General features: G+C 38.9%; 1 protein-coding gene across 1 annotated transcript; it reads left to right on the top strand.

The window, feature by feature from the left end:
• The first annotated feature begins 39,260 nt into the window (after nucleotides 1-39,260).
• Fam241a (family with sequence similarity 241 member A) lies at nucleotides 39,261-68,487 on the top strand. The gene is made up of 2 exons (XM_042701842.1): nucleotides 39,261-39,562; nucleotides 66,520-68,487. The coding sequence occupies exons 1-2, from the start codon at nucleotides 39,389-39,391 to the stop codon at nucleotides 66,763-66,765; spliced, it is 420 nt and encodes a 139-aa protein (XP_042557776.1). The 5' UTR covers nucleotides 39,261-39,388; the 3' UTR covers nucleotides 66,766-68,487.
• Nucleotides 68,488-72,089: the final 3,602 nt, after the last annotated feature.

The raw sequence follows: 72,089 nt of genomic DNA, 5'->3' as shown, positions 1-72,089 counted from the left end.
AAATGCTCAGAAACAGTGCCCAGGCCCTGAGTTCAAGCCCCAGGACCAACACAGAGGAAGGAAGGAAGGAAGGAAGGAAGGAAGGAAGGAAGGAAGGAAGGAAGGAAGGAAGGAAGGAAGGAAGGAAGGAAGGAAGGAAGGAAGGAAGGAAGGAAGGAAGGGAAAGAGAGAGAGAAAAAGAAAGAAAGAAGAAGAAAAGGAATTGGAGGTGTCACTACCATTAACTGCAACCCAGACACCTGCAGCCAACCCCTGGCCTGCTTCCCATAATGCTTTGAGGGCACAGCCTTCAGCTTGTCCTGTGTATGAATGCAGTTCATGGAGAACCCTCCCTTCAGCTAGGGCCTTGAGCTTCTACAGTGGATACAACAATGGTTCTGAAATGAATTGAAGATTCACTGCAGAATTTGATGCCAGCCACACCACCAGAGATTCTTAAGCAGTAGATGTGGGCTAGGATTCTGACTGATTAAACATGCCACCTGACTCTAAAGCTGAAGGCCCATGGACCATGTCTGGAAAATCACTTGCTCCTTCAGTTTCCAAGAACACAAATACCTAGATTTAGAGTATGAGTTCAAGGTTGTGGTATGTACTCTAGTTGAGGTGTAATGCCACAGATGAGAGAGAAAGGTTAAGTTTGCTCAATGGAAAGGAAAACCAAGAAGAAGGCAAAAGAGGTCCCCCAAGAGAAGGTGATATTTGTCTGAGATCAAAAGATGAGAGGATTTTTTCAGTCAGGAAGTAGAATGAAGAAAAAGAACAAGGAAAATAAAGACACCTAGGGAGAATAGTGGAAGAGGTGATGTGGATCAAGATGCGATATACTCATTAGTGTACTCATAAAATGCCATGTTGAATCAAAAACTCTGCAAACAACTACTTGGAGATAATAAGAAAATTACATAAATAATTAAAACGTGTTATAATCATAAACTGACATGTTGAAATCTTTTTGGCAACTATTTAAAAGATAATAAAATAGCGTGGTGCTGGTAGCTCATGCCTGTAATCCTAGCTACTCAGGAGATTGCAAGCTAAGGATCTAAGTTTGAAGCCAGCCTAGGCAGGAAAGTCAATGGGACTAATCTCTAAGTAACCAGCAAAATGCCAGAAATGGACATGTGGTTCAAGTGGTAGCATGCCAGCCTTGAGGGGAAAAAAAAAAAAGAGTAAGCTACGGAACAGTGCCCAGGCTAAGTTCAAGCCACACACGCATGCACGCACGCGCGATAAAATTAAAAAAAAAAAACCACTAGTGCATGCAGAAGAATTACTGATAGAGATAGCAAGATACAAAACTACAAGAATAGACATGAGTTTTATTAGAAATTGCTTGAGGTGTTGGGGTGTCCGGTAAGAATAAAAACAACAAACCAAAAGGAACTTGACAAGGCAAAGTTTACTTCTGCAGAAGGATGCACCATCAGCCAACAACCTCCAGCAAACTGGCACACAAGCCCAACGTGCCTGCATGCTGCTCCCTTTTTAATCTCTCCCCCCAGCAGGCTCCACCCCTCTGCTCCCACTGGCTGAGCTCAGGTTCACACTCTACAAAAAGGTGTGGTTTAGTTACCAGGATGTAGTTGCAATTGAAGGAACTTCTAAAAGGACATATTAATTAAAATATTCAGAGAAAGGATATGTGTAACTAAACTGTAATTAGCAAACACCAAGCCACCTGGCCAAAGCAGGAACCCTTCAGAAAAACAACTCTCTCAAGATTAACAGAAAGGAAATAAACCACTTTGATAGAAATGATGCCTTTCTCACAGTTGGCTAAGGCAGAAGTTTATGTCCTGTGCTCAGAGAGCAGTGTATCTTGCAGATGAAAGCAACAATCGCACCAGCAATCTCCCAAGGTTTGTAAGAAAGTGAAAACCCGTGGATGGACCCACTGAATCCACTCCAGTGAGGAGAAACCTGAGTGTGTGGACTTTTAAGGCAGGGCCTGAGGAGCTCTGGAAGGCAGCCACTGGAGAGCCCACGGATGGACAGGTGGACCCTGTAGAGTATGCCACATCTGAACGGATGTCGAGAAAGATCCAACCAGAGAAGGAAAACATGGTCAAGAAGTGACCCCGAAGATTTCCACAAACAAAGAGGCAGATGACAGATGAGAATTAAGTTATTTAAGCTGGACTCTAAAAGGAGCATGGAAGGTAGTTTCTAAAAATGAAGAGAAAGTACACGGACAGCTGTTGATGTGATGTGGACTCTAGGACTCTACCCAGCACTGTCAGGGCAGGTGGCTTCATCGTTGAAAAGACCAATGGAGAGATAAATTGGGGGGGGGGGGGGGGGGATTAAGGCTGAGGTTGGGATACCACAAGAGAAACTTCAAGACTCTCTGACATTGTGTGGGAAGAACTGACTTTTAAGGCACAAAGAAAAGAGGAACAAGGTAGAGTGAGTAATCTTTCTCCACTTTATAAATACCCAAGATGTAGAATTCGGTTTCCTTTTCGGTAAGCATGTAGGACTGTTCTTTAAACTGCCAGTAGATGGCAGAAGAGTTTTGGGAAGTAAATAGATTTAAATCCGTGTTCTGAAAACAAAACAAAAACCTTACCATTAAAAAAAAAAAAAAAAAGACCTAGAAATCAAAGATACAAAATTTAAAAAAAAAAACTTACTTATGGTAAAAGATTCATATTACCTACAATTTTACAGTTCTCTAGTTTAATTTGTGACGGATATATTGCACAAGCTAGCCAGAAATGTAACAAGGGATGGGTCACATGATCATCAAAGCCACAGTTAAAAAAACTATGAAGGAAACTGGGCTCAGGTGTTTCACATTGTAATCCTAACAACAAAGGAGGCTGAGATCTGAGGATTGAAATTCAAAGCCAGCCTTGGTAGGAAGACCGTGACACTCTTACCTCCAATTAACTAAAAAAGTCCATAAGACTCTTATCTCCAATTAACCAAAAAAGCCAGAAGTGGAGCTGTAACTCAAGTGGTAGAGCACCAGCCTTGAGGGAAAATGCTAAAGGACAATGCCCAGGCCTTAAGTTCAAGACCCAGTACTAGCACAAAAACAAACAAACAAAAAAACACAAAAACCCATGAACAAAAACTGAACAAAATTAAATTTATTAGAGGTTAAACATGTTCATTTTCTGTAAAGCTGCCAGTCATAAAAATACATAATAAATATGATATGCATATATGATATAATTATATGTATTTACAAAACATTTTCATGAATACACATGTAGTTGGAGTTGATTTTATGACTGTCTTGCAATATACTTCAAGCTGGAGTAATTATTAAATATAATTCTTTATCCTTTTGAATTTAAAACAAAGTTCAAATATATTTAGGACCTATTCCCTACATCCTATGTACTGCATCTAATGGATAAGTCTATGACATTGATGTTTGGCTGATTTAAGATGCATAAAAAAATGAATAATACTAGAGGGAGAGGAGTTTGAAGGAGAAGGCTGCCCATGGACTGCAATTCTTTTGAAGTTCCATGTTTTATCTTAAAACTATAATCAAATATTGTAAGTATATACATATTTCAAATCTCTTGCCATCCAAATAAACCGAAAAGATATTTTTCAAAAGAAATACAAATAACCAATAAATATGTTGAAAAATAATCAACATTGTTAGCCATCAAGGAAATGCAAACGAAAGCTGTATTAAAGATTAAATGCATGGACAAGTGGCAACATGTCCCTGAGTACCATTAAAAAAAAAATGTAAAGGAAGAAAGAAAGCCCAAAAAAATAAAAAATAAAAAAAACCACTGACATTCTGTCTGCACCCAGTCAGAAGGACAATCATTAAAAAAAAATTAAAAGAAAGAAAGAATGAATGAATGAATGAAAAGAAACACCCACAAATGGTGATGAGAATGCAGGAGGGGGGAAAGAATTCTTAAATTCTTATCCATTTGTTGGTGGAAATATAAATTAATCCAATCACTAAAAATAACTACATGATTCTTCTATACCCTTCCTGGGTATGCCCCTAGAAATCAGAGTCAACCTACAATAGCAATATCTGCATTCCTGTGTTTATAGTAGACCTACTCACAAGAGACAAGTCGTTGAATCTGCCTAGATGCCATGCAACAGATGGATAAAGAAAATGTGGAATATATATATATATATATATATATATATATATATATATGCTGGTATCTATATAATATATTATGTATACACACACACACACACAGTATTCGGAAGAACAAAATTACCAGGTGCTAGTGGGTCACACCTGTAATCCTAGCTACTCAGGAGATGGAGATCAAGAGGATCTAGAGGTCAGGTAGGCAAGAAATTCACAAAATCACATCTCGACCTATAACTTGATATGGTGTCCCATGCCAATTACAGCAGCCAGCACAGGTGGGACAATACAAATCTAGGTAGGCCTGCACCATCCAAAAAAAAAAAAAAAAAAGGAGACCTTGTCTCAGCAGTAATCAGAGCAAAAAGGCTTGGAGGTGTGGCTCAAGTAGTATAGTACCTACCTAACACTCTGGCCTCCAGACATAGACTTAGAAACTTAACAGGGAAGCAAGGTGAAGTGTGCATTCATAGAGTAGCTATCAAAAGGAAGTAGAACAAATGTATGGAAAAGAATATTTTCATTTTGAGAGTTGTAGATTTCAATGGGTGAGGATGGGAACAGAAGAGAGCTACTATAATTCTGAAAGGTTGAAGTTTTAGGAGTATAAAAATAGCAGGTGAAATACAACCCCAAATGCAAGAGTTAGAAAGCTCAAGCCACAGGATTTGTTGGGGAGCAAAAAAGCAGCATTCTAGTGCATTCTGAGAGCCATAAAGCAGAGTGAAGCAACTTAGGATATCTGGGATCCAGGGATCAAAGGTGAAGAGAGGAATCCTTTCTCTTAGTGGATTATGCCTTTGAATACTAATTTGTGCTACAGAAGCTGTAGCCTGAGCACTGACCCTGAACTTTTCTGCTCAATATTGATAGTTTACCACTTGAGCCACAGCTCCATTTCCGGCTTTTGGGGTTTTTTTTGGGGGGGGGGGTACTTAATTGGAGATGAGAGTCTCACGGACTTTCCTGACCAGGTTGGCTTCAAAATATGATCTTCAGGTATAAGCCTCTTGAGTAGCTAGGATTACACCATGATCCACCAGTACTTCTTTTAGGATTTTGAACTAATTAGAATACCCATTTGTTTATACATAGATCTTGAATCATAAGCAAAATTGAACCTATTTCCCATGATTTTTCCTAGGTTTCCTACATTGATAAAGATGTTTTAGATTTAATTTACTCTTAATGTTTTACATATTAAAATAGCAATTCAACAACTTCCTATGTTATCAAACAAAACTACATTCTTTCATTTCAAATTTGTATTATCTTTACTTTCCATTTTAACTCTAATTTTCTTTAATAAAGATTGGTGTGGTCTAGTGCTTACTTACATAGCTGATTCTCACCATAACCTTTTTTACATACTGAAAGCTACAAAAAAAAAAAACCTGAAGAGTAAACATACCAGCTACCTGAATTTCCTGCTGTAATAATAATGACCTACAGTCAAGGTGGGATTTATACACATTCCAAAACAATTATTTCTATGCAAAGAACTGGGGGTGAAGACTTGGCAGAGACTCGTGTGTTAATAATTCAGAACAGAAACAAAACATAAAATACCAAAGAAAAACACGTGAAAAGTTGCTTTTGTTTATTTACTGGTAATTCCAAGGGGAGTCAGTTGAGTCTAGCTTAAGATCTCAGGAAAATGATGGGAGGGGGGCACAGCAGAGAATCTGCTGGCTTCCAGATGCCAGAGGAACAATGCTACAAATTGCTTTAGCATTTGCATCTAGCATTTGTCTTTCATTCTATCTATGAAGCTTGCCCTACATCCAGCATTACAATTCCCAGGGAGTGGAGCTGAGCATCATGAGAAGAAGCAGTATAAAGTTTAAAACCAAATTACTTGAATTCAGATCTGTCCACCAATACTTATTCGTTGTATAACCAGAAGCAATGCCTTCTCAAATCCCCTGTTTTATAACCATAAAATGGAAATCGTGATAATAATAATATCTACCTCATACATATGTGATGACAATGAAATGAGCTATTTCATACATAAGCCTTTAGCTCCTAGCACCTGCCGTAGAGTAGGAGTTCAAAGTTTGGTATTCGTTACATTATTTCTTATTCCAGGAAATGCCGTTTAGCATATGTCTGTTCAGGATGATGGGAGCCCTGGGTGTTAGGAGCAGAGAGGCTTCCTCCAGTACTTCTGCCAAAAGCAACTTGAAAGTTAAACATTTGTTTGGGAATTGTACAAGTTCAATGGCAATGAGCAAGAACTAAAGGTCAACAGTTGTTTCCTGCGGAAACTCACTTGTGCTTTGGCTCTGGGGATCAGCTCAGCTAGTGCAGAGGAATAAGCAAATCATCCTCTCTACACCCTTACCACATACCGACTTTTATTCTAGCCTGTCTTCATAGCCAACCTCTTCCTCTCATAAACATTTACACTAATAGTCTTGTGTAAGGTGAATTTTTGTTTATTTTTCAGGTACTTGGGTTTAAACTCAAGGTCTTGCATCTGCTCAGTTTGCTTGATCAACTGGTGCTCTACCACTCGAGCCATACCTCCATTCCAGCTTTTCAGAGACAAAGTCTTAAAGATGTCATCTACTCCACCATTGTGTCAATGAGGAAGACATGCTATCTACTAAAACATTTCCCTTGATTTATACTCTTTCCCATTCAAAAATCATTTCTTGTTCCACGGTACATTACTATATGGTTATGTACCATGTATTCCCAGTCAACATTTATTTGATTCAAAATCCTTCTGAAGAGATTTATGTCCCTCATGATTTTAGTGCTACCTGTATCCTACCTTGTATCATTTGCCTTGAGCCTTAATGGGAAGATACTCATCACACAGTCTTTGCTCTTTCTGCAAAGGGAGAATGGCTCAATTCACAGATGTCCTTTAAATATGCTTGGGATGCAGAATCCAGGAGCAAAAGGATACAATTAGTATCCAGCTTGTGTTCCTCAGGTCTACTTGGAGATTTTTCTTTAATCCCTTACCTCAAATCTCTGCTTTTATCCCTTCATTTATGTTGCATACCATCTAAATTGCTTACATCTCTGTTCCCTAAATTATTCATTCTGTCTTAGGTATCAGTAGTCTAAAGATGCCAGCTATACACAAAGCACACTAAATAAGAATTTTCAGAAATACTGCAAATGCTTTAGTGTCATCAACAACAAATATTTTGAATGCTTTTACTAAGTCAAAAGATACCCATTGGAAAAAAAAAAATACCCATTGGGGCCTGGCACTGGTGGCTCACGCCTGGAATCCTAGCTACTCAGGAGGCTGAGATCTGAGGATCACAGTTCAAGCCAGCCCAGGCAGGAAAAGTCCAAGACTCTTATCTCCAATAAACCACTCAGAAAACCAGAAGTGGCACTGTGGTTCAAGTGGTAAGTACTAGCCTTGAGCTGAAGAGCTCAGGGACAGTGCCCAGGCCCAGAGTTCAAGCTCCATGACTGACAAAAAAAAAAATACCATTGGGGTTCAGTGTAGTGGTACAGGCCTATAAGAAGTTGAGGCAGGAGGATTAAGAGTTTTGAGCCATCCTAGGTCACACAGCATAACCCAGTCACCAAAAAATAAATAAATAAATTCCTACTAAGTGTTGCTCTCATAATGACAAGTAAAAGTAATGACTTACCTTTGTAAGGCTTCCTACTTAGTGAAGGAATCCAACATGGAGCAAGTAGATCCAATTAATTTATAATTATATTTAAAATTATAATTTAAATTACTATAATTTATAATTATAATAAACAAGAAAAGGAAAACAAAAGGGAACATGGGATTGTGAGGGGGAGGGGCCCAATGTATGTTGAGAAATCAATGAAGACATAAAATAAGATATGTAATTTGAGAATCAGGGATTGTTAGAGGTTGGCCAAGTAAACATTTGGGAAAAAGTCCTTAGGACAACAAAGAGTTTAGGAGGTAGCACTGTGGCTTAAGGGTAGAGTGTTAGCCTTGAGCACAGCTCAAGTTCAGAGACAGCTCCCAGGACCTCAGTTCAAGCCTCATGACCAAGAAAGAAAGAAGGAAAGACAGAAAAATAGGCAGGAAGGGAGAGAGGGAGGGATGGAAGAAGGGAAGGAGAGGAAAGAAGGAAGGAAGGAAGGAAGGAAGAGCCCAATATGGTAGCACTTGGGGAAGAATGGAGAGAATTTTGTAAGTTCAGAAGATTCCATAGATTGGTGATTCCTTCCAGTTATTAGTTAGTATTTCTAAATAATGAACAATGTGGATTTAAATATCAAGTTCCTAGCAAAATTATGCAAATAAGCAGACTCCTGGCATTTCCTCCAGTCTCCCCACACAGCTCCCCTCAGAAATGCCCCTGAGAAACAGTGGCTACATCGTTTAACCAAACATATCAAGCCACTCTATATTCAGTATAATGCAAACATAAGCATAAAACTGATCTTTTTTCTCCTTTAACAGTGCTACATATATCATTTTCCTATATTTTCATATCTAGAGCAAATTACATAATCATAGTTACTTCAGTTATTAATGTACAGCCTAGTCTAATGTAGTTTTTACAACTTAAGTCTCCATCTGATTTTACGTTGGCATTTTCTCTGGCCTGGGCAGAGGTCCATTTGATATGCATGGCAGGAAGAAGATGGACTCCTTTTGTTCATTTGACCCTTCCTCCTCATATATGTAAAGAGGAGACCTAGATACTGAAGAGCATTCTATGCCAAATTACAGTGTGTGTGTGTGTGTGTGTGTGTGTGTGTGTGTGTGTGCGCGTGTGCATGTGTGCGTGTGCAATGTGTGTGTGTGTGTGTGTGTGTGTGTGTGTAGTTATGTCTGTGTGTCTGTGTGTTGGCATTGGAGCTTGCGTTCAATGCCTGGACGCTGTCCCATAGCTTTTTCGCTCAAGGCTGGTGCTCTAACCACTTCAGCCAAAACTCCGCTGCCAGCTCTTTGGTGGTTTATTGGAAATAAGAGTCTCATGAACTTTTCTGTCTGAGCTGGCTTCAAATCATAATCCTCAGATCTCAGTCTCAGTGTGAGCCATAGGTGCCTGGCAGGAATAAAAGGCTTTCTTTACTAGGAATTGGGTTTTATCTTGTAAAGGGACAAAGTAAAAATTACAAGGGAATTACACACATAAGCGCTCATTTCAGAATGACCCTTTGGACTCGCCATGAAGAATGGATTAGAGAAGGGCGGGGCAAGGATTTGGATTGCAAGAACACTGGCCCCTGTTTTGCTCTCTGTACACTGCCCTCCTTACAGACTTCTCATAAATGCCTTGCAGCCTTGATTGCTTTTGAAGTGCTCTTCCAAGTCCCCCTTCTAACTTGGGACAAGTGAGCCCAACTATTTTTTAGGATTTAATAATACACCACTGTGGAGAAAGAAGCACTTTTGTTTGATTCACCATGACTTGAGGGTTAGCAAGATGTTAAAACAGGACTGCTTGGTTTGGAGCATAAGGAGGAAAAAAAAGAGCAAAAAGGGCAAATTCAACAATCCAACTGATTTTATTTAAGAGGAAGGCCTAGGAAGGGCAAGCAAGTCGCCTGGCTGAAGGGAAAATGGCACACTCCCTTACAACCAGGGTCTCTTTAAATAGTAGCAGAATAAGTGAAGTGAGGGGTCAAATGGAAGTGGGGTGAAGCCGGGCAGGGTGGGAGAGCAATCTTAAATGTTGAACAGAAGGTTTCAAGGTTTCAACAGCATCTCTGTCCACTGGAGCATCTGCATAGCCTGGGTCTCGGGCTCTCTTCAAAGACTACAGGGTGCATCTGTTAGGGAGGAAGGGCAGGGGAGATGACTCAGGGGTGGTGGGCAGCAGGCACAGTTCTAGGATATGACTGTCAGGGGAAAAGATGAGTGCTTTCAGCCATTTTCCATCATGGAGTTTCAGCTGGGCCTTCAAAATCTGAAGCAACATAAATTGAGGCACTAGACTCTCAAACAACATATCTTAAGGACCATCTTACTGGCCCAAGCTCCTATCTCTGGCTCAGTAAATGTTGAGCGGAGGAAACCTACAATAAGAAGGGCTTAGAAAGGACATTTGGGTACCATGGATGGGATGACTTTGTAGGTACAGGAGCTTCTATGCCCTCACAAAACAGTCTACAGTCTGGAGAGATGGGACTACCCAGATAGACATCTTTGCCCACCTTTGCTGTGAGAAGATACAAAAGAGCCATAAGATTGACCTATTACAACGAAAAGAGGGCTATGTCGACAAGATTTTCAGTTCAGTGAAAATGAGAAAGTGATGTTTGCCTATCAGGACCCAGATATGCACACAGGAGCAAAGAGGCAAGCTGGGATCTGAGCGGTCAAGGACCCACACAGAGCACCAGAATTGCCTTGTGCTACTGGAAGCCTGAGGCGATGGAGTGGAATGTCAGTGGCTCACACCTGTCATCCTAGCTACTCAGGAGGCTGAAATCTGAGGATCAAAGGCAGCCCAGGCAGGAAAGTCTGTGCGGTGCAACAATGCCACAAAGCTAGAAATGACGCTGTGGCTCAAAGTTGTAGCATACTAGCCTTGAGCACAAAAGCTCAGGGACAGTGCCCAGGCCCTGAGTTCAAGCCCCAGGACCCTCACAAAGAAAATTGTCAAAAGACTAAAGGTATGACAGCATGACTCACTTAGAGGGAGCTGCAGTGCCATTCCTCTCGTAGGAGGATCTTTCAGAAGGGAGCTTTAAGAGAAAAAAAGCTCAGAGTTGCTTCTCTGATCTTCTCTGATCTCTCATCTATGCTTCCTACCTTTCAGTCTGAGTTTGAGTGTGATTCACTGTTTTGTTTTGTTTTTTTTCTGAGTATACAGATTGAACAGAGCCTAACATGCATGTTGGGCAAGCTATCTACCCGTGAGCTACATACTAAGCCCTTTTTATTTGTACTTTTGTTTAGGTACAGGGTTTCTGTGTTCCCCAAAGTGGCCTCAACACTTGCAACCTTCCCTGTATTACCTGGTTGGATGTAAAGGTGTGTACCGCCCTGCCTAGCTGTGATTGACACTTTGTATGCCAGTACTGGGGCTTGAACTCAGGGCTTTGGACTCTCACTTGAATTCCTTGTTCCTGGCTGGCATTCTACCAATTGAATCACCCCTCTAGGTCAGATTTCTTTTCTGGTTAATTGAAGATGTAGTCTTGCAGTCTTTTTTTACTTGGGAGAGTTTTGAATAATAATCCTCCAGATCTCAGCCTCCTGAGAAGCTTGGATTATAGGCATGAGCTACCTGTTCCTGGCTTGTGACTCACTTTTAACCATTAAAATGTAGCAAAAGTAACACTGCATACATTCTGAGGTTAGGTAAGAAAGGCTGATATTTCTTTCACGTTTTTTGCTGAGAAACTAACTTTTGGAGCTCTGGCTACCCTGAATTTACCATACTTTAAGGAAGCCCAGATAACAATGAAAAGGCAAATAAAGGTATTTCCATTTGACAATGTTGCTGACATCCCATCAGACAAACAAGAGAAGACACTTCTAGATGATTCCAGCTCTAGCTCTTGACTTGCCCCTAGCCATCCACGCTTCTCAACTGAACACCAGAGAATAAGCTGGGACGGGCCATGGGAAAGATACTTTGGCCACAAGTCCTGACCAACAAAATATGTGAGCATAATAAAATGCTTATGTTAAGCTTGTAACTTTGGTGTAATTAGTTACACAGCATGAATAAGTACAGTAATAGAAACTGCACAGATTATTGATGGCCCAGTAATTTTAAGAATTTACCCCACATTAGTCTCTTTAACTTGCAGGTTCAATTCTGCCTTATATATCTACTGAGATTTGAATTATGTCTCCAACCCAACTCAGATACAGTCATAACCTCAAGGGCCTCCAACTGTGACCTGCTGTGGAAATAAATTCTTTGCGGAGGTAATACAGATAACGTGTGACCATTAGAGTATGTCTCCAAAAGGAGAAATCTAGAGACAGATATACATTCTGAAAAATTGGAAATATAAAGTCTTTGAATATAAAAACAGACATCTGTGGGACTCATCTCTAATTAACCAGCAAAAATGCCAGAAGTGGAGCTGTGACTCAAGTGGTAGAATGCCAGTCTTGAATGAGAAAGTTCAGACCTAACACACCACACACAGACACATAGACACATAGACACACACACATACACACACACACACACACACACACACATACACACACACACCTGTATATTGATACTACCTAACATCCTACAAGGAAGTGAGTTTACTGCCACACAATGAAGAGCTTTGAAGACTCATTCAAGGATGTTGTAGAGAGATTAGTCAAACAGATAAAGTATTAAATTGCTTCTCCTCAAGTAAATCTTTTTTTATTATTTTATAACACTGGAGACTTTATATTCTCTCATGAACTGTCTAATGAAAAAGGCACAGAGGGATACCTAGTAAAACTTTGATAGTAACATTTTATTAAGACCCCAGAGAAAAAGAAAACTGGGGGGGGGGGGGGGGAGAAGACTGAGAACATTCTGGAATGTAAACAAGAAGCAGAGCGTCTATCTTCTTAAATCAACTAATTTTACTCAGTCATATCATCACAGATGCTGGTGGTAGCATTTTCTCTAATGCAATCTATATAGAATTAGATATAATCGGCTCTGTCAATATTGAAATGTGAGGGCTTAGAGAAAGATTGTTTTTACATGGGTTGTCTCCGTGACATTTCCAAACTAACATGTCTACAGGTCAATCTCTGAAGCACAGTTTCTTTTTAGGACAGTGTGCTTGAAGAAAGCTCTTATTCTAAAATAAATAATGAAAAGGTTAAAAGGAAGAAAATTCTCCGTGCCTGTCCCAATATACAAGATTGTTAGTATTTCAAAGCTGTCCACCTTCTTGCTAGTTTCCTTTAAAAAAAAATTCTTAAAAGCACCAGGGAGGCAGAGACAGGAGATTGTGAGTTTGAAAGCCAAGCTGGGTAACTTAACAAGAGTGTCTCAAAAATAAAAAAAAAAAGAATTCTGCTTATGGAGTTCACAAATAAGGTTCACCTATGACCTTTGCTATCAAAACAGGAAATACAGAGTTAGACCAGCTGTACAGTAATTGCTCAGTGTGTACAAAGCTCTGAGTCTCATCCCCAGAAAATACAGAATTGTATAAACACAGGGTACCAACATTGCAATCACAATCCTATTTTTACCTTGGAATTATGAGCTCTTTCCAATCTACAGTCTTTTTAAAAAAATTAAATTTGGAGAAAGAGGCAGGCTGGGGTTAAAGGAAAGAGTTGCCAAAGGTCAATGAAAGGATTTTCCCAGCTTTAGAAGATTCCTCCAAAAAAATGTGGCTTTATTCCTATCTCAAAATAAACTTAGATTTAAGAAAAAAAAGTTTAAACCAAACCAAACAAAAAAGGAACCCAAAACATCTCCCCAAAATTAGAAATTCTTTTTAATCTTCAGAATAGAAGATCTTAAAACACAAAAGCCAGTACATTAGTAAGTTTAACTTTATAAATTTTAAATATCTCATATGAGGATATACAAATAGAAATAAAACCATGGGCAACAGGACACGAATGGCCATTCACACACAAAAATTCTACTTGATTTCATTTTTAATTTAAAAAATTGAAATCAAACTGGTTACTAGTGACTCACACTTGTAATCTCAGCTACTTGGGAAGATCATGGTTTGAAGCCAGGCTGGGCAGAAAAGTTCATGAGACTCCATCTCAAGGGAAAGAAGCTCATCCTAGCTACACTGGGCAGGAAGGGAGACCCTATCCAAGCAATAACCCACACAGAACAGAGCTGGCACATCTCTGGCCCTGTTCTGTGCCAGCCTAGCATGTACAAGGCCCTGAGTTCTAACCCCATTGTGAAGAAGAAGAAGAAGAAGAAGAAGGAGAAGGAGAAGGAGAAGAAGAAGAGGAGGAAGAGGAGTAGGAGGAGGAGGAGGAGAAGGAGGAGGAGGAAGAGGAGGAGGAGGAGGAGGAGGAGGAGGAGGAGGAGGAGGAGGAGGAAGAAAAGAAGACACAATCACATAATCTATATTAGAATTAATAAAATATATTGTCATGAGCGGAGGAATATTGTCATGAGCATTTAATATACTGTCTATGAAGCACTGAATTGTTGCAATTTTTAAAATATTATATATTGCTATTGTAAAGGTGATATACAGAGGAGTTACAGTTACGTAAGTCAGGTAATGAGTACATTTCTTTCTTTCTGTCTTTCTTTCTTTCTTTCTTTGTTTTTGCCAGTCCTAGGGCCTGAACTCTGGGTCCCTCAGCTCTTCAGCTCAAGGCTAGCACTCTACCACTTGAGCCACAGCACCACTTCCAGCTTTTCTTCCTGCTTATGTGGTGCTGAGGAATTGAACCCAGGGCAAGGCAAACACTCTACCACTGAGCCACCTTCCCAGCATGAGTACATTTCTTTTTTTTTATTATTGTGAAAATACCATACAGAGGGGTTACAATTACATGAGCAAGGTAATGAGTACATTTCTTATCAAGCATTGTAGCCTCCTTTGTTTCCCCTCCCCCCCACACACCAAAGTTGTAAAGTTCGTTTTTTGACCTAATGACTTGTACATCTCATTGTTGCAATGGGTCCACCTGTATCCCTATTTAAATACATTTCTTTTTTAACAGTGTCACTCCTTTCTTTGCTTTCTCCCAAGTAGCAAAATTATCACTTTAATGTTCCCTTTTACTTTTACAGTCTTCCAACACCTACTCAACCGATTTTCCATAGTAAATCTCTTTTAAAATAACTGATCTGTTCATAGTCTATCAACAATGCAATGAATAGAGTATAATGTATTTTTAACATTTTTATTAGCCTACATTAGTTATACAGAAGGAAACTTCCACATATTTACAAGCTATTCCAATCAATCTTATCTCCTCTAACACTCGCCCTGAGTAAAGTGTAATGTATTCTTAATGTGAAGTAGAAAAAGGAATGAATAATCCCCTCCTATACCTAATGATATGGATGTATCTTATGAATAATTATGAGTGAAAGAAACAAAATACAAAATAATGTCTGAGTCTATTAATACAAAATATAAAGCTAAGTAAATTTAATGCATAATATCTAGAAATCAAGAAGATAGTTGCTTTTGATGGAGGTAGTGGGAGAATGGCTATAAACCTATAAAATAATAATAGCTATCACTATCAAGCAATTATTTGTAATTCAAATGAACATTAGCAGTATTTTTATGTCATAAAACATATATACTTTAAAAAGTAGAGGAATCATGAGTAATTCATATTTTACAAATGGTTTAGTCTACAAAAATAGACAATGTACAACAGTTGTGTTAATCATTTCATTTCTTTCATTTTATAAATTCAGAGTACTGACTACAATATCAGTTATTCTCTTTAACCCAAAGTGCTATTATCACTGTGGATTGTCTTAGGGTATGAGAATCGTGGTGATGATTTAAGACATGGGTCTTAAACCAGTCCTTGACAAATTGTCAATGCTGCAGCTCTTGATTGCTACTGGCCGTTTCACAGTGCAACCCTACTATGCACTAACAATCTACCATATGCTTTTTATGTGCTTTCGTTGCAGCCTATTGTGTCCTTTTCCCACACTCCATTTGCCTAACTGTACTAGTTCCACCATCTTCCAGCTGTAATTCATCCTCCTGGGCAGGCCCTCATTCTCTTTGGCAATGACTTCTAGATCCAATGATCTGATTGCATTTCCTAAAGAGTTACCTATGACATATCTTTCACATTCCCAAGTCCCAGCCCTTGCTGATCTTCCCAGTCCTGCATTCTCTTTAGACCAGAGTCCAAAACCACAATTTTTCACAAACCCACACACCTGAGCATTGATAGCCCAAATCATCAAGCACAGAACATCAAGCACATCGTACGGGCAGTTTGTGTGATGTCTGGGTGAGACTGCTAAAATGATTTACTCATCCTTAGGTCTTGTCAGCATTTCCCCAGTGCCATAACACCAGTTACGCTTCCTGGATCTGGTGCAGCAGTAGAAATGCAGAAGGTCCAAGCTTTTTAATCCTGACTCTGTCACATTTTTATTATTTGATTCTTGTTTGTTTGGAGGGAGGAAGGGAGGGTTCAGTAAGGAAGTTTGAACTCAAGGCCTTTATCACTCAGCCATGCTTTGATTGTTTTATATGTAAAAAAAAAAAATTAAAACATGTCTGGTGCTGGAGGCATAGCTCTAGAAAAAAAGCCCTTACCTGATAACGGTAAGGCTTTGGGTTCAAATTATACACATGTAAAGAAAATTCTAAGACTTAACAATTACCTTTCAAAATAAAATTTCAAGAATAACATAGTGGTTCACCCCTGTAATTCTAGCTATTTGGGAGGGGAAGAAAGGTGAAGAGAGAATTAAGTTAGTAATGTAACTACAGTGTCCACCCACAGATATTACTAAAGTAAGCCAATGACTTCTCTAATGATTTGGGACAACAGCTATTCAAGTTACCAAAGGAAGTAGGGGTGAGGCTCAAGTGGAAATAGAGACCAATGTGTGAAGCAGCGGGAAGCCAAGGTCCACTCCCCTCCACCCACTTACCCCCTCAAGGACTAGAAATTTAACTAAAGCAAAAGAAAAAACACTGAATTCCACTATAGAGACTGGAAGGCTGCAACTCAAAGAGGGAATTAATTGAAAATCTGGGTGCACTGAAACCCAAGACTTGGTGGTGGATTTTATTTTATTCTTTTTCTTACTCTACGTTCAGAGCAACAGACAGCATCCTCCCCACTGGACCCCCTCGCATTTTCCCTTCTTCCCCAACTCAGGCCGCACTTCTATCCAAAATACTGCTCATGACTATGTGACAGAAATCCTTGTCACATTGGAAAAATCCACAGTCTCAGGCAAACCTGGCCAAATGGAAGGTGATGGAACTATTCACTGAAGGGAAAGCATTGTACCATAAGAGCTGTGGTACAATGCACAACATGGTTCCACAGAGGCTAACATTTGCACAGCCACGGTAATGTAAACACTGCGTATTGATTCAGCAATAATCAATGCTCCCCACCCCCAACATGAAACTATGTCCCCTCCTTGAGGGAAGGCTCTAGGTACAGTCATCTGACCTTTAGTTCATGTCATCCTTACACTTGAATGTACCCCTGTTGCGCCTTCCCCCTCCCCCGTCCCGCTCTGGCAACTTAATCCTGGAAACTGGGAAGTTGATGACCACATATCCTCAAAGCTCTTGCTGCTACAGAGCTGGAAGCAATCCAAGTTCTGTCATAACACGCATGAGAGTGCTTTTCCTTGTGGCTGCTAGTAAACAAAGTAGTCAGATTACTAAGAACCTTTGCAGCCGGTGAGCCTCACCCCCGCTTCTATTCAGAACCTCCTTGAAACATGGCACAACATAGAGGTGAAGGCAGCATCTTCCACCCTGTGCCGCTGAACCCAGTAGTCCTGTCATGACCCTGACCCTATTCAGTGGTTGCCTGCTCCAATTTGGTAAGTGCCTAATTCCTTGCATTTAATTCACAGATTAAATACCAACCAAGACGGAGAGCAAACTTAGGCCCAAATGGCATATTGAGAAATAGAAGTATAATGCTTTATTTAGAGATCTAGAATTACCAGGGAAACGAACTAGAAGAGTGGAGAATTAACAGGCTAGAATAGATAGATGTGAATGGAATGTCTATGTGATACTTATAGTTCCCCCAAAGCATAAGTTGGGGCTTACTTTATTCATCTCATTGTTAAGATTAAAGATAGTAAGTAAGCATAGACAAGTTTTTCACATGCACACTATGTCAGTTCTCTTCTCTGAAAGTTTTCTTGTGTCCATTTAACATTGCCAGAGAAAGATGTATTTCGAAGCCTTTCACAGTATCACTGACCTCTAAAAACAAAATAAATATCATTATGTGTGACTACAAACAGAATATTGCGATGCATTCATTTGAACCCATATTCTCTTCTGCAAATCTCAAACCACTTTCAGCCTGCGTTTCTTTCACTTTTGGTTCTGTTCCTTGTATTGAATGGCCATTTTTGCATCTGCGAACTCTGTCCAGCCTGCATAGATGCATACAAGGTTGTGCAAGTACCTTTATTGTATTCTGGTTTATAATCCTTACCTGCTCAAGAGCAGTATTGCTGGATCATATGATAATTATTCATTTTCTGAGGAACCTTCCTCCTGATTTCCATAGTGGTTAAACCAGTTTACATTTCTACCAACAGACAGCTGTTGAGTAATAAAGAACGGGAGGAATGAGGAAAGCGAGAGTAAGTGAGGGGGTCAACTTGATTAAAGAGCTCTGTGTGTGTGTGTGTGTGTGTGTGTGTGTGTGTGTGTGTGTGTGTGTGTGTGTGTGAAAAATGCGATGGTGAACCCCTTTGAATGATCAACATACAGGTCCTGTTGGGGTATGGGTACTAGTAGGAGCGGATGGGGTGAACAGAGAAGGTGAACAACAGTGAATGTGGTCAAAAAACATTATATGCATGTGTAAAGATGGAACAAGGAAACCTGGCTGTGACTGGTTTAAGATAGGGTAAGAAATGAAGGATAGTAATGACTCATGTACGTTGTATGCCTATTTGGACGTGTCACAATGAGCCCCTCCCTACCCTGGTACACTTGACAGCTAACAAAAAGTGTGAGAGGAGATCAGCTTACAACATTCTTGAATATTTGTCCATGAATTCTAATGAGCCAGAGGATCTCGCACCAGCCTATCGATGAAAACCCAGGATTGGACTGGTAACAAATAGAAATTTTATTTAAAACAAAAACTGCTTTCGAGGAATTTACATAGAATGAATAATGAAGCCACTGATCCTTCCCACCAGACTAAAAGATACGATGTTATAAATCCACTTCAACAGATTATTTTTTTAATTCAAAAATTAGAGGCCCTACAAAGAATGAAGAAAAAAGCATATTCTGGAGCAGAATACAGACATAATTTTATAACAGTGGTATCACCATCCCAAACCAGGTGCCAAGATCTGTGGTAAGGATGGGGAATTGGCTCCATGTGCTTTGAACCTCCCTCCAGTTATAAGCATACCCCTGGCCTATACAGTCAAGTAGGGTACTACTTTATTTCCTTACCATCCTGGGCATTTGCTAAAAGGAGAAGTGCCAGACATTTCCCAGGCATGGCAACTTTAGTGAGGAGTTACAGTTTTCTGAAACAATAACTTACTCTTCTGCTATTTAGTGCATGGTGTTTGCGGATTTTTTTTTATTTTGAGGGGTGGGTACCAGTCCTGGGGCTTGAATTCAGGGCACTGTCCCTGAGCTTCTTTTGCTCAAGGCTAGCACTCTACCATTTGAGTCACAGTGCCACTTCCAGCTTTTTCTGTTTATGTAGTACTGAGGAATCGAACCCAGGCCTTCATGCATGCTAGGTAAGCACTCTACCACTAAGCCACATAGGGAAATGTTTTTATATCAATTATTCCTTCTTTTTACTAATGTAAGCTATCCCCTCCACCAGGCTATCGTGATTGAGGAGAAGTGCTCCAGTCAAGGCAAAAGTCAAAACTTTCATTGAGTGATTAGGCAAGCTAGCTGCTCTTAGGTCCTCTGAGGTCCTGAGAAAAGTTGACTGGAATGTGAACTAATACACAGATTGTGGCAAAGCCTCAAGAATCTGAAAGATCCACAATTCTGATGAAGCCATTCTTGAAAATGGCTTTAACCTCTTCACTTCACTTTAAATTGTTATATGAAGAGGTTTCAAGTGTGAGAGCAAATAAATCCCTTTTCCTTTAGCCAGCTTAAATTCAATTTTCTATTTCAATAAAAGCAAATTCGGTTCATCTTAACAATTCAACTTATTAACTTGTGTGTGTTTTGTTTTAATTTTTCTGTGTCATTGACACTGCCAAAATACATGTTCCTGGACTTTAACCATTAGCTCTCTTCTGCTCTTTAAACCCATCCAGTGTATTTGGAACAAGTACAGACAATAGCAAGGTGCTGTGAATCTAGGCTCCTTTCTCCTTTCTCAAGGAAACTTTTCTTCACGCAGGCCTGTCTAACCCAGTTTGAGCTGTTTATCCTCTCTCGAACCTTATTCACCACCAGAACACTACACCTGCTAATTACACACTGACTTCTTATGGCCAATCTGGCACCTCAAATAAGACACACCCGCCATGGAGTGCAGCCCTAGGTTCCAGTGAGCTGTCCAGGCTGCTCCTTAAAACTAACCTGTCTTCAACTGGGAGGGAAGGGATGGTAGAGGAAAAACAAGGGAGGAGGCAACAATGCTTGGTAAGAAATGTACTCATTACCTTGCTCATGTAATTGTAACCCTTCTGTACAGTATTTTCACAAAATAGAAAAAAGAAATAATCAAGTAAAAAAAAGAAATAATCAAGTTAACTCACTTGTCTTAGAGAAAATCAGATAACAATAGCAGTATTTTCTACTGTTTGGGGGGGGAGATTTTTTTTTGTTTTTATATCAACTCCCTTTCAATTTTTAACTGTAATGTGCTATTATTTATGCCTGCCCAGCTGAACACGAGCAGTTCCTCAAGTTGAGTGACCTACAATCCAATTTTAATTCCAAACAAGTTGAGTGCTCTGCTAAATCCATCGTGCCCAAATCAAATGTGGAATTCAATTTTCCAATGTCATTGGATTGCTTCTCAGAGCAAACACAACAGTCCCAGACCGTGTTTCACTGAACAGCCTGTGAAGTACTTTATATTTGACTTCAAAGGTGACATTTTAAGCAGAATATTTATGGAAAAAATATATATTCTAAGCATGATGGATGCAAAAGGCAGTTAGGTAGAGGACTAAGACTGTCCTCTTGTGAAGAAATTTCTGTGTGTGTGTGTGTGTGTGTGTGTGTGTGTGTGTGTGTGTGTGTCCAGGGTCTTGAACTTGCACTCTTGGCCTGGGCACTGTCCCTGAGCTTCACCACAGCTCCACTTCCAGATTTAGTTTTTCTTTTTGCAGTTAATTGGAGATAAGAGTCTCAAGGGCTTTGCTGCCCAAGCTGGCTTTGAACTGCGAACCTCAGATCTCAGACTCCTGAGTAGCTAGGATTACAGGCGTGAGCCTCTGGCAACCTGGCTGAGAAGAAAATTCTTAAGAAGAGACAGCTGTCTTAAACAGATAGAAGTCTGTCTAAAGGAAATCAGGATATTTCATGCTCCTTATGAGAAGTAAGAATGAGGCGTAAGAGAAGCAATTTAGCCAGTCAGGGTTAAATGCATAATAAAAGGTTAAATGCATAATAGTATGCATAATAATGCATAATAAAAATTAAAATTCTTCCTGTACAACAATGAGTTCCTACCTCTAAAAAATTTCTGGTGGTAAGTCAGCAGCACTTCATCAGGAGATGCTGCAAATGCACACTGCCAACTGGAATTGATTGGATAGCTTTTAAGATCTTAGATCCTCTTGACATTCTAGAGCATATCTCAAAAATTCAATCAGTAAAATCTTTAGTGGGTCTTCTCAAACTTTAGTACGAAGAGAACAAGTTAAAGCATAAATATACGGCCACCTCACTTCTCAAAGATTCTCTTTCTGTAAGTCCAATTAAAAACAGTAAGAATTTGTTTTTCTACTTTTTTAAACAGCATATATTAGTTATACAAGAGAGTTTCTTTTTTTAAGATTTTATTGTAAAGGTGATGTGGGGTTACAGTTACATGATTTGGGTAATGAATTCATTTCCTTTTGAACATTCACTCCCTCCCGTAGTCTCTCCCAGTTTTTCCCCTCCCAACTTCCTTCTGCCCAAAGTTATATAGTTCATTTCCAGTCTAGTATCACTGTGACATTTTCATACATGCATACACTATACCGTGATGAAAGCCATCCCTCTTTGTTCTCCTCCATTCTTCTTCCTTACTTCTTTTTAAACAGTTTCGACATGTATCACTGTTATATTTTCATACATGCTCATAAAGTACTTCAACCATATTCACTGTTCCTCACCCTCTCTGTTCGCTGTCCCCACGTCTGCTGGTACCCACCTCCCCTGTTTTACAATGTTCCTTCGTTTTTCTTTTCGTAAATTGTACAAAGGAGTTTCATCATGGTATTTTGTAAATGTTATACATCATAATTTTAGTCAAAAAAAATTCGGGGGCAGTGCGGGGGTTTGAACTTGGGACCTCTCGCATGTTAGGCAAGTGGTCTGTTGATGAGCCAGGCCTCTAGGCTTGCTTTGTTAATAAGCTCCCCAACAATGCTTTATTCTGTTGGACCAAGGACTGTGCTTTGACTATCCCCACAAATCATAATTATTTATTAGGTACTTGTCAAGAGATGAAGGAAAACTAAATGGCTTTGGCAAGCAAAAAGGGAAATAAAATCGAATGCATAGTTGGCATTCGTATAGGAAATAAAACAAGTGTAATGACTACTTCAAAGGACAAGAAGCCTTCCAAAATGTAGGGCACATCCACCCAGCACTATGAAAACATTTGGAGGAGAAATTAATTGGTACATATGGCTATGGGTGTTCCCTCTTAATCAAACTAAACACTCCATCAAACCCTTCTTTAAAACATTTGGTTAAGTAATTCTGAATGGCTATATGATTTTTTAATCTCTTGTTTGGAGATCAAGGTTCAGATATTTAGGCTCAGATTTTTTTTCTGCTAACTCTAATGTCTCTTTAGCAACTTCCACTGGAATAGTAAGAAAATATGGGGGTGAATTTCTCAATTTTGAGTAAAGGCTAGCAATTAGTGGCTTATAATCAATTTAGTGTATAAATATTTTATTCCTCAATGGTGAATCACAGCATGTAGATGCTGTCTTCCCCCCAGAAATTAACATTAGAATAAAATTTTCAAAGAGCTTTGATGTTTGTGAATTAAACAATAAAAAGAAATCATTTACTGACAAGTGTGTGAAACGATTATGTATTACATATTTTCCTATTTCTTCTGAAAAAGCCTATCCCTCCCTATGTTAAATGTATAAAATTATGCATGTTAAAATATATGCAATTGAATTTTGTAGATTCTTGGAAGAACTTCTCTACCCATTTCACAACTCAGGCCTTCTAATTCTATGCCCACTTGTACATCTTTTAATTACATGGAATTCATTTTTTCTCTGTATAAAGTTAAAATATTGGCTGCTAAAAAAAGCTTCAGCTATTTCTGTCAGCCCTCTCCTGGGACTATGCTCCCTAGATAGGCAGCTATTTAAAACTGTTCTATTACACTGTCTTTTTTCCCCCTACTAGTTATCTTTAAAAAAAAAAAAAAACTCATGGCACTTTTCTTCAAGAAAACAATAGAGAATTTAGCAAACCTCCTTCAACCGGTCCATGTAGTCCTTCAAGCTCAGCCAACATTCTATGTAGTTGGAATGAAGTATCTATTTAGAGCCTTTTTCCTAAGAAGCTCAGTGCATTGCACTCTGAAAGCATGTGTTCTCCAATTAGTCCTTTGAAGAATTTTTTCCCTTTTCACTAGAATAAAAATGTAGAGGCAGTCAGAAGGAAGAAATAATTTGATTTAAAATCAGGAAGGGAAGAAAAACAAGGAAGAAGAGAATCACAGCAAATCAAGTTCCTCAAAGCAGTATATCCCAGCATCTGCTCTCCACAAGATCCTGTAGCTCACACAGCTGAATCACAAAACTCACTCTGCCCTTCATCTGTGTGCCCACAGCATGTCATCAGATGCTGCTGTGCATTGTATTAGTTAGTTGAATGTTTGGCTCCTTGTGCCCCAAATCCTCCTGAAATGGTTGAACTACCACACATACACACTGATATCAATACAACTCCTTGGATGAACTTCACCTATGACATCATCTGGTTGACATGGGAAGTCATCATTTGCTCTTGTCAAAGACTGGTAACAATTCTATGAAGCAGGCTTAAGGAATCATTTGATCACATTTTGTCAACATGTCTTACGGCTCAATTAAATAATTTTCACAAAAGGGCTTTTAAATTAATAAAAGTATTGTCATTATAAAAGCGCTATTCACAATTAATTTCTTCCTATCTCTTTTAGATTTGGTAAAAGGACAACAGGGACCATAAACTTGTGAATGGATCAGAGAGAGGAATGGTTTAGTCTTTTAGGGTACTGTTGTATAGAGCCATTGTAGTTGACAGAAAATATAGGCATACTTCCTGGATGTTCGCTCTCTCTCTCTCTCTCTCTCTCTCTCTCTCTCTCACACACACACACACACACACACACACACACACACACACACGCCGCCACCACATTGTATTATCTAAATAGCACTTTCTGTGTGTGTGCTCAGGATTGAACTCCGGGTCTAGGAAAGTACTAGGCAAGTACTCTAACGCTGTGCTACACCATGAGCCCTAAAGTCTATCTTGGAGAAAGTCATAGGTCTTATGGATTCAAAATCTAACTAATGATCATTTTTAGGTATTTTGTTGTTATTGTTTTATTGTGTCTTAGGTTGTATTTAGAGTTTGAAGTCAGTAACTCTTGCTAGACAGGTGCTCTACACTTGAGCCATATCCCCAACCCTTTTTGCTTTAGTTTCTTATTTCAGATAGGTCCTCAATTGCTGCACTTTGCTAGTGGTCCTCAGTCTATAGTTGTCCTGCCTAAGTTCTCCCCTCATCAATAACCAGGATTATAGCTGTCTCCTACCACGTCTGGTCTGATTGGCTTAAATATATTATCTTTAAAACCTAATTCTTTAAGTTCCCATGCAAGACTATTCTGAAGATTTTCCCAAAGACAGTTATTTGGGTAAGGTCATACAAACTTTATGATAAAAGAATACATTTAATTAAGCAACCAAAGTGGATTGCTTCAGAAACACTTCAATAAAAATTGCTAGAATCTGTGCCAATTTATATGTTCAGGACAATACACTAACCAGATAACCGGGTAAACATCATAGGATATCTGCCTGCAATTGTCTTCCTACCCTCATAAGAGCCAGCTGGCTTAAACCTGGGCCAGGACTAAAGGAAGATGTTATTTCAGAACAGAACTCTTTGAAGAAGCTAACTTATTTCACTAACTTATTTCAAGGTTTTCTCCACTCTAAAACAATGTTTAAATAGGGATATAGGTTGACCCATTGTAACAATGAGATGTACAAGACACTGTGTTGAAAAACGAACTTTACAATGGCGAGAAGGTAGTTGGAGAGGTGAGAGGGAAGGGATGGTAGGGGAAAAACAAAGGAGGGGGTAACAATGCTCGATAGGAAATGTACTCATTCCCTTGCTCATGTAACTGTAACCCCTCTGTACAGTATTTTCACAATAAAAATCTTATTTAAAAAAACTACAAAAAATTTCATGCTTTGTGTTTTCTATTAAATTTTAAACAAATATGTTTAGCAAACAACAAAATAATAGTAGCAGAAAATGTAAACATTAAATTTGTCTATTCTCATCAATGAGTCCACTCATGGTGCCTTGAAACCTATAAGTTTCAAGAAATAATAGGGAAAAAATATATTATGCTTTTTAATATAGAATGTAACTTAAGATCACATAAACTGTAACGCTAATTAACATTATAGCACGCCTTTACCCCAGGTAGGGTGAGAGAGTAGCAAATTTCCACCAGATGACCACTGGAGTTGAATCAAATTAAATAATCAGGATTAAAAGATAACAAAAATTTGCATACATCGTATTTAATGGCAAATCAGAGCTATAGAAAAACTGATGTATCAGGTGATACATCAAAACACAGGTCCAAAACATGACTGTCTCTAACACCAGCCTGAAAAAAAAAAAGTATTAAATCTCAAGCAAAACTGGAAGATTGCTGCAGCACTCCCATCTAGAAACTGAAAACCAGCTGGGAGCAGGAAACACATAAGGTTTCTTCAAAACCACCCCCACAGTGGCTGTCTTCCTGCTCCAGGTCTGCCTGTAGAGACCAGCTTCTTCCTCAAGCTTAGGAACATGCAGTGCTCAGAAAACAGTGGTGTTGGCCCGATTCCTACCACCCACACCAGCTCTGTCCTCAGTGGCACCCTGACAACCCATAGAAACCAGTAGACTCAACATGGTGGGAACCCTGGACTCTCGTCTCTTGTTAAAGGGGCACTGCACAGACTAGACTGAGCGGCCAAACAACGCATCATGAGTTCAGCCAATGCTAAAAAGGGGCATTCTTCAGTGCAAATAACCTGAGACTCAAGGGAAGGAGATCTTCCTAATTACAAATAAAGAAAGGAACAGAAGATACTAAGAAAGAATCACATGAGGAAAACTCTTTTGTGAGGAGTGAAAACCATTGCATAGGAGTCAGAAAAGGAAGAAAAAAAATAATTGAGTTGCATAAACAACAATTAAAATCTCTCTGCCTAAAAATCATTAATGAATGAATGAAGATGTTGCATAGAGTTTTCTGGGAGCCCATGAATTTATCCTTTAAGCAGTACACACTTAAATACAAATTGAAACAATGTTGAATGCAAATCTTTCTCAAATCTGGGGCACATTGATTTGAGTTCTTCAACATAATTATTTTTTTGAAATACATGAAAGGAAACATGGGACAATGATTTATAAACTCCAGAGAAAAAGTTTTTATCTTTTGGGAAAGGGTTGATGTCCATAAGTCTATGCTTTTTAAAATATTCTCAGGTAATCCTGATTTGAAGCCAATTTCAGAAACCAAGAGAATAAAATGAATACTCGCTTAGCCATTCAAACCCAGATAGCATATCCAATAGGCATGCATGCTTTCAACATACATTTATTGATCACTGAATATATCTTACTACTGAACTCTGGTCTAGCCCTGAACTGCTGTAACATAATATCATAGACTGGATGGGCTGAAAACAACAGAAATCTATTTCTCACACTTCCGGAAACTTGGCAGTCCAAGATCAAGGTATCAGTAGATTTAATGTCTGGTAAGAGTCTGCTCTTTTCTCCTAGACAGCATCTCACTTTGTCTTCACATACCAAAGGACAAGGGATTTCTTGCTGTCTCTTTTGTAAGAGCATTAATCTCCTTCATGAGAACTTTCCCCATTCGAACCTCCAACTAATAACAAATGCTCTGGCATGCAAAGTTGAACTTTACATGATTATTAAAGAATTCATATATGAATTATGTATAAAACTACAGTGCAAAGAGGTCAATCCAATAATAGGATTCAATGAAAATCTATACTGGACAGTGAAAGAATCTCCAACTCACCCCGAGCTTCCAGGAAGAACTGATATCCTAGATTTGAGCCCTAAGGATTTGGGAAAGGGGAAATTTTCCACAAATTCCAGTATTGGGAGTTGATGGTAAACAATGAAGAGATGGGTTGATAGGGGGTCCAAGGTTATCGCATAGGAAATTACGTGATTAAAAAGTCAATGAGCGCCAGGCACCGGTGGCTCATGCCTGTAATCCTAGCTACTCAAGAGTCTGAGATCTGAGAATCATGGTTCAAAGCCAGTCCGGGCAGGAAAATCCATGAGACTCTGATCTCCAATAAACCACCAGAAAACCAGAAGTGGTGCTGTGGCTCAAGTGGTAGAGTGCTAGCCTTGAGCTGAAGAGTGCAGGGATAGTGCCCAGGCCCAGAGTTCAAGCCCCATGACCAACAACAACAACAAAAAAGTCAATAGCTAGGAACTGGTGCCCAGCTACTGAGGAGGCTGAGATCTGAGGATCATGGTTCAAAGCCAGCCCAGGTAGGAAAGTCCATGAGACTCCTATCTCCAATAAATTACCCGCCCCCCAAAAAAAGCCAGAAATGGAACTGTGGCTCAAGTGGTAGAGAGCTAGCCTTAAGTAAGTGAAGCTCGGGGACAGCACCCAGGCCCTGAGTTCAAGCCCCAAGACTGGCATCAAAACAAAAGTCAATGAGCAGGATGCCAGTGGCTCACACCTGTAATCTTAGCTACTCAGGAGGGGCTGAGATCTGAGGATCATGGTTCAAAGCCAGCCCAGGCAGGAAAAAACTGTGAAACTCTTATCTCCAATAAACCACCAGAAAACCAGAAGTGGCGCTGTGGGTCAAGTGGTAGAGCACTAGCCTTGAGCTGAAGAGCGCAGGGACAGTGCTCAGGCCCAACAAAAAAAAGAAGTCAATGAATAGAACCATCATATCTACATTATAGTCAGATGACTAGCTGCACACAGGGAAGAGATCGCAGGGGGGGGATAAGGACTCTTCTGCAGCCCAGGATGGTCTAGAATTCACTATTTAACCAAGGGCAGCCTCGCACTCACTAAGTAGCTCACACTGAACTCACAATTCTCCTCTTTCAGCCCCTCAAGTTCTAGAATTATAGTCAGGCATCACCATCCCTACCTTAGAGTATAAATTGAAGAGGATTAAGAAAAGGATGGAGAAATTTGAGTTAGAGATCCATGAAACAATTTCAGAACGAAGGTATCGAAAGCCTCCTAAAAATTAAAAATGAAAATGTTTGCTGTTTGGAAGAGAAGGGGAAAGCGGGAAAAGGTACAAAAGTTAAGAGTAAAAGCAAATGGGAGTCAAGAATGACATCTCCATTCCAACCATTTTAGGTGAACCATTTATTCATTCTACATGTTATTAATAATATGTGGGGCCTAGATGGCTCCTAAAAGAACTTTTAATTCTAGAAGTCTATGAATCATTGTGAAACTGGTTATGTATTATTCAGTGATGGTCTCAGAGCCTTTTAAAGTTTGCTCTTCTACTAAGGGGCCCCTGGACTTCAATTTAGATGCTCTTTGAAAATGTTATTAAATTCTCTCTTGATGTTAACTTGTGAACTATAATGTCAGCTGCTGACAGCTGGGAACAGCTGCATGCTTACAGTACACTGGCTTTTGTATTAACCACAACAAAAAAAAGGAATGGCAAATTTCAATTAAATTGTCACTGTTATTCAATTTAAAAAATAAGCAGTACAGATCAAACTGAGCTCTCTACTGGCTAAGACTAATCATTTTCTAGCTTCTAAAGACTCTGGTACACATTTTATTCAGGAATGTCAACTAATAATGAGGAAAGTGACATTTGGATAAAATTTCCAAAATTTAGAATTAAGCATGGTCTATAATTGAAATATTTAAGAGGACAAGGAGTTATAAAACATTAATATTTTATTCAGGCATTAATAGACGTTGGATCTAATGGATTGCAGAAATAAAAAGGAATCGGTTACTATTCAAAAATTATTTCCAGGGTCTCCATGCCTCTCTCTTTCCTACTTAAGCTATGAAATTGAAAAAAATAAATCTTAGCCATCATGATCATAATACTCCTCTAGATTAATTACAGTTTGGCAAACATATTTTTGCTCTCAGTTTACTCAAGACAATTATTAGGCTTTTCTAAAAAAAAAAAATAATGAGAAAGTAAGCAGAGCAAAAGGGTTTGAAATATGCACAGAACTTGCATGAGTTTATACAGGATGAGAACTCTAGATTCATGCTTAATTAAAAATCAGCAGGACCCGGTGGTTCAAGCCTGTAATCCTCACTACTGGAAAGGAAGAGATGAAGGGATATAATTTGAGGCCATACTGAACTTGTCTCTCCTCTTCTAGGTTTGACAATACTAACAAGACAATTGCCAAGTTCTCCTTATTCCAAAACTTGCCTTTGTTGGCTCTCATACCTAGACCAGAATAGATAAACCATGTGCCTTCATTTACTTGTACTGCTATAACAAATCACCTGAGACTGAGTAGTGAAAAGATAGTATAAAGGGGTGGACACTGTCCTCAGAGGACAGCAGAGCAGAAGAGAAGACATTCACTTCTTCAAGGCCTTTAATGAGGATGCTAATCCTATCTGTGCGGCTCTGCCCTTATCACTTAATTACTATAGACCTCACCTCTTATTATTATTTTGCCAATGCCCATTCAGTTTGAACATATGATTTGGGGGGAAGGATCATAGAAACATGTAACTGGAGTGTTACTCATATCTCCCATGCCATGGCAGTTATTCTTTCCCAGTAAGTTTTATCAAGCCATACACAGTGTGCCAGACATTCACTACCCATAACTGGCAGGAGATGAGATCCATCTGCCTTTCTACAGCTAGGCTTATCTCCACTACAACCATATTGGCAGATACTATTTAGGATCTGATTGCTCGCTCAGCTAGAAATACATATTCTTTCATTCCTGTTTCAGGGCTCTGCATTCTTTTTGAAGCCTGCAGTTAATTTACTTATGACCCAAGCTCATTTGCAGAACAGAGATGATTGAAGTTCCCTTACACAGTGAAGATGGAAGCTTCTCATATGGTATCTGCTCTATTCATATGATATTAATACTGACTAATATACTCAGAGTATGAACGGAGGCAAAAGTAATGCCTTGTAATTTGCAAATATGAAAACGGAGAAATGGAGTCAAGCAGAAAAGGCCAGATAAGATCATGTTAGGGGAATGAATCCCAAGATAAGTATTCGAATGTTTTTTTGTTTTTTTTTCCTTTCATGCAATTGTTTCTAACATATTTATAAGATTATTTCTTTGTTGCTTTGTATGTCCTTCCCCCATGGTATAATCCCTGCTTTCACTGTATTTGATGTTGGTATAATCTGTGGAGGGAAAGGGAAAAAACAAATTGTTTAACTAGGGATACAGGTGGACCCATTGCAACAATGAGATGTACAAGTCGTTATGTCGAAAAATGAACTTTACAACTTTGGTGGGGGTGGGGGGGTGACCAGGTTGGGGGAGGGGGGCAGTATGGGAAGGGATGGGAAGGGGAAACAAAGAGGAGGCAACAATGCTTGGTAAGAAATGTACTCTCAAGTTGTCATGTCAAAAACGAACTTTACAACTTTGGTGTGGGGGGGAGGATTGGATGGGGTGGTGGAGGGAGGCTGGGAAGGGATGGGAAGGGTAAACAAAGGAGGAGGCTACAATGCTTGATAAGAAATGTACTCTCTATCTTGCCCATGTAATTGTAACTCCTCTGTACGTATTCTCACAATAAAAAAAAAAAAGAAAGAAAGAAATGGAGATGGCCAGGATCAGGTTCAGGAAGGGTGAAGACTTAAAACTGTTTACTTCTACAGTTCTACCATCTCTACCTCTCCAGATCTTTCTAAATATTCTTGGGAAGAGTACTTCTTCATGTGGGCATTCAGGCTGACCAAAAATGAACACAGCAAAGAAAATATAGCAAAATATTAACTATGCGATTTGAGTGGTAGCTCTTTGGGTATTCATTGTGTGATCCTTGTAACTTTGGGGGAATTTTGAGACTTTACAAAATAAAAGATTGGAGAAAAAGGACTTCTAAGCCTACTTTCTGCTGTGCAAAAAGAAAGAATAATTTAAATACGTAGCCTTGAAATATGTCTTAAAATTAGAAAAGGACTGTATACTTGCACAAGACAGTATATATTGCACAAAAAAAAAAACTCCAAAAGATGGGGAGGGGGTGGCAGTGAGGAGAGATTGAGAAAATAATATTGGGAATTTTAGCTGGGCCAAAGAAGATATAGCACGAGAAAACTGCTTTCAACCCTTTGCTTTAAAAACTGGACATCAAGTTCAGTGGCATAATCCTGGAATCCTACCTACTTGGGAGACAGAGATTGGGGGATGGTAGTTCAAGATTCATGAGACTCCATCTCAATCAACCTTGGGCATGGTGGTATGCCCCTGTCATTCCAGCAACAAAGGGAAGCAGAAATAGCAGACTACAATCCAGGCCAGCCCTGGCATCAAAGGAGACCCTCTCTCAAAAACAATCAACAGGAAAAAGGGCTTGAAAAGTGTCTCAAATGGTAGATCGACTGCTTCACAAGCACAGGGACCTGAGTTCAAACCCCAATATAACCTAAATGCAAAGGAAAATGGCCAAGATACTTTGGTTAGATCTGGTTATATAGAAACATCAAATTTTAAAGCAGGACGATGTATTTCAAATTATCCAACCCAACCTGCTCATTTTACTGATGGTGAAAATCAGAAGCAAAACAATGTTACCAGGATTTCCAAATTTTCTACAGTTTGACAGTAACAGAACTATCCATTTTCTTACCACTCATCATTCTGTCTCCTTTAATAAGTAATGAAAAGTCACCCAACATGGCTTATGAGAGATAAAAGGGCAACATTATGGTGATAGATTTTTTTTTTTTTTTTTTTTGCTAACAGACTAAAGAATACATTCTTTGTAGTTCTAATGTTTGTAGTGGGTGGCTAAAAGTGTTCATCTATCAATCATGAGTTCTGTTAGATTGACAATTTACTTGTAGGTCCTATGAAGCAAGCTTCCTTCAGTTCCAAGCATATTATCACAGATCAGTCATGTAGACAGGATTTTACTTCTTCTGTTATACAACCTGAAGTCCAAGAATTGAGTTTCATTGGCTCTGATTTACCTAATTTTGGGTCCAGTGTCAATCCGTAAGCCAATTACAGTGGCAAAAGAGGCAGAGAAGGGTGAAATGTATTTGCTTTTTCAGTAAATGTCATTCTTGAGCCCAGGAATAGTCGCTACTGAAATCACAGACTGGATGGTAAATAAGTGGAATGATTTTTTTTTTAATTTTTATTTATTTTATTTTCTATTTTTTTGGTTTTTTTGTCGGTTGTGGGGTTTGAACTCTGATCCTGGGTGCTGTCCCTCAGCTCTTCAGCTCAAGGCTAGCGCTCTACCACTTGAGCTACAGCACCACTTCCAGTGGAATAATTTTTTAAAGCTGTAGTATTATTGACACAAGAAGTAGGTACAACTTATCTGCCCATGAGTAATGAATACGCTTTCTCTTAAAGAGGCACAGCATGCTGCTGGTGGCTCACTCCTGTTATCCTAGCTACTCAGGCGACTCCTGTTGGAAGCCAGCCCAGGCAGGAAAGTCTGTGAGATTCTTATCTCCAATAAATTACCCAAAAGTGGATCTGGGTAGCCTTGAGCAAAAGAAGGTCAGGAACAGTGCCCAGGCCCTGAATTCAAGTCCCAGGATAGCACCAAAAAAATGAAATAAAACAAAATAAAGAGGCACAGATTGCAATGGCAAAGTCCAAAGTCTATCTATTAACAGCAAAGAATAAAGTCTAAGGTGAAGACAATTACACTTTTTTAAATTCCAAAGGTTTGTCTTGAAGGCAATGAAGATTTTTGTTTTCTCTCTCTCTTGTAGTTCAGAAATTCATTAGGATCAATAGGAGGTGTAGAGAAGGATCTAGTTTCAACTCAGTAAATGGGAAGAACTTTCTAGCAATTAAACCCAGTAATTGAACAGGTGGTATCATGAAGTAGTAAGTTGGAAGCCTTCAAACAGAAAGAGGGTGACCATCTGTCAGGGAGTTACAGAAGGGAATGCAACCTTGGGGGAGAGTTATCTCTAAACTGCCTCTTAAATTCTCCCCCAACTCTTAAGATTCTAAATTATTGAGGACAGCATGAATAAAAGATCCAAACCCATTCAAGAACTAAATTATTCAACAAAAGGTAATAGAACTTTTTTGCTACAAAGTTGAATCAACCAGACATTGGGTACTAGCCATGCCATTTGACAAGGAAACAGATATAGATCTTTTATTTTTTTTTTAAAAAAAGGGTGATTTATTTTTAAATTGCAATATTAAAATTAATTTAACAAAGAAATGCATCACCTATAATCATATTGTCCAAGATGCCATTTAAAAAGTGTCCTCAAAGTTTGATCTATGTGTTCACAAAACATACAGATATTATCTCAAACCCAAGCAAAGCTGAATTCTGTACTATTGTTTGCTTCCTAATTGCTGGAATACAGGATAATGAAAGAGTGTTACTATCATCGGTGTGCACTATTATGGCTAATATTGTATTTAAACATTGTTTGGACAGTATCTCTGGTAGTTCCTTTCTGTAGTCCTATCTGCTTGGGAGGTAGAGATCAGGAGGACTGCAGTTCAAAGCCAGCCTAGGCTAGAGTTTGCAACCAAAATATCACCATCAGCTGTGTAGCTGTCATCACAGCCATCCAGAGGGTGAGAATAGGAGGGCCATAGTAACTACAAAGTTATCCTGGGGAAAAACAATAAGAACAATGCCAAAAGAACAAAACAAACACACAAACAAAAAACAGAAGCCCCATCTCAATATAAAAAGCTGGATGTAATGATATGCATGTATCATCTCAGCTTCAGTGGAAAACATAAATAGAAGATTGTGGTCCAGGTTGTTCTAGGCCAAAGGTAATATACCATGTAAACAATAACCTCAGCAAAAAGGCCTAGCAGTATGTCCCAAACAGAATGTCTGCCTAGCAAAACACAAAGTTAAAATCCAAGTACCACCAGAAACAAGTAAGTATCTCACATTGATAGAAAACTTTCATCTTAATGGTTTTAAGGCCTTATATATTTCAGTGGATATACTACAGTTTACTGGACCACTTCCCTAGAGGAGGAGTTTTAGACAAGTTTTAGCTTTCCATGATAGCTCTGCCTTGAACAACAAAAGCATTTTCCCCCTTTCAAAAAGTATCTTATTTTTAGTAGGTGAGGGTGTGGCTCAAGTGGTAGAGTACCTGTCTGGCAAGTACAAGTCCCTGAATTCAGACCCCAATACCATCAAAAAATTGATTTTTGATGGACAAATAAGAATTATATGTATATATGAAGTAAATATGAGCTTTGATATATACACTTTGTAGATGGGTTAGGGCCAGCTAATTATATAGCTGTATTTATCATTATTTTATCATGAGAACTTTTTAAGTCTCTTTTGGAAATTCTAAAGTATACAGCAGGGTGTTATTAATAATGAACTGTATAAGACATCTAAAAACTTTATTCCTCCTGTCCAAATGAAACTTTGTACTCTTCCACTCATCTTTCCCCATATCCCAGTCCACACCCTTTGGAATTATTTCCTAGTTCTAAGGTGAATGAGCCAAAGGTTATAGATAGCTGTACTGTTCAGTCTACTTACAGAGCTTCAAATAATTTCCCTAAAGTAGTATTTATATTGATTTCACTACATTTTTTTAAATGCTGACATTTATTAAATGATAATTTGTAATTGTTTACATTTCAATACTGTGTGTGTGAGAGAGGGAAAGAGAGAGAGGAGAGAGAGAGTAATGGAACTTGAACTCAGGCCTGGGCACTGTCCCTTAGCATTTTTGCTCAAGGCTGAGGCTCTACTACTTAAGCTACAGCTCCACTCTGGCTTTCTGGTGGTTAATTGAAGGTGAGTCTCACAAAGTTTTCCTGCCTGGGCTGGCTTTGAACCTCAGTCCTCAGATCTCAGCCTCCTGACTAGCTAGGATTACAGGAATGAGCTACTAGTAATTTTCTTATTTTCAGTACTTAAAAAAGTGATACTAATCCTATCAAAGGGGAGAACTCAGCAGTCACAGCAAAAATAAAAATAAAAAAGGGAGGCAGGGGATAAAAGAGAAGATGGAGATTAATTCAAAAATCACAAGTGACTCTCAGGAAAGTTAGAGAAGAGTCAGAGGGCATTGGCTCAGCAGTTCCCTGACTCCATTCCCTTGTACCGCAAAACCTTAAAGGAAACAAGAGTTCGCCAGTGAATTCTTTCCATTAAATTTATAGAACTATAAATTTATAGAACTGTAGCATTTCCCAGAATTTCAGTTAAGATTTCAAATGTTTCAAAAATATACTCCCATGCTGAAGACTTTGATAGGTAATGAGAAAGCAGATGAAAGTTCAATGAGGCAAAAATTAAATTGTAGAAAATACATATAAAATAACTTTGGAGTATGTCAAAGAAATCAAATGGCAAAATGAATTGTGAGGTTGTTTCTACAAATAATTAGCTCCCCCCCAACATCCCAAACATCATATGATCAATTGTGTCCAGGCCACTCTGACTTGCACATTTTTCTCTCTGGAAAGATGTACAAATGAAGTGTCTTTTGGTTTATTTTAATGACATTAAAAATAAGTCAAAGCATGAAAATGGGAGATTCCAAGTCCTTGTTCTCACAGCAACTGCACAAATCACATGTGAATGACCCAGGCCACTTCTTAGACTAGCACCTGTTTCTTGCTACACTCTAAATTTCCAGGGAAACACAGGTAAACAAGTTAACAAAACTCCAGCTAAACTTCATACAATTGAAGATAATGTGCTATAGTTGCCTAGGTAATAATAACCTTACATTTCCCATGGGAAACTGGCTGGTAGCTTTATGCTATTCATAGCGTGCAGTGCAGCAACAGAGTGGAAACAACCCACTCTTCTCTAAAGATATGTTTGAAAGTGTATGCTCTGGGATGCAATGTGAATAACGTTTCTGTGTACGGTGCTATTATTAGATTTGTACAAAGAGGTGAATCTCCAGATCTCCAGGCAGAAAAATAAAATATGGAACTAGAGAATATCTCCTCCAAAAGGAGCCCTGGAAAAGTAGACAATACTAAGAAGATGAAAAGATTCTGACTTCAGTCTTAAGTGAGGATCAGAAGGTTCTGGTCACTGAGATTAAAAAAAAAAAAATCTTGGCTTTTGCCAAGAGAAGCAGTCTACAATTAGGATATGAAAATGGAAGTTTCATGAGAATAGAGATATAATACTGGAGCCTAATGGCTAGTAGTCCTTGGGAAATAAACACCTGCTGAAACATTGAATGAATACACTTCTCAAAGAATCGAGAAGTCTGAATTAACCAAAGATGGGACAATGTATTCTAGACTACAGGACTTGAGTAAGACATCCCTTAAGCCAAATAAGCCAATCTCTGTATTTCTTTTCATCCTGTACCTCTTGTCCACCCATATTCATTGCTACACTATTCACTGTAGCTAAGTTATGGAAATAGTCCAGATGCCCACCAGTGGATAAATACCTCAAGAAATGGTGAAAGTAATATATAATGGAATCATATAGCATATGATATATTATATCATGTATTATATATAATGGAATTTTACTCATGTATTAGGAGGAGCAATATGTCATTTGTAGGGAAATGGATGGACCTGGATAAAATCTATGCTAAGTAAGTCAGGCTCAGAGAGAAAATGGGTGTATTTCTTTTGTCATATGTGGGGGATAGTTATCAGTTGTGAACATATATAAAAGCATATATGGGTCATATGTGTATATTATGTACACAACAAAAATTGACCTAAGTGTAGTAGACACTGGGGAAGATTCCAATGGGTAACTCCTTTGAACATCTAACTTAGAGTTGAATAAAATACCAAGAAACTGAAAAATGTTCTGTCAGAGGGATGAGAGCAAGGGGAGGAAGGACAGACAAATGGAGTCATAATATTCAGTGTACAAATGTGAACCAGGAAATGGAACCAGGAAACCTGCGGTGATAGATGAGGTTGGGAGAGAACCGGGGGAATGATGGGAGGGGTGACATTATCATTGTACTCATAAACTGCTATGTTGGACCTAAACCCCACTGGACAGCTAAAGACAATAGAAGTTAAAATAAATTCGCTTGAGTCCTCATGTGTGAAAGGAGTTTCTGTTCATCCCTTACCGGTGCATCCCCATTTGACTTGCAAAGTTAGAGGACACTGGACCAAAAGGAAGGATATCCATATGTTAAGGCCCTCATTTGACAGTAAAGGAGGAAGTTTCATACTATAAGTAATCCTAAAGTTTTATTTTTTTTAAAAAAATGCGGTTACTTTTTTTTTTTTATAAGAAATCATAGCCAAACCAAAATTTCGAACAGGAAAGTAATGCCATTAGAAGAAAGGAACTAGGCCCATCAGAGAGATTTCCAGGTTCCCATGGCGACATTTGTTTCTAATTATACATCTATAAAAGTCAATACTGCCCTCAAGGGTTTTAAAGGCTTTTGAGATAGGAATTAAGCCATATTCATTTTGTTCTTCCCATTTGTGATATCCAAAAGCATGTTTTTCTACTTGTTAGGGAAACTGAATGTGCAGGAGAAACAATTCCAATTTTTTTTTTTGAGATTATATGTGAGAGATTCTGTGTGTATAAGAAATAGGCTAGGTGTCCATTTCACACTGGGATAGATTGTGTGTGCAAATGACTACCTGTATGTGATGTCATGTGTGTGTGTACAAGAGAAGCAGTGTGCTTGAGAGGCTTGTGGGGAAAACGACAAGTGTCATCTGACTACCAAGAAACAGGAAGCATATCGTTAAAGACATCCTGTGAGTTCCTGCCTCATTTAATTCCTTCCTTCTCTGGGCCTGAAAACATTTTAGTACATCTCGTATCATACTCATGTATCTTTTTGCCTTCCACTGGCAGATAACCCCTATTTTATCAATACACTCATTTTCCCAATGTATAGGTAAGGGATAAAACACAAAAGCTTGCTAATTATTATTTTTTTAATTGGTAAAGTCCTTTAACAAAATGGATAAGAATAGCAAGAAGAAAGGATTACAAGGATTACCAGTCACTGAGACATTTCATCTATAGAAATATACACAAAGGTAGACACATCACTAAATGATCCCAAAGCTACAACAACGGGTACACTCCAACAGATACTCAAGAGAGAAAGAGACACCTCCCTTCAGAGAAATATGAGGCAAGAATTTGGAAGGAATGGGAGAAAAGAGGCAGGAAAATGCGAAGGCTGGACAGCTATGCTGAAGAACAGACCATCCTCAACACACTCAGGCACGCCCCAGCAGCGACCAGAAGGTATAGTGTAGTGTGTGTGTGTGTGTGTGTGTGTGTGTGTGTGTTTCTTTCTGTCTTTCACACACCCCTCACCTGTCCCTCACAAAACATCTCTAACTTACACAGATTCTTTCACACACAACTCTCACACTTTGCTTCTCACACTTTCACTCCGTTGCTCATTCTCGTACCTACTTTTCCTCACAATCCTATCTTGACAAAAGCACACACATTCTTCACACAACGTGTGTAGACACGTGTCTCACAAGTGCACAACTACAGACTCCCATATGCATGTTCTAATATTCTCTCAGACACTCAACACAATCGCGCTCAAGTTCCCAGTCTTTCCTATACTCTCTCCCATAGTGTTTGGCATAATCTTTATTACGTAAACTCTCAGTCCTCAGTCCACAGACAGACAGACAGACAGACAGACAGACAGACAGACAGACAGACAGACAGACAGACAGACAGACAGACACACACACACACACACACACACACACACACACACACACACCCCCCTTATTGGCCCTTATCTTCCGGCCCCGCCCCTTGCCGTCTCCGCCCGGTGGCCCCACCCCTCCGACCACGCCCCCTCACTCCCCACGGCCCCGCCCCTTTCCGAGGCCCCGCCCCAAGTGGCCCCGCCCCGGAGGCGGGGCGAGCGGCTCACAGGAGTGGCCGGGCGGCTCCCGCACTTGGCGCGCCGGGGCCGGCGGGGCGCTGCGCCGGAGGCTCCTGTCAGCCGCGGCGGGCACTGCGCTCCGACTGGGGCGGCTGCCGGGCGTCTCGCGGTGTGGCCCAGCGGGCCGCGGGAGTTGGCGAGGATGTGCTCGGCCGGGGAGCTGCTGCGGGGCGGCGGCGGCGGCGGCGGCGGCGGCGACGAGGACCGCGACGAGGACGGCGAGGCGCCGGCGGAGCGGGCGGCGGCGGCGGGGACGGAGCGGGAGCCCGGGGCGAGCCCGCGGCGGCGCGGGCCGCCGCTGGAGGGCAGCGAGCAGGTGAGCGCGGACCCGGGGGGCGGAGGGAGGCGGCTGGGCCCCGGCGTTCCGGGAAGCCGCTCGAGGAGCGGTTGGACGGCGCGGCCGGCGGGCGGGGCCGCGGGGTCCCGGGGCTGAGCCGTCCCCGACGGGGCGGCCGGGCAGGTGCGCCCGCTGGGAACGCCCTGGCCAACGGCCCCTGCCCCGGAGCCTTCCTCACCTGGAAACGCTTTCCTGTAACTTGTCCCCCACCCTCCCCCCCGCCCTCCGCCCCGCGTTTCCGGGCGCTCACCTGGAGTCCCCGCGCGGCGGGGCGCCCTCGCCTCCCCGGCCGGGCGGGCGGGCGGCGCGCGCGGAGGAGCCCGGCGCCCGGAGCTGCCGGGACGGGGACTCTCCCCCCCCCCACACACAGATGGGATCTAAACGTCATCCGAACCCAGAAGAAGAAGAAAAGAACAACACTGGGGCGTTGGGTTGGTCCCCAGGGGAAAGAGTGCCCGGGGGGCTGCGGGGGGCTGCGTCCGATCTGATTAAATAAAGGGAGTGAACGGACATCAGATGAGGCAGGCAGTTTAAAAGATTGGATTTACCTGGGGGTTCACCCACCAACACACTGATAAGACCTTCCAAACCATCCACGACCCGAGTGAGTCTTTCACATCCACACCAAGGCCCAAGGATCTTATCTCAAGGATCTTTGGGATCATCAGTATTGGTATCCGTTACCCCGTTCCTCTCCACGTTTCCTTTTTGGTCACATTTCTCAAACTCCAGGATCATCACAAAATAGGTTTGGAAACTATAACTTTATCTTGTTTTAACATCTAGTGTACACAAAATATGCCTTAGCAGAGGTGATCGCTCTGAGGATCATAGGAGGAGATGGTAACTGCAGCGAGTAACTGACTGAGAGCTAGGAGATCTTCCCGTTTCCCTTCCTCGGTGGTTTTCCTGGGTTAACTTACCAGCATGACTCAGTAAAGTTGTTTCCTCTTCCTTGCTCAACTGGAAGTGGAGAAAACAGCTGCAAGAACTCCCTTGGGGGTGACAGGTGCATCAGAACTTAAGTTTCCCACGCGAATTTTCAAATAATGGTAAAAGCATATGTAAGATACTTGTATTAGGTTGGCGTGAGTTTCATCGATACCGTAATGTAGATAGACCTTATCAAAAACTCTGGTCTTAACCAAAATTGGTAAGGGTCTAAGTAAAATAGATGCAACAGAAAGCTAGGAAACAGATTCCCTGTCTCCTGCTTCCCTCGTGAAATGTCATTTCGTTTTCCTATACTCCCTTGAAGGTGTTATTTTTATTTTATTTTAAACCTCATGGTTTATCTACTCTGATTTCACATACACAATAATTGAAAATCACACCCTACATCGCATTTCATCTTACATCAGCACCAAGAGGCCAAAAAGAAGCAAAAGTAAATAATTATCCAACCCAATCTACTGATGTTAGAAGCAAGCTTTTGTGATAAATCGTTTCTTGGTAATATCACAAAGCCTTGTTTTACTAGCGATTTTAATGCCTGCAAATGAAGTTTAAGATTTCTATGTACTGCCATGTAATGGTGAGAATAATTTTGTCAATTTAAAGATATTTTGAGGGAAAAATATATTCTAAGGACTCGTTTTAGTTTTTATGAAGTGATGTCTTATTCTCTCTTTTTTTTTTGTTCACTTTGTTTTTGTTGCAGGGACAGTGTGGACTCCAAATTATAAATGGAGTAAGTTGTACAACTTGTAATTGATAGCACTTTTTTGTTTTGAGATAGGGTCTTACATACAATGTATCCCTGTTTGGCCTTGAGATCCTCCTCCCTTAGCCTCATGAGCCCTGGGATTGCTGGCGCGCACTCTTTTGCCTAGCTACAGTGAACTTTTCCATGAAAACAATTACACAGGACCAAAGCTAATTAGCTGCTGTCCTTTCTGCTTACCATGCTCACTCAGAGTTCCAGAGGCTTAGCAGCCTGGTGGATATTAAGAGGAAATTGAAGTCAGCAGCCAGCAGATGCCTTCTTATCTCCTTCAGGGTGAGATGGTGTGTTGTAAAGGCAGCTCACTTGTGTTCCCCAGCTCCCTATCAGATCCTCCGTTTTCTGTTATTGCTCGCCTTTCTGTTTCTGTTTACTTCAGTTCCCTTTTTGACAAGAAGCAAGTTTCTTCTGTGAACTGTTTTCCCAGCGAAAACCTTCTCCATATACAGCCTTTTCTTCATTCATTGTTTTACCTTTCCATTTCTGACTGAAAGATATTCTTTTTCCTCAACTTAGAAGACTTCTGCCAAAGTGTATCCTTTTAACATCTGTCTTTGGCTGATTGTTATTAAAATACTAGATCAAAATGTATTTCATGCAATACTGAAATCTGATATTGATACCAAAGTACTGGTTACCATTTATCCTTACGTCCTTTTTTTTTTTTTTTGTCAGTCATGGGGCTTGAACTCTGGCCTGAGCGCTGTCAGCTCAAGGCTAGTGCTTTACTACATGAGCCACAGCGCCACTTCGGTTTTTCTGGTGGCTTATTAGAAATAAGAGTTTCGTGGCTTTTCCTGCTGGGCTGGCTCTGAACCATGATCCTTAAATCTCAGCCTCCTGAGTAGCTAGGATTAGAGGAGTGAGCCACTGGCACCCGGCTTACTTTTGTAAAAGCTAAGTAACTTTCCTCTATCCTTAGGACTTAAATCTTGGCAGGTAGGATGATTAGCAAAGGAGGTCTGATTAAAACTAAATATCACAACAAAGAAAACCTTAGAGAAAGGTTTAAAGTAGGCACCTAGGAGAAATAAGGAAGGAGGCTATCCAAGGGACCGAAGGGATCGGAAATAGCTATTCACAGATGTGTTGACAATTGTGTGCGTGAGTGATGATCCCAGTGTGTTCTTAACAGTGAGGGTGGCTTTATGGAAACCAGTCTGTGACCTTCTGCGTAGCTAGAAGACTAAACATCTCCACACTTTTATTTTGTATTTGTAATGTCAGTGGCATCTGGCCGAGTGCACAGTTCACAGCCTGAATGACTGAAGATGGCCCTCCTCACCCAAAGCAGGGGCCGGTCCCATGGTGCCTGTGGTGACTTCCCATCGTTAACTCTTGATTTCAGAGTCTGATTTATGAAAGTCATGTGACCTCTAATCCTGGCTACTTAGGAGGCTGAGATCTGAGTATCGTTTTTCAAAGCTAGCCTCAGCATGGAAGTCAGTGAGACTTTCATCTCCAAATAATCACGGAAAAGCCAGAAGTGGAGCTGTGACTGAAGTGGTAAAGCTTTAGCCATGAGCACAAAAGCTCAGGGACAGCGCCTAGGCCCTGAATTCAGGCCCTAAAACCAGCACATACCTATACACATTATGTGTATGTACACATTATGTATGTGCGCACATGCACACGCACACACGCATATCTATCTATATGGTGGCTAATATTTCATTCCCCTAATAGTGCACATTTTAAATCATTTCAATCTTTCTTTCATAAGTAATGCTGTATGAAAAAAAAATCTTTCCTTGTAAATCCTCACAATTCTGCCTTGAAACAAACTCTTAGGCATGGAAGAGCTAGATCAGTGAGACAAACTCCTTGAAGCCTCTAAAAACATCACAAAGAAGTTCATTCACTCAAGAAAGGTTGTTTTTTCCTTCATGCAATTGTTTCTAACACATTTATAAGATTATTTCTTTGTTGCTTTGGATATAACCCCTGCTCTCACTGTATTTGATGTTGGCATAATTTGTGGAGGGGAAGGGCAAAAACAAATCGTTTAAATAGAGATAGAGGTGGACCTATTGCAACAATGACATGTACAAGTCGTTATGTCAAAAAAACTTACAACTTTGGGTGGGGAGAAGGAGATGGGAAGGGATGGGAAGGGGAAACAAAGGAGGAGGCAACAATGCTTGATAAGAAATGTACTCATTATCTTGCCCATGTAATTGTAACCCCTCTGTACAGTATTTTCACAAAAAAAAAAAAGTGCATGAGGAGAGTGCCGATTAGTCATCTGGCCAGCAGGGAACACTATCAGTAAGACTGCCATGTTAGGATGTAAAAATTATATATATATCATATATATTCATACTTAAATATTTTTGTCTAGAAATTATAGTATAATGAACTAAATAAATGTCTATATTTTGTGTAAATACATTTATGGTTTTGTTTGCTATTCTATATATCATATCTCTTTGAAATGATTTTATGTACTGTTTGGGCTGTTGTGCTGAAATGATTTTATGTACTGTTTGGGCTGTTGTGCTTTTTTTCCTGATCATTGAATAATCCACTTTCTACTTTCTTTTACAATCCTATAAATTTATAAATCTTGTATATTTTCATATAGACATAAGGGAACAGTTTTGTTTATAAGTCTATAGTAAGCTTTTATATTATTGATACTATGAAAGGCATTTGTCCCATACATTTTCTTGCTGCTAGTTTCCAGCTATTGACTTATATATTTATTGGGGGGTTTTTTTGTTTGTTTTTTGTTTGTTTTTTGGTCAGTTGTGGGGCCTGAACTCTGGGCTTGGGCACTGTCCCTCAGCTCTTCAGCTCAAGACTAGAGCTCTACCACTTGAGCCACAGCGCCACTTCCAGCTTTTTCTGCTTATGTGGTGCTGAGGAATCGAACCCAGGGCCTCATGTATGCAAGGCAAGCACTCTACCACTGAGCCACCTTGCTATCCCAATATATATTTAGTTTTTAACTTTATACCTTTCTGAATTCTAATACTAATAAATACTATTATCTTAGTCTCGACTCTTGCTTACGCTAAAGATATAATCCTCCACTCTTTGGATGAGATACTTTTATTTCCTTTCAATGATAATACCACAGCTCTCTGTCTTATAGTTTGAAATGCCTGGAATAATTAAGGAAATAAGTGAAAGAATTTCTATAACAGTGTTTATCAGAGTTTTCGTGAAATGATCAGTTAAAAAAGATGAAGACAAGCCGGGCGCTGGTGGCTCATGCCTGTAATCCTAGCTACTCAGGAAGCTGAGATCTGAGGATCGCGGTTCAAAGCCAGCCCGGGCAGGAGAGACCGTGAGACTCTTATCTCCAATAAACCACCAGAAAACCGGAAGTGGCGCTGTAGTTCAAGTGGTAGAGCGCTCGCCTTGAGCTGAAGAGCTGAGGGACAGCGCCCAGGCCCAGAGTTCAAGCCCCACGACCGACAAAAAAAAAAAAAAAAAGATGAAGACAGGGCTGGGAAGATGGCTCAGTGGTAATGCTTGACTCATATGCATGAGTCTCTGGGTTTGATTCCTCAGCATCACGTAAACAGAAAAAGCCAGAAGTTGGTGATGTGCCTAAGGTGGTAGAGTGCTAGCCTTGAACGGAAGAGCTGAGCGACAGCACCCAGGCCCAGAGTTCAATCCCCATGACCGACAGAAAAAAAAAAAGAAGAAAGAAAGAAAAGAAAGCAGGAAAGAAAGAAAGAAAGAAATAGTTTGTGTGTCTTTTTTGATCATCATTGGAAATATGTGGAGAAATCTGTGTTAGCACTTAGGGTAACTATAGGTGAATTAATTAGGCCTCTTCTGTGGGCTTCAGTTTCTTCATTAGATTATGATTCCCACCATTCTGCTTAATAGCAGTCATCATTATATCAACCTCGGGAGATTACTGGAGGGATCACATGAGTTAACACTATACAAAGAGCGCAATTAGAGCCATCCCTGGCACATAGCAGCATGCAAGTGTTAACTGTTGGATGTAATTTTCAACCAGAACCTTAATCGAAAATAAATCCAACACAGGTAGTGTTTAAGATTTTCAGCCTTTACAGTTAGAAACCCAGAAAGGAGCCCCAAGAGGAAGGCATTACAAAACAGTGCTTCCTTAACTTGGATGCTTGTAAATTTAATTTCTCATTAAATAGATATTTTGATGCAGTTGGTCTGAGGTAAGAGCTGAAAATTTGCATCTCTCCCAGACTCTCAGCTAATGTCTATGCTGTGCCCACAGACCATACTTTGGCAGGGGAATGAAAGGCAGATAAGCAAACCAATCCACAATATTCATGATACTTGTATTTCAACATGGTAACAAAAGTAGATATATCTGAACATTATTTAAGTATTTTTAGAAGTATTTGGACTCTTTGGAAGATATAAGCCACCCCACCAAGTGATCAAGACTTAATTAGTACCAAGTGATCAAGACTTAATTAGTACCAGCTGACCCTGCTGTTTTTCATTTTTTATCAGTATCTGAAGTAGAACCTTTAAATCAGTAGTTCTCAACTGAGGGTAATTTTGCCTCAGAGAAGACTGACAAAAGTAATTTCTAATTGTTCAGAGTAGCAGAGTACTACTGGAATCCAATAGGAAGGGGGCTAGGATACTAGAAAATATTCCATAATGCACAAAATAATCCCCTACGCAAAGTATTGCTCAGCCCAAAATGTCAATGACGTCAATCCTATCTAAAAAGCATGATGGAACTGGCCACTAGTGGCTCATGCCTGTAATCCTACTACTCAAGAGGCTGAGATCTGAGATATATTTACTGAAATCACAGAGAGAATGGGAAATAAATGGAGTAATTTTGTTTGTTGGTTGGTCGTGGGACCAGAACTCTGGGCCTGGGCAATGTCCCTGAGCTCTTCAGCTCAAGGCTAGCCCTCTACCACTTGAGCCACAGCCCCACTTCTAGTTTTCTGGTGGTTTATTGGAGATAAGAGTCTCATGGCCTTTCCTGCCCAGGCTGGCTTTGAACCTTGATCCTCGGCTCTGAGCTGCCTGAGTAGCTAGGATTACAGACGTGAACCACGGTGCCCGGCTGAAATAATTTTTTTTAAGCTGGAGTACTGTTAACCAAAGACATAGGTACAACTTGTTACCTGCCTAAGAGTAATGAATAACTTTATCTTATTCTAGTGCTGTTGGCACACATCTTTAATCCTTGGTACTTGTGAGACTGAGTTCTGAGTGTAGAAGTTTAGAGCCGCCTCAGGCAGGAAAGACTGTGAGACTTTTATCTCCAATTACCTACCAAGAAAGCTGAAAGCGAAGCTGTGGCTGAAATGGTAGTAAGGTAGTCTTGAGCAAAAAGATCAGGTCAGTGACAAAGGCCCTGAGTTAAGCCTTAGGATCAGCACACAGAAAACAACAACAACAACAAAACACATAATGATTAAATTGTTTTAGGTTGTCCAAAAGGTGATCAAAATTATTTAGAATCTGCATTTCAAATGGATAGTATTCCTTTTCTTTGTGTTTCATTCCTGTGCAACTTACTTAATTTGCTCATCCTTAAATTCCTTTTCTGCTTCTTTCCTACCACCCTTCTCCTTTCTATTCATATTCAGGCTCACTTTCCAATTGTGTTTCTTCCCTAATCATCTGCCACCTTCTTCTTCATCTTTTTTTTTTTTTTTACTTTCTCTTCTCCTACATCTTCCTCTTTGTAGGTGAACATTATGAAAAATGAAGGTGTTGTGGCAGTATAACTGTTTAAATCCTGGCTTTACTACTTTATTAGCCTGATCCTGATTACTTTAATCCCTCAGAGACTCAGTTTCCTCATTTGTAATAGGAATGGTAATGTGCCGGTCTTTGTATAGAAGATGCCTAGCAGATAGTAGGCTCTCGCTAAATATTAGCTCCTTATTTCTTCTTTACCTTCTCTCTTCTCACGTTTTCCTCTAATTAACGTACCATGATAGCAATCTACATAAGTAGAAACTGTATTATTTATTTGCACCTCTTAAGCCTCAGCTTCTATCTTCTCTGGCCTTAAGTCTTATCTTGCATAGGGAATACTGGTCTTCAAAAAGCTACCAGTTATGCTTTGATTCATCGTGTGTGTGTGTGTGTGTGTGTGTGTGTGTGTGTGTGTGTGTGTGTGTGTTTGATAAGACATTTGAAAAGTAGTTTCATTTGAGCAATTGAAGCTACAGTTTTCTGTTCTCTGATTTATTTTTCTCATATTCAGTATTCCTCTCCACCCTCATGTACCTTATTATTGGCAAATTTGCCTAACCTTGGCATGGAAAGAGGAAATGACCAGTCCAATTTGTTGCTGTTTTCTTACAGCAACAGAGTTTCAGATCTAGAAGAAATCAGGGTGTAAATGTTTTGAACTTCATGGAAAGTAAGGGATACAATTATTAATAATAGCTAAGCATAGTGTGATTAAATTTAAACATAATGTTATTAAAATTAAATGCTCACTTGTGGTTGTTACTAGATTTCCTTGATGCAAATTTTGTATTATCTGTGTTTGAAATTTTGTTCATTCTTTCAGTTAATCAAAAAGTTTTTGTTTTTTTGTTTTTTGCCAGTTCTAGGGCTTGAACTCTGTCCCTCAGCCTCTTCTACTTGAGCTGCACAGCACCACTTCCAGCTTTTTTGAATAGTTTGTTGGAGATAAAAGTCTCACTGACTTTCTGCCTGGGCTGGCCACAACCGAGATCCTCAGATCTCAGCCTCCTGGGTAGCTAGGATTACAGATGTGAGCCACCAGGGCCCTGCTTAGAAAATGGTTACTTTTTTTATCCCCTTATCTTACTGGTATGTTCAATGTAAAGAGGTAGAGAATTTAGTATGACACCTTGTGCACTGCAGATTTCATAAGCCTGACTGATTAAGAATCCCTTATTATATAGCTTTAAGAAATAATAACCAATAGCAGAAGGTAAGTTTTAACTACTGTAAATTGAGAATTATACGAGAAAGCTATTTTTGATGTTAGGCTTTGTTGATTTAAAATAGACTCATCTAGAAACATCCAGCATACAAAGTAGTTAGCAGTATTACCAGATATGTTTTTTTGGTTTTTGTTTGTTTGTTTTGTCCGTTGTAGGGCTTGAACTCTGGGCCTGGGCACTGTCCTGGAGCTCTTCAGCTCAAGGCTAGCACTCTATCTCTTGAGCTACAGAGCCACTTCAGGTTTTCTGGTATTTAATTGGAGATAAGAGTCTCATAGACTTTTCCTGTCCAAGCTGGCTTTGAACTGCGATCCTCAGATCTCAGCCTCCTGAGTAGCTAGGATTACAGGTGTGGCCACCAGCACCTGGCTGTTTTTGTTCTTTTTTCAAAAATTTTAGGAAAAGTACTAAATGCACAAATGTCTAGTCCACACTTTGAATTAAGAAGGTGGCTGAAATCAGTCATATTCTCTGCTTTCTGACCCACTATCATCTACCAGGAGGTCAAGTAAAGCCCTTGTTTCTGTTAATTTCATTATCTTTTAACTCACCACTGCTTTCTTTTTTTGAGGGTCCGGTTGTGGGGCCTGAACTCTGGGCCTGGGCACTGTCCCTCAGCTCTTCAGCTCAAGGCTAGCACTCTACCACTTGAGCCACAGCGCCACTTCTGGCTTTTTTCTTTTTGTTTATGTGGTGCTGAGGAATCGATCCCCAGGGCCTCATGCATGCAAGGCAAGCACTCTACCACTGAGTCACCTTCTCAGCCCACCACTGCTTTCTTTAACACTACAGTGTTCACAGGTTTGATTGATAGTAGTTTGCAGCTATGCACTATGATTTTAAAAGCATTTAAATAGTCAAAGTTTAAGTGAAAGATAAAAATAAAAGCTTTAATATATAATATTACTGAAAATCTGGTTGGTAGTCTCATTGATTTGTATCCTTCCTCTCAATGCTTTCTTTTTCTTTATTAGTTCTTTACAGTTTGGTGAGATATAAGTATAAAAGAATGCCATAGTTGCATTTAATAATAAAAAACAAAGTGATAAATTTGGTGGTAAATAATTTATAAATTATAGAATATATAATGTTGTGATTAGGTCAAGCCTTATATAATTAGCAAATATTTATGTGGTTCTGACCATTTCAGATTAGAGATTCTTAATCTGAGTCACAGCTGGTCAGTTTCATTGTTGAGATCCAAACCATATTTAAACATACTTAACCACTAAGCCAATGTTTGGCCACAAAATCAATGTAATGGATTGCAAACAAATAAGATAGGACAAGACAGGTGTTGTCAGAATGTATCACACCTAGGAGGAGGGTCAGTTTGTGGACCTTTATTATGTGCTGGGTTAAAATATAAAATATATTTCTTAGGGATCATAGTCTCAATCACTGCACCCAAACAACCAGCTCAGTTCTAGCTCCTGACCTCTGCATGGAATTTATCATTTCTTGGCAAATCTTCATTAGCATCAGTTTAACTGCCATTTATTTCTTCTGAGATCCCAGCTCTGACTCTTCTATGAAAAGAACCTCATATCCCACTACCTCTGTTCTAATGTCCTATTTTATTTTCCTCATAACTCTTCTCACTATTTATAAGTATCTTGTTCATTATTACACGTGTTTATTCTGTCATTCCCTACTCCCTTCTTTCTACAAGCTCACCCTAAAACAGTTTCCAAGAGAATAGCGATTACTTGGTCTGGAAAATGCTTCAGAAAAGTACATTGGCATCTGTGAGGTAATGTAGAATCTGTCAAAATTTTGTTTCAAAAAGACACTGCTGTTAAGAACTCAATGCTTTTGCCAAAGCAGTGTGTCTACCCAGGCAAATTTATCATGATGGAAATTAACTTCAAAAAGGAAGAAATTTGTATGTGTGTAAAACAGAAACATATTCTCTTGTTGGAATCAACAGAAAAGAGAGTGATATGCACTGAGCTTAAAAGATTGCTGTGAAACGCTGGTAGAAATTTAGGCAAGGAAGGCCAGGCATGGTGCCCTACTCTGGCTGAGGCAGGAAGATAATGAGTTCAAGGCCAGACTGAGCTAAACAGGAAGTTTTAGGCTACCTTTAATACAAAGTTAGATGTAGACTCAGTTGCTCTCCAGGTGTTTTCACTCCAGAGGCAGGAGATCCTGGAGGAAAACCAAACTCAGGACAAATAATGATGAGTTTGAAACTGGGCGTATTGAATTTATAAGGGTATACACAACATGAAATTTTGTATTTTCAGTTTGGACATACAAGTCTAAAAACTAGAATTGCCTGAATTGAGAAATCATGCTTAAAATATAGAACTATGAATCTTTTATAAAAAAGAATGATTTAATTTGGTTACACATAGGTAGAGAAATGGAATTGTAAATATGGAATTTGTGTATATTTCTTTATATACTCAGCAGCTTAGTGGCTAGAAGTATAGATTATTTACCTCGTGTACCCTACAGCACTTACCTTGCTTATTTGGGGCAATTATTGTTTATTAAATTGATGACAAGGCCTATTTTGCAAGCTTCCATATTATATGAATCAAGGATTGTGACTTACAAGAGCTAGAGTTTAGTCACAAAGATACTTGATACAGAGGAAGAAGGTTACACACAGCAAGACGTGTGGTTTCCTGAAAGATAGCTGCTGTCAGTCAGTCTACCTACCAGTCAGGTCTCTGCAAGCTTACCACAAGTAAGGCATTGCACATCTTGAATAAATGCAGGTGCAAACCATGCTGACAGGAGAGGCTCATAACTTTGGAATGTAACTATAGACTATCATGTTAAGCAGAAAACTTCTAGTCGTTTTTGCTACCTCACCATTCACCTAAAATTAAAACAACTCATCAAAGCTAATGACATTTACATACTGTGTCTCAAAGAATTTCTTCCTTAAGGAATGTCATACTTTTCTTTATAAGACTAGATTCCTGCAGATTCTTTAGTTCTGTAAATAATTAAAAGCTGTTTAAACCTTTTCCCTATTTAGTTCAAATGATTGAAAACGTAATAGACATTTCATTTAATAACAATTGCACCACAGTGGTTGTTTCAGAACTGCAAAAAACATTAGATAACTCACTAGATTTGACAGAAATTAGTACCCAAAACTAATAGTTTTTGTTGTACAGGACATAGTAAACAACTATAACCATTGCTATACAAATGACACTTTCCTAGTTTTTTGAAAAATTATCAGATTCATAAGTACTGTTATATGAGTATTTGATATGAGATAAAATGAGATTCCATTATAGATTGTAGTAAGAAATTTATAATTTTTATTCCTTTTTTTTTTGTCGGTTGTGGGGCTTGAACTCTGGGCTTGGGCGCTGTCTGTGTTCTTCAGCTCAAGGCGAGCGCTCTACTGCTGGAGTCACAATGCCACTTCTGAGAAGTTAATTTTTAGAGGAAACTTATTTCTAATAAGCAGACTTCTATTAGACATACCAATATGTTTAACACTACAAGATTGAAAATATATACATAACATATAAACCATTTTTTTCAGACTTCTTTAAAGCTATGCTTTCTTGGCCTATATACAGATTTAAAACTCCCTTCAGGAAATTTTGGAGAAAGGTGTTCACAAAGTCACAAATGTTGATTATTACACTTGTAGCATAATAAGTGCTCTACCATTTGAGCCACAACTCTAGTCCATCTTGCTTTTATTTTTCAAATAGAGTTTTGCTTTTTTGCCCAGATGGCCTGGACAGTGATACTCCTATTTATACTTCCCTACGTAGTGCATACCACCACATCCAGAGTTTAGTTGATTGAGATGGAAGTCACACTAATGTTTTGCTGAGGCTAGCCTCTAACTACAGACCTCACAATTTTAGCCTTCTAAGTTTCTAGGATTGAGCCAACAAGTCCAACTTTGCTTATCTTTTTCAACAGATTACAGTTAAACAACCAGAATGCCAGCATAACTGAGATACTGAGTGCTTTTAGGAGCAGTCCTTATGTAGGCAGTGTCTCTGATTCTATCTTGTACCTTTGTTTTGCAGTGTCTTCCTTTTCTTGGTTTCTTTTTTTTTTTGGGGGGGGGGTGGGGGAGGGTTTGGCCGTAGGGCCTGAACTCTGGGCCTGGGTGCTGTCCCTCAGCTCTTCAGCTCAAGGCTAGCGCTCTACCACTTGAGCCACAACGCCACTTCTGGCTTTTTTCTTTTTGCTTATGTGGTGCTGAGGAATTGAAGCCAGGGCCTCAGGCATGCAAGGCAAGCACTCCACCACTGAGCCATCTTCCCAGCCCCCCTTTTCTTGGTTTCTAAAACAAAGTATGACTAGCCTAATATGCCAGTGGTGTTCCAATTAGGATCTCTTCTTTTTTTTTTTCTTTTGATTTAGGAGTGAAAAGGTGTGCTATAGTATGAAACCATGATGCACAGTTAAAATGATAGACTGTTACAGAGCTAAAGTTATAACTAATACAGATGCTTTCGAAGTTCATAAATAATTTCACAGTTCAGGTTGTCATGTGCTTATCTTCCCTTTCTATAATTCATTGTCTTACTGGTGTTTAATGAATGTGAGACTCCTGTTTCTCCCCCCCCCCCAAAAAAAAAAATCTTTTTCTGTTGAGAAGTTGAATGGGATGATAGAGTGGGTTAAATGGCACAAAGTTCTATTTATGTTAAGGGAAAAAACTGGTAGGTCCTCAGAAACTGACTCCCAACTCCTTTCTGTCATCCTTCTTTTCCCTTTGTATCTCCTGTAACTCAGTTCATCAGAAGATTTTATCTATAAAAGAAGGCTTTCTCTAATCAGTGGGTCACATTCTGCTCATGTTAGAAACTCTTTGTTCATAGGCACTATTTTTTTTCTGATTCTTTACCATAAACAAAATCCATTCAAATTACTTTCATTGGAAGTGTTAAGATCACAGCTAGAGAATAGTTCACTCTATAATTAATCTTTTAACAAAACCCTTCATGAAAGCCTTTTTTATTTTTTTTACATTATATATTTGTACTTCTCAGCTAGCATACCAAACTAGACTCAGTAGTAGTTTCCCTACTCCCAATCTTAGAAGAAATATTTCCTTTTCTGTAAATTCATTATTCCCATAGGAAAAGGGTCTAAGCACATTACTACTGAAGTCAGGAAGTTCCAAGGGAGAAGAGTTAGTTATTTTATGGCCAAATAATATACATGTTCTCCCACTAGAATACTGAATAAAATGGCTGGCGGCCTCTGAAGTTTCCTGTGTGGTTAGTCTTTATGCTAATTTATGTGGCTTTTTTCTGATAGGATGATATTAAAGATGGATTTTTGGCTGCTTCATTTTTGTATTCATTTTATGTATTCATTCATGTACTAGGGAATTGAACCTAGGGCCTCACCTCTCGGCGTTGCTAAGCAAGCATCGTCCATCTTGAGCAGGTCTCCAGCCTCCTTTTTAATTAGTTACTTTTGCTGTAGGGTCATGCTTGTTTGGCCAGCTGTGCTGGGCTACAATCCTTTTACTTGTGTTTTCCCAAGTCCCCAGGGATTACAGGTACTAGCCACATTGCCTAGCCTCTGGTTTAGATAAAAGTCTCACAAACTTTTTCTGCCTAGACCAGCCTCAAACCACAGTTCCCTGATCTCTGCCTCCTAGGTAGCTAGGATTACAGGCTAGAGCCACTGTGTCCACTTTGTCTTTTTTTTTTTTTTAAGAAAAGGAAAGGAAAAATGCAAATGTTGGTCAAATCACAAGCATCACAAGCATCACAATTGAAATTAGATGCAGTAATGTATGACCAGCCAAATGTAAACCACAAAACTATTATAAAGTATGTATTTTTTAATCAAGTGTAACTGTTTGAATTATCAGTTCTTACATATTAAACATGATTACAGTACTGATTTTTGTATTGATTCCAATGCATATAGTATAAAGCTTGCCCAAATGTGTCTCTTTCCCTCCACCAATTGTGAGTTGATCTTGGCAAAATTATATATTCTCTCAGTTTCCTTTAGGTTCTGAAAATCAAAGCACATCCTAGATACGTAATAGGTGTTAGTTACTTTTTATTAGAAAATGTGTTGTAAAATAAGTTCAAAACTTCCAATATCTAAATGTTGTTTTCAACTTTTAAAGGTTCAGCTTTTCAGGAAAAGAGGAATAAAAAGCAAGAAATACATCTTTACAAGTGACTGAATGTTAGAGTAAAGGCGTTTTGCCAAAGAATCAGCTTGTTATGGGTGATGTAAGCATCTAGCCTATTACATAATAACACAAAAGTAGTTTAAACTATAAAACACTTACCACATATCCACTAAAAATGTACTTGATAAATGCTAACCTCTTGAAGTTAAGGATGTATAGTCATTTATCTGATACATTATTGGCACAAGGGAAGTTTGATTTAGTTCTATTAAATATAAGTGTCTTTAAAGCAAAATTATAAATGTTGTGCTGAATTTAAATGATAGCTTAAGGTAGTTTCCTTCATTTTTATTCATAGTTATGTCTTTGTCCTGTGGGCTATAAAGGAATTAACTTGAGTGGAAAGTAGAATGTCACTTTAATGGCTCACACAGCATTCTTGTTTGAATTATGACACTTTTGCATCTTTTCAGAACTTTTCTAGAGGGTTGTAAATACTAATAAAAGGTATTTTAGTTATGCTTAAATACTGTTTAACAGATAGATGTATGATGCTTGATATATTAAACACAAATAAGAGTAAAAAAGTACTGTCCTGAGATCCAAATTTCCCACTAAATTTCCTTAAGCTTAATGAAAAAAAATGAATTAATTAGGGCAAAAGTACTTGATAGACTGCTGGGCAAAGAAGGAATTGCCTTTTTAATGGTTTGTTTGAGAAGTAATTAAGGAGGAGGAAAAGAAAGCCATCAATCTTGTGAAAATTTTATTGGTGAATATTTAGAAAGTATTAATAGAAACTCTGATTAAATAAACCTCAGAAGTCAAACTTTTATTCCCAGAAGTTGACAGTCACAGGGCATGAAACCAATAATAAGTACATGCTTAAAGTTCGAAGACATTTCAGAAAACTAGTTATCAGCCATCCAATATTTACTAGTTCAGCCTTCTGGAAATTGACCTTTAACTCACTATCACAAGTAACTGATACCCAGAAATAACCAGTGTAGGACTTTCAGAACAATGAAGACTCTTTCCCTAGCAAAATATCAATTAACTGGCAAAATAAATGAAATATTTAGCAAAGTAAAATGACACTCTTTTACAGTCTTTGGAATCATCCTAAGGTCATATAGCAAATGGAGAAACATTCATTCAAGGAAACCTACTTAATTTTAGAACAGCATTGATGGTACTTGAGCCACATCCCATCCCAGTGTTACAGAATCCCTACCCTCAAAAGAATGGGCCGACTCCCAGTCTAGGGTTACAATTTCTTCCTGGAAAGCTAGGCCCATTCTCATCTTTTTACTCTTCCCTCCATGCTCCATTTACAGATACTCTCTTCTAAGTACTCATCGCTAAGAGGACCAAGTATCTGTTTCTCCAAACTGCCTTCACTCCAGTTCAGCTAGCCAGGAACACTGAAGCCCGAGCTCTACCATAGTTCACTGTGAGGCAGTTTCCATACCATGAAAGACAAGCCAAGAAGATCAAGGGCTTTCTTTTCCCCAACCCCAGGGCCTAATATTAGAACATGTTGCCATCTGAGAGAAAATGAGTTACTATACCAAACCAGTGCAAATGATGCAGGAGCTGTACCCAGGAAGAAAGATAGGCCATAGACGTGAAGAGTCCTGATGTTATTTGGAAAGGGGAGTAGAGAATTCTGTGCCTAATGTTATGGCTGAAAACAACACAGATCTTGGTGAAGAGCAATTAAAAGGAAACTAGTAACTCCATAGTATATCAAAACAGAGCTAGCCAGGGAAAGAATCAGCCAAGAACAGCAACCCTCCTGGGTTGGAATCAACTCTGAGGGTCAGGAAAGCAGGGTTTATGTGCTAGGCTGCACCCAGTCAGGAGCAGTCTTGGGAGGATGTGGGGTAGACTTGAAAGCATTTTGCATTCTGCTTTGGAGACCCATTAGCACAAAACAAAACCTCAATTTCACAAAGGACTTAAATGTAGTCTCTAACAAAACAATGAACAATAAGCTACTCTGACCCAGGGCAGCTCCTAGGAAATGAGCCTGTGGAATAAAACCTTGGTAGTCTGGGAAACTATGTACATGCCCAAGGCAAAACTTCCCAGGGCAGTGAGAGTGGGGACTTTCAAGCTGCTATTTCCCTATCAGCACATAGGGCAATCGTGCAAAATCTCTGAACATGAATAATGGTCTCCAAGACACCCTTTTATTATTTAACAGTGATAAAGATAAAAGGCTGGGTGGAGGGCTAAGCATACCCGTCAACCAATAAATGGTTTGTATTAACCCATGGGAACCCCTACGTAAATGAGACTGAAAAATAAAAATGTGAGCAAACAGACTGTAGGATTCATCCAGCAACTCACTAAGTAAATAAGCAAACCACTACTACCACCCCAGTGGCTATGGGAGATAGGGAAATCAATATCTACTGCTGCTAAAGTACATTATCTAAAATATCCATCTGTCCAAAAATACAGATCATGAGATCTGGAGAAAAACATAACAAAGCAGGAAAATGTATAAGAGCAGTGTAGTCAACAGAATCCACTTTTGACAGGGAACACATGATACAGTTTGCTAACGAAGACTTCAGGCATGGCAACATACACCTTTGATTCTAGAACCCAGGAGGTAGAGGTGAGGTAGGAAGATCACAAGTATAAGACCTGCCTGTGCTACATAGCAAGACACTGTCTTGGGGAGGGTGGGCCTGGGGGGGGGGAAGCAACTCAAAAACTACTACCATTTTTAAACTAAAGAAAATAATGCTTAAAAAAATGAAAGAGCAGTGTGTGATTGCAATGTCTTATCAACTAGAGAAGATAATAGATTTTCTAATCAAATGGGAATTCAGGAATTGAATTATTTTTTGGGGGGGGGGCCGGTCATGGGGCCTGAACTCTGGGCCTGGGTGCTATCCCTCAGCTCTTCAGCTCAAGGCTAGCACTCTACCACTTGAGCCACAGCGCCACTTCGGCTGTTTTCTTTTTGCTTATGTGGTGCTGAGGAATCGAACCCAGGGCCTCATGCATGCAAGGCAAGTGCTCTATCACTGAGCCACCTTCCCAGCCCCAGGAATTGAATTAATATAATACCCTAAATGAAAATAACTTCAACTGGCAAATGAAAATAAGCAATGAACCTGAAGTTGTGCCTACAGAGGTATATAGTCATAAGGACCAGGGTGGGAGGTGGGCGGGATATGGAATAAAAACCTTGGAGGAATGTGGCATTTGACTAAGCACACCAAGATACAAGTAATGGGAATATCAAAAATAGAGAGCAACAGAAAAAAAATAATACTTAGAAATACATAACCCAGATTTCATGAAGAGTATTGTTAAATATCCAAGAAACTCAAAAAAGTCTTAAGGATAAACATGAGGAGATACACAGACATAGTGAAAATGTTGAAAGACAGAAATCTTGAAAGCAAAGGAAAACACATCTCAAAGGAAACCCCAATAAAATCAAGATTAAAAGGAAGTAAGAGAGAATGATGGAGACAAATCAAAGATCAGTAGATTATAATCCTACTGAAATCTAAAAACAGCAGAAGTAGAGTTAAGACTGAAAGAGCAATTGCAGCAGTATTTATGTGGTCATTCACTGATTCATTTGTTCAGTAGTTTACAGATTACTCTGCTATCTAATAATTATTTCTCTTTTATTTGTTATGTAATTTGCCTTCCTTATTATGATGTCCATGGGCCCACATTATTGAAGTTGGCACTTTTCTGTGTTGTCTAAATATTTGTAATTACCATGTATCCACATATTTTCATGGGTCTTTAAAACTAACATTTAGAAAGTTACATTCCATATATTTCCATTTGCCTCATCTCCACTGTTTAATACATTTTTATATTAATTACTGCTTGTAATAATAAAACCAAATTAGTAAGGAAGTAATAAGCATCATGGTTAATCACTTGGACTTTGGAGTTAACTAGCAATACTTGTTATAGAAGATGAAGATTAAGTGGGAAAATGAATACATTGTACTTCCTTAAAGTAATGCCTAACACAGTGAAAGAGAACAGTAGTTGTCCTTTTTTTATCATCATTGTAATCTCCTGTAGTCAGAACTCTTGGTTCCAAGTGACAAAATTCAACTCCTACCAAGTTTTGCAAAACAGGAAATTAGTGGTTCATATTATTGAAAAGACCAGAGTTAGGTGTGTTACCAAAATCTGTACATTTAAGCTATTTTAGCAAGATTCTGTCTCTAAGCAGTTGTTAGCTTTCTTAGTTAGCTTTCCTTTCATCACAGTAAGATGTCCTATATCTTACCAGTTAACTAACCACAGTTTTTTTTTTTTAAATCTTTTTCTCAGGGCTGGGAAGGTGGCTCAGTGGTAGAGCGCTTGCCTTGCTTGCATGAGACCCTGGGTTCGATTCCTCAGCACCACATAAGCAAAAAGAGAAAAGCTGGAAGTGGTGCTGTGGCTCAAGTGGTAGAGCGCTAGCCTTGAGCTGAAGAGCTGAGGGACAGCGCCCAGGTCCAGAGTTCAGGCCCCATGACCAGACTCCCCCCCCCAAAAAAAATCTTTTTTTTCAATAGCAAAAGTCTTAAGTAGGGCTTACTCTCATTGTCCTATCTAGGGTTACATGCTCATTCCTTCACTTTACACCCCTCCAAGAAAATGAAATGTTCTGCTTGTCCAGGCTGAATGAGAACATCTCCACCCAACACATGGAACAAGACCAAGGAAGGTACTAAGTGTCCCCAGAAGGAAAACAAGGGGCTCTTAATGGATGAAAGTTAAATAAATATCAGGTATCAAAACAAGCAGATTCCCAGTGCCGTATATGTTAGAACATGCAGTAACACCCCAAAATATGATTTGGCACTTGAGAAAACAGTTAAAAATGAACCTGAAATTGTCACGGACTCAGGGCAAGCCTGTTGAAAGAGGTGGGGTGCTTTTCTACAAGTGAATGGACAAGAGCTTCTACCATACTACTGTGTGTTCCTTGTACTCGGTGTATACAGAGTGCACACTGCACCAGTGTATACTGTGCGCACTGTACCGTGCGCAGGGAAGTTGCATAGAAAACACTGCCTCAATTTCTTTATAATCAAACTGTTATAACAGTTAAAGAATATACAACTGAATGTAATTATCATAAGAAAAGTGATCATTAAAGTATTTAATTAGGTCAGGTAGCATGGTAAAAAAAATAATCTCAAGACATTAATAATTATTATAATAATTACTATGAGAGTTTACTATGTATAAAGAAGATGGTTTTATGTTTTCTCATCACAAGAACTGTGAGGTAAGTAGGTATTACGCTCCTTTTATAGATATGGAAAGCAATCAATAGTTAGTTTGCCCTATGCCTTGCAGCTAATACCTGAGAGTAGGATTTGATTCTGTCCCATTCTCTTAAGCCTCTGATTTTGTCAATAGATTGTGTTGCTTGGCCTCTTGAGTCCTTTCTATAGTAAGACACTTTGGTTTAATTATCTAAAGAATCCTTCTCAAAAATCATGTTATGATTTAAGGATTCACCTTAAATTAGTTCATCATTCATTTTGAGTATCTTTTAGGATTGTGAATCAATTAGAACATCCATTTATTTTTACATATATCTTCAATCATAAAAAAGATGAAGAAGAATATCACTTTGGGTGAGAACACTGTTTAGTGTGCATAGCATTGTCAGTATTCTGTGTAGCCATAAAGGAAAGTCCTTTGACAAATGTTCTTCCACTGGGGCCTCATACACAGAAAATAAAATTTGGCAGACACAGGAGTGATTAATGTTAGAACAGGGAAAAGCTCCGTCTGCACGCCTGCTCTAGCGCACTGTTCGTGTGTGAAGTATAATGCAACTCTGCCAAGCACGTTGCTTCGTTCTGCTTGGAGGTTTGCTTAGCTTTCTTCCTTCCTTTTTTCTTTCTCTTTCTTGCTTTCTTTTTTCCTTCCTCCCTTTTTTTCTCTATTTCAACCTTTGAATCTAGATTCCAGTCACTTTAAAAGCTGTGAAGATGTGCTTATCTACAAATAGCCTTGCCTTATCCTCATTTTTAAACAAGGTGAAAATTAAAACTTGAACAATTTTCTTGTTTGATAAACAGGTTTAAACTGTGGGAAAAGATAGAGCAAAAAATGGTACCAATGTTCAGTTTGCTGTGTTGAATGTACTCATTCTATGTAAAACAGAATGTGTTACCATAGCTTTCCTTTTTTCAGAGATTAATTACGTAAATGTGGCTCCTTAGAGCCACATTTGATGGATATTAGCTATTAATATAATAACTGGAGGAAAAAAATGTGAGTTACAATGTGGCCTTGGAATAAGATTGTCTGGGTTTATATCACAGATCCTTCAGTTACTAAGTATAAGTCAGTGTCTGTTCATTTAATGCATTTGAAATGTGATAGTTTCCTTATCTATAAACGAAGAGAAACAAATAATGCCTCCCTTAAGTATAATTGTAAAGGCATACAATGACAGTGCTGTGCCTCACATAGCAAGCACTTAGTGTTAACTTTTTCTATCATCCATTCATAATACTACCAGTACCACTATTACTCAACATTACAAATATCTGAGAAAATGCAAGGATCCAGAAACTCATTAGTCCCATTAGTGTCTTTTAAAGTTACCGTTCATAAAATAGAGGTTTATTGTAAGTAGACATGGGCCTAGGCACAATGCATTATACTAAATACTAACGTTAAAATTTATATAGTATACTTCTTGTCATGAATATCCTTAATTGGCTAAAGGTAGTGACAGGAATTAGATATATAAGTAAATTTTAATACAACACTGTGATAGGCAGAATAGTGGTCTTTTCAAACACGTTCACATCTTAATCCTCAGGATCTGTGAATACAATGTTACCTGGCACATTACCAATGTGATTAAGTTTAAGGACTTTACCATAGAGCATCATGGACTACCCAGGCAAGCCAAGCTTAATCACTTGGGGCATTAAAGCAGAGAATTAGTCTGGTGTAGCACAGGCCTATAATCTCAGCATTTCTTCATAGGCAGAGGATTTCAAGTTCAAGGTCAGCTTTTTGCATTACATAAAGAGGCCATGTCTTGAGAAAAACAAAAGCAGAATCTTTCCTTTCTGTCATCAGAAGGATTCTATATATTACTGGCCTTGAAGATAGACATATGGGGTCTAGGAACCAAAGACTATAGACATCCTCTTACAAGTATGAAAGGTGTGGAATAGACTTTCCTAGAGCTTCGCAAAAGAAACACAATTCTGGGGACATGATTTATAAAGTTCAGAACTATAAAGTTAAGTATTTGTATTCTTTTAAGCCACTAAAGTGTACTATATAGTGATCTCAGAGGAAATACAAAGTCAGAGAAAAGAGGTATTGCCTCATTGCATGAAACTTACAGTGATGTTAGAAAGATATGAACCAAATAATCACACACATTTTCATTGAATTATTATGCTTTGAAAGCACATTATCTAATGTTATTAGAAGCAAGTCTTATACTGAGAAAAGGAGAAGAAAAAAGGGTGCTTTAGGCAGAGAAAACAGCATATTAAAAACCTGTAACTGGCAAAAACATGGCCTGAGGCTGAAACAAAGAACTGTGTGACTGAAACAGAGACAGAGGGAGAGGAAGGACAGAATGAGTCTAGAGACCTAGACAGAGGCCAGGCTAAGCAGGTTCTATAGATCCTCTGAGAGATTTCAGCCTTAATCTAAAATCAGAGTGGAGGTGGCATGATTGGATTTGAGTGTGAAAGGATCACTGTGGCTGTTGGGTGGTGCCATGCATGTGCATTAGAGGTAGGACACTGTTTCACTGGCCAATTTAAGGACATTTAGAGTGTAAAATAAAGGTAAAGTGATAAGCAAGATGCAGGATGATGTGAAGTAGAGAAGTCAAGATTACCTCAGGTGAGGCCTTCAGATCTGGCATGTGGTCGGTGATGCCATTCACTGCGATGGAAACATTGGAAAAAACCACTTCTTTCTCACAATCCTACTGGCAGTTTAAATGTTATAGTAAATAGGGACTTCTAAAAATGACTGAATTGTATGCCCTTTTGCTATCTGCATGAAGCAAGTCAAATGCTGATACTTGTGGTAGTTTTGTGTCATTATATCCAACCACACTGACTATTAAAGACATATTTCTTTTGTGTGTGTGTGTGGGGGGGGCAGTCTTGGGGCTTGAACTCTGGGCCTGGGCACTGTCCCTCAGCTCTTCAGCTCAAGGCTAGAATCTACCACTTGAGCCATAGCACCACTTCCGGTTTTTTCTGCTTATGTGGTACTGAGAACTTGAACCCAGGGCCTCATGCATGCAAAGCAAGCCCTCTACCACTGAGCTACCTTCCCAGCCCTAAAGACATATTTCTTAATAGAATTTTCCTGAATTCCATTCATTTAAAATGCAGTTATTTTATGACACCATCTGAATGTGTCATTCTTATAAGCTTAATAATAATAATAATTAGAATAATACACCAGCCTGGCGTCAGTAGCTCATGGCTACTCAAGAGGCTGAGATCTGAGAATCAGGTTTATATTCTGTCTCCAATTAATCAGCAATTGCCAGACTGAAAGTGTTGCTCAAGTAATAGAGCAATAGCCTTAAGCAGAAATGCTGAGGGACAGCCCTCAGGCCCTGAGTTCATTCATGCTGCAAGACCAGTCAATAAATAAGTAAATAAATAAATAAAGCCAAACTAGAAATGCAAGGCTCTTGAGTTCTAGCCCCAGTACCAGAACATACAAGCACAAAAATATACCCCAACTGTTAGAATTATCAGGATTAAACTCACTGTTTATAACCTTGTAATTGTTTATCTCAACTTACCTGCTGTTCCTATAGTAGAGTGTTAGTGCTAGCTGTTAGTGGACCTTAAGAACAAATTATTAACTTTTCAAGGACTTTGTAAGCTGGCTGTTAGTAACTTCAAATTAGCCAAAATGGAAGAACTAATACCAAAATTGGGAGATAATTTTGAATGACACGTCTTTCTGCTACAAATCTTTCTTTCTACAAAGCCTAGTTTATGTTTATGTTTAAAATTTACCACCACACCATTGCTTGGCCTCTTAATAACTGTAACATTCAAGGGGATAATTTAGATACAGAAAATACAGAAATGAGATTCTCTGTAATCTTTCTGATTTAACAATATTGCCTGTGTTATATATTTTCTGTCTTCTTGGGATTGTCCCTATTCAAGTCATTGTTGGATATCTTGAGTATTTCTAAAGAATTTTACTTGTGGGAAATACATTACTTTGAAACATTCTTCAACTGACTGTGTTTTCCTCTTTACTTGATTGCTCAGATTAAGCAATACTATTTGGTAACATGGTAAAATTTTAGTAATTACTAAATCCAGTTCATAGGTACATATTCATTACACTTTCTTTAATTTTATGTGTACTTTAAGCTCTTCATAATTAAAGGAAGATGAAAACAGCAGACTTCCACAGACACAGGTTGGCCAAAATTCTCCTTGCAGGCCTTCCAAGGCCCTTTACAGGCCTATCCCTTCTCACTTGGCTCCTAGGGGTTAACTAATTCCTTACTTTGACTTACTGTTGCAACTCCTACTTTCTTCTTACGGAAGAACTTACAAGCATTGGTAGATTTAAGTGACTTTATAAAGATTAAATGTTCAGAGTGTACCTATTATATTGGACCTAGAGTACTTCACATGAAAGCCATTAATACTGGAAAAGTCTTCAGTAACAAAAGAATCCCCAAGTATGATGAGTGCATCAGCCTCACTCTGAAACTTGCTCGAGCAGACAATCTTGGAATGACTCCAAGCCTCCTGCCCTGGTTTAGTAAATCAGATACCCTGGTAATGAGCCCTACAATCTGTGATTTCATGTATGCTCAATGGGATTCTACTGTATTGCTTGCTTTAAATAAAATACTACATTAAAATATCACAAAGACAGCAACAGCCAGAAGCAACCACCACTCCTAGAACTGCGGCAGCAAAGAAAACCAATGCAATTACTAAAACTGAGAAGACTGAGAAAAGGCCCCACAGAGCTGAAAGTCAGAACAGATCACAGTTTACCAGTGGTATGGGTGTCTGTGTTTAAAGAAGGGACCCTATAGACTAGAGAACCAGATATCCAAGAAAAAGACAAAGCTGGAGCTAGTACCTAGAGCAGAAAGAAAAGTCCCAAACTGCAATCAGTTGCTGCCACTGTACTGAAGGATTATTGGCAGAATGAAACTTAACAAGATCAACCCAGGGACCCAGAGGAAGATGGGTAAGGCCAGGCTCTGGCTTTTAAAACAGTCCTTTTACAAGAACTATTTGAAGCAACAAAAGCACCCCTTGCCCAGTTGATATAATAATCTCCCACTAAATCCGCACCTCCTCTTTTATTTTTTGGTGGGGGGGAAATCATGGGCTTGAACTCTGGGCTTGGGTGCTGTCCCTGAGCTCTTCAGCTCAAGGCGAGCACTCTACCACTTGAACACAGTGCCACTTCTGGTTTTCTGGTGGTTAATTAGAGATAAGAGTCTCACAGACTTTCCTGCCTGGGCTGGCTTTGAACCATGATCCTTGGATCTCAGCCTCCTAAGTAGTTAGCCTCATGAGCCACCGGCACCTGGCATCTCCACTTCTTCAAGACTTCTTCTGCTCACCTAACCCTGAAGACCAAGCTTGCATCACGTGAACCTTTCAAGGGACAAATGATATCAAAACCGTACAAGAGCCGGGTGCCGGTGGCTAACGCCTGTAATCCTAGCTACTCAGGAGGCTGAGATCTGAGGATCTCAATTCAAAGCCAGCCTGGGAAGTGGCGCTGTAGCTCAAGTGGTAGAGCACTAGCCTTGAGCTGAAGAGCTGGGAGACAGTGCTCAGGCCCAGAGTTCAAGCCCCACGACCGACCAAAAAAAAAAAAAAAGTAGAAGAGGATCTGAAGCTTAGACAGTAATTTCATTGTAGTAAGATTTGGGAGATGATAGAAATACACCTTTTGTAGTATGTGTAGTTGCCTACACTTTTGAGGACACTGGCTTCTAGCTATCCTATTGGCCTACACACAATTAATCCTATGTGTTTTTCCTGATGGGATTAGTAAGAGGCATTTAGCATTTAGAGAATTATGAAAGGGCTTATGCAGAAGTTTCCTTAGCTGAGGCCTGGGAGTTTAGCTAAATATAGTTCAGCATGATGGACTAAGGAAAAAAAACTCACAAGGACAGAGCAATTAGAAGCCTGCCTCTTAAAACAGGAGAAAAGCAACTAGAAAACAGATGGAAGTGAACCACCTATTCCTTTCATTTTGTAAATCAGTGGTCTGGTGTCAAGAGCTTCCTCAATGTTGATTCCACAGGGATTGGAAAGTCACTGCTTTCTACATTCTGAAAAGTGGGTTCAGACAGTTTTTTTTTCAGTGCCAATAATAGAGATTGAACCCCACCTGGGTGTGCTGTGCTTTTTCATTCAAGGCTGGCACTCTTTGCCACTTGAACCACAGATTCATTTCCAGAGTTTTGGTAGTTAATTGGAGATAAGATTTTCCTGGGCTTTCTTAACCTAGAGGGCTGGCTTTGAGCTGCAATTTCTAGATCTCAGTGTCCCAGGTAGTTAGGATTATAGGCATAAACCACCAGCATCCAGTCAGACACAATTTTCTTATGTCAATACAAAAGGAAGATGCCCATTATATTAAGCTAACAAATACTTATTGAATGAGTATCAGAAGTATGCCTCTACTTTGAAAGATAAAGAACTATGAGATAAGCCAGAGTAATTAAAATATCATAGAGACAGCAACAGCCAGAAGCAACCACCACTCCTAGAACTGGGGCAGCAAAGAAAAGCAATGAAATTCCTAAAACTGAGAAGACTGAGAGTCAGGCTTCCAAGAACAGATCACTGCTTATCTGGTACTACACGTGTCTGAGTTCAAAGCTAATCCTAGCTACTCAGGAGGCTTGAGATTTGATGATCAATGTTCAAAGCCAGCCCAGGCAGGAAAGTCTGTGAGAATAGTCTTTTCTCCAGTTAACCATAAGAAAACTGGAAGTGGAGCTGTGGCTCAAAGTGGTAGAGCTCTAGCCTTGAGCAAAAATGAGCTCAGAGACAGCACCCAGACCCTAAGTTCAAGTCCCATGATGGACCACAAAAAAAAAGAAAAAAAGAATTATGAGATAGTTGTTACTCTTAATGACCTTTATATATTTCTTATTTTATGTTCATGTTTGGTTATCTTTTTTCTTAAGGCTACTGAAGACTCACAAAACCACACTGGTGAGCCTGGTGGAGATGACTACAAAAAGATGGGAACGCTCTTTGGTGAACTGAACAAAAACCTCCTCAATATGGGCTTCACAAGGATGTACTTTGGAGAACGAATTGTGGAACCTGTAATAGTCATCTTCTTTTGGCTTATGCTGTGGTTCCTTGGCCTGCAAGCCCTTGGACTGGTTGCTGTTCTTTGCCTTGTCATTATTTATGTGCAACAGTAATGAATGAGTTGCTTGGACATTTGGAAGCCATGTATGTAATTGATAGAGTTATACATTTTGGCTTTTTGAAAGCCAAAATATTTAATTTGTTTTTTTGATTGTGTGTTGACTGTTTTGTAACTAAATTTATAAGTGGATGTCATTTAAAATTGAACCAAATTCTTTGTTATATATATATTTTGAATATATATTTTATTCAAAACACTTATTTCACTACTGTGATTTATATTTCACTTTAGACACCTATATCCCCACTCCAAATCTTAAATAACATCACCAACCAATGAACAGGGAAAATAAGTTGGAGTTCACATCAAGCAGTATAGTTCTTATAGAGTTTTAATAAAACATTTTGGGAAAAAAGGAAATGAGCTAAAAATAAGTTTTAGTTGGAAAACTGTTCTACCCTCATCTCCATCAAATAATCCCACATTATGGGGAAATACTTGTCTGTTGTCCCTTGCTCAGCCTGAACCAAGGTAATTTAAATTATAATTTCTACATACTACCTTAATATTGTGGTAAGAATGAATAAAGCGAGCATATTACTAGAGATTGAAAGGAACATATTTATTGCCGGGACGTTCTCAGGTTAAATACAACTTTTCTGTAATGTAACATTCAGGCCTGAGATTTCTTCAGTATATTATTGACATTTAGACAATTTTGGTGCTAATTACTTTTTTGTGGATTTTTTAAAATATCATAAGCCAAGTCCATATTTGGCTTCATCCTAATGTAATACCTATCTTCTTGTATCTAACCACTTGCAGATTTCAGTGTATTTTTTTCAAAAAATATAATTTTATAGTTCTTTTGCAATTATCTCAAGAGTTACAACACTGTATTTCCTATCTTGGCATGGATTCCCCCCAAAAAAATTTTATATTTTATTGTAATTATTTAAAAATCTGATCATCTTTTTTGATAACATAGAAAGTACAGTATTACAGTATAAAATCAGATGCTAAAATTTAGAACTTAAAACCAATTTTAATATTCTAAGATTAAAGCCAAGTCATTAATTGGCTAGCCATGTTATTAATGTTTCTTAACTCAGTTCTGTGGGGTTGTATATTGAAAAGCATTTCTTTAAATATACTTTGAAAACAGAAGTTGGCTTTAGTGACACTTTTTTAGAGGACCTTCAGTCTTTCCACTTTCATCTCAAAGATTATTTGAATAAAGAAGTAGATAATCATCTAGGAATTCAAATTAAAAGCAATGAAAATAGACAGTGGGCATTTTCCTTTGGTAAGGTGCTGCTAACTTAAGCATGTTTACTCTTACCTTTTGTAGAGTTTTACCCAATCCAATTTCACAATTTTATTCTGTGAGTTCTCAGTATCTTTCATCCTGAAACAGAAAATAATGAAAAACATTTAACTTTAATTTCTAAAATCAGATAATCCTAAACAAAAATACTAGTTGGGGGCACAAAAAAGTATACTTTAGTAGACATTGGTATAAGTGTGGGCCTTTTAAAATTTGGGTTTTGGAAACAAAAACTTTGTATTATATCATTGTGTTTTTAATTGGGTTTTGAGAGTTTTTACAGTAACTTTTATGAGCTTAATGTAGGTACAAGTTGTGTGAAAATTTTGCTTTGTATACCATAGAATTGCAAAGTTTTCAGAAGAAGAGATTTTGTATATCTGCATAGAACATTAATAAGTATATTCTTGTCTAATACTATCAGAAATTTAATTTCTCTTTAAAATGCAAAAGATAGTATATATTGTAAGGACTGTGGTTCCAACAGTTGAAAATAAATTGAAATACATTGAAAATACATGAAAAATAAGTCCTAATATTGAAAGTACATTAAAATACCTTGAAAATCAAATACATTGAATTGAAAATTCACTGTTGAAAATAAATTAAATTGAAAATACATTTTGAAAAGTCCTAATATAGTCATGGTTTAGTATACTGTCAATACTATGCATTTCCATGTTGGTATTAATAAGGTATGCATTAAATTATATAAAGAAATAGAGAAGATTTTGCTTTTCTTCTTTCTACATATTTTATTGACTAGTGCAGAATGCCATGAAATATTTTGGTTTGATGTGGCAAAAGAAGACACCAAACTTTGCCAATATGTTTTCTTTTATGAAATATAATAGAATGAAGTCTTCATAGATATCCTTAAAAGGACAAGGTAATTTCTTTTGTTTCCTGGCATAAGAAATTAAATTGAAAACAATCCTCAGTCATTTCATTGCAATTTTAGAAACTCAATGCCTATGAATAAAGAAATCGGAAATTATAATGTTAAGATTATGAGATTATTAATGTATACATCATCCATTCTGTCAGCCCTTGATTCAAAGGATAAAGGTTAATATCTATAAAATAAGCTGAGTATATAGATGGCAAGAGTAAATCAATTTTCCTTAAAATAAAACCTCAGCATATTGTGGAATTAAGTCCTCTAATTTTTTTTGTGTGCCAGTACTGGGCTTTGAACTCAGGGCCTGAGGACTGTCCCTTAGCTTTTCATCCAAGGATAGTACTTTATCACTTGAACAACAGCTCTACTTCTAGTTAATTTGAGATTTTTTTTTTAATGCCATAGACTTTCCTGTCTAGGCTAGGTAGTGACTTATGGAACCATGATCCTCAAATCTTAGTTTCCTGAGTAGCTAGAATTACATGTATGAACCACTGATGCGTGGTTTTCAATCTTCTACTATCTTAAACAGTTAAGTACAAAGGTATTTTTTCATACCTAATTACCAGTCCTAGTATAGTCTACACTATACAGACTACTAGAATAGCCAGCTTGCACTGACATATCCAAAAGCCAATAGTATACTTGATGTGTATGTGTGTATGTGTCTGTGTGTGTCTGTGTCTGTGTGTCAGTTTGTGTCTGCCTATGTACCAGTCCTGGGGCTTGAACTCAGGGCCTGGGCTCTGTCCCTATGCTTTTTCACTCGAGGCTAGTACTCTAACAGCTTGAGCCACAGCTCCATTTCCAGCTTTTTGGTGGTTACATGGAAATAAGAGTGCCAAGGACTTTCTGGTCCAGGTTGGCTTGGAACTGTGATCTTAGATCTCAGCCTTCCTGAGTAACTAGGATTGCAGGCATCGCCACCAGCACCTAGCAGTAGTATACATTTTTTTAATACTTTCAGTGATATTAAGTTGGTGGCTTAAATTGATTATCATGAAAGTATTCATACCACAGAACATTGACCAACCCTACAAATAAAGGATCTTTTTCCTTGAGAGCCACTGCTTAAAAATATATCTGTACACTGATTCATCACCCTAGAGACCACATTCTCATTTCTATTCCTATAGCATATGAAAAGGGAAAAAATTACACATTTTATAAAAGAGAAAAAGAAGGGAGGGAGGAAGGAAGAAAGGCGAAAATTCGGGGAAAAAAAAAAGAGGAAGGAAAAGGGAAAGAAAAGCAAGTAAGCATGTAGGCAGATGTGATGGTACATGCCTGTAATCCCACCTACTCAGAAGATAGAGACTGGAGGAGCTAGGATCAACCCCAGCCCAGCCAAAGCTAGTGTGAGACCCTAGGTATTTGAAAAATAAAAGCTAAAGGATATGGGTATGACTCAAGTAGAATGCTTACCTAGCAAGTGTGAGAGATCCTGCGTTCAATCCCTAGCACTGCCAAATTTAAAAAAAAAAAAAAAAGAAAGTGTATAAAGTAAATCCCCATCTTCCCATCCAAAACTGTATTTGGATCTTTTACACGCTTTCCTGAAACATAGATCTACTTCATCAGATGTTTGGATGAAAAAAACTATCTTGGCTACCATTAAACTGCAGAACCACCAAAACTGTCTAGGCAGTCAAAAAAGAAAAACTGTTACATAACTGTTTGGGTATAAATTATGGCATAAGTGGGGCTGGGAAGGTGGCTCAGTAGTAGAGCACTTGCCTTGCATGCATGAGGCCCTGGGTTCGATTCCTCAGCACCACATAAGCAAAAAGAAAAAAGCCGGAAGTGGTGCTGTGGTTCAAGTGGTAGAGCGCTAGCCTTGAGCTGAAGAGCTGAGGGACAGTGCCCAGGCCCAGAGTTCTGGCCCCACAACCAGACCCCCCCCCAAAAAAAAAAATTATGGCATAAGGAAAATATTACAATATTAAAAAGCTAAAAATAGCTGAAGCTAGACATTGAGCAATTCATGGCTGCCTGGTTTATAGACTATATTTTAACTTATTTTACAAATTTTTGTTTTATTTACAGTGTTTTCATTACCACTTTATGACTTTACAGGGGAAGAAAACAATATCAAATAATATTTTCATGTTTATTGCCTCTAGTAATAGATTTGGCCTATAAGAATATAATATACAAATTAAGGCTTCAGTTAAATTGGTGGATATGGGGGTTTTTTTGGTAACTCTTGTCTCTGCCCCAAACTTAATATTGAATGAGGACAATCCGTCACTGTATATCACCTCAGACCATGTCACATCTGCATCCAGATCTAAGCACTGGTAGAATTAAGATCCATCCATTCAATTGTTTGCCCGGTATTTGCACTGGTTTATTCCATAGTTCCTCAAATTGAGTATGTCCAAAATGGGAGCTCAGCATCTTTCTTCTAAATCTTTACTTTCTGCATTTTCCTTCTCAGCAAATGTCTCGAGACATCTCCCCACACTGTTCAAGTAAGAACTGTAGGTGAGATCTTTAGCTTTTTCTATATGGCCCACATATAACCTGTTACCAAGTCCTCTCTATGTCTACAATTTTCTTTCATCTTTCTATTCTCTTCATTTTCAGCACCACTACCCTAGTGCATACCACTTTCATCTCACCTGGAATGCTACCTGAGAATCCTAATTTCACCTCCTTGCCTTCACTTTCCACTGTAGAGTAACAGTACTATTCTAAAATATGCTCTGATTTCCATGGCATAAATCATTTTACTAACTTCTTACTGCTATTAGGATAAAGCCCTTATTAGGAGTTTTACCAGGCTCTTAAAAGCTTGCATACCTCAGTCTTTCCATACTACCAACTTCCTTTCCTAGACTAACCTGTTTTTTTCCCAGTTCTTTAAAAACAACATGCTATCCTTCTTCCAGAACTTTGTACATGCTTTACCTTCATTAACTTTTCCCAATTAAAGCTATATACAGCCTTAGACATCAGGTACCTGGTTAAGTACTTGGTTCTTATATGAAACCTGTACTTTCCCATCACCCACTTCTCATGCCACATTGTAAAGCAGCATATTTATCAGCTTCTTTTATTAGAGAATAGACCACGAGGGCAGAGTATGTCTGGTATATCCATGAATGCATGAACAATGTCTAACATGAGTGAATGTGGAATAGGT

The sequence above is a fragment of the Dipodomys spectabilis genome, unplaced genomic scaffold, assembly GCF_019054845.1.
Source record: "Dipodomys spectabilis isolate Male_0828 unplaced genomic scaffold, ASM1905484v1 ptg000297l, whole genome shotgun sequence".
Classification (NCBI taxonomy): Eukaryota; Metazoa; Chordata; class Mammalia; order Rodentia; family Heteromyidae; genus Dipodomys; species Dipodomys spectabilis.
This window is presented reverse-complemented; position numbering and strand designations above follow the sequence as displayed.

Bases quoted from the DNA above. Each gene is read 5' to 3' on its own strand.
- Fam241a (XM_042701842.1), top strand. From the start codon at position 39,389: ATGTGCTCGGCCGGGGAGCTGCTGCGGGGCGGCGGCGGCGGCGGCGGC. The intron at 39,563-66,519 runs GTGAGCGCGGAC...TTTTTTCTTAAG, and splicing joins CGCTGGAGGGCAGCGAGCAG to GCTACTGAAGACTCACAAAA.